The 62,365-nt window shown below is 38.6% G+C and overlaps 1 protein-coding gene across 1 annotated transcript; it reads right to left on the bottom strand.

The window, feature by feature from the left end:
* Positions 1-4,211: 4,211 nt before the first annotated feature.
* SLC40A1 (solute carrier family 40 member 1) lies at positions 4,212-28,038 on the bottom strand. The gene is made up of 8 exons (XM_007953658.2): positions 27,996-28,038; positions 27,460-27,527; positions 21,194-21,353; positions 16,726-16,841; positions 15,479-15,605; positions 7,510-7,755; positions 5,951-6,607; positions 4,212-4,525 (listed from the first exon to the last, which is right to left on the bottom strand). Exons 1-8 carry the CDS (start codon positions 28,036-28,038, stop codon positions 4,212-4,214), a joined length of 1,731 nt encoding a protein of 576 aa, XP_007951849.1.
* Positions 28,039-62,365: the final 34,327 nt, after the last annotated feature.

Below are 62,365 nucleotides of genomic sequence, written 5' to 3'. Positions count from 1 at the left end.
TATCTATAAATAGGTAGGTAAGTAGACAGAAGATGGACATAGACAGAGGTCAATATAATGTTGATGACCCAGGACAGAGCAGAACTCCCCCAAAGGGTTTCCAAGGCTGTAAATCTTTACAGAAGCAGACTGCCTCATCTTTCTCCTGTTAATGGGTGGTTAATGGGTTCGAACATGTGACCTTTTGGTTAGCAACCGAGTGTGTTTGCTAGTGCCACCCCCGCCCCCAGAGCTCCTTAATTATATAAACAGGCATTTTAAAAAATCACTAAAAAGCAATGGTCTATAAAGTTTCACCCCCAAGGTGTTCACAGTTGATGTGTCTGAGGATTGAAGGAGTGAGATGGGAAGAGACTCTTCACAATTCTGTACTTTTCCAAAACATTAGTGCACTATAAGTCAGACAACCTTTAAGAGTTGACTTTTGTTTTTTTAAATCATCTTCATCCTGTAACCCAACAATGCAAGCAACACACAGAATAAAGGAATTTTGTGGCAGAATTCTCTTTGATGTTATATGGCAGATACACTAAATGTACAAGTTATTTGACCTTAAATGATCTCCAATAAAGGATGTCTAACAGCTTGACATTTTTTAACCACAGAAATGTGTTTGCCTCGTTCTTTCTTGTTCTCCTGATTGTGCAATTTTTCTACATACACCCCTTCTTCTCCTTCATCTACTAACTTTATTTAATACCATTCTCCTGCTTACCAACCATTCCTTCAGCCAAAAGCTCAAAAAATGGCAGACCACTGGTGGCTCATTGACAACTCATAGATGGACTTTGGCCAGCAAAATATTTTCGAATTAGTGGCCAGCACTTCAGAATTTTGAGATTTCACACAAAATTCTGGACTCCCAACTTCTCTCAAAAAAGTAAAAGATCTGGCTACACAGGGCCCACATTCCTGCATGAAAAAAAAAAAAAAAACCTCACCACCATCAAGTCAATTCCAACTCAGATACCAACCCCTCACTGGGTTTCCAAGGCAGTATCTCTACGGGAGTTGCCCACTCTTCCTTCCATGGAATGGCTGGTGGGTTTGAACTGCCAGCCTTCTGGTTAGTAGTCAAATGCCTTAGGCACTATGCCACAGAGTTCCAACTGGAATTGCATACAGCTACCCCTTTCTCCTGGGTGTATGCTCTCCCACTCTGCATAGCCCAGACCACACCCTATTACCTCCCCAACAGGAGTTCCAGTGCCATCTGCCACTTAGCACAGCTCTTACATTGCTTTTGTGTTTTGATAAATATCTCCAGTTTTTCAAAGGAGGTATGTCGGAAGGAAGGTTGGGCAATCTACTTCTGTAGTGATACCACCTTGAAAACCCAAGGAGGGGTCACCATGAGTCACGTCCGACTCGATGACACATAACAACACATAACAATGAAAGGTAGATCAAACAAGCCATGTTTCATAAAAAAAATGAGTAGGCATATTTATTTGTGAAAATGGAGACTTCCATGTTTAATATGCAAAGGGTATTTATGCTGAAAGAACCAACATGATAACCATAAGCAGCTTGTGTGGAACACAGAAAAGCATGAAATAATGTAATGAACTTGTTTTTAAGTGAAATGCAATTACTTACTAAATGGTATTTTCTTGTATCTAGTTCATTTCATTAATTTGCACTATCTGTAGGTATTACTCTCTAAGTATTTGTGTTTTATACCTCCTATTTAGACAGATGGAAAGAGCTCTGGTGGCTCAGTGATTAAAGTTCTCAGCAGCTGACCAAAAGGTCAGCAGTTTGAAAGACTAGCTGCTCCAAGGAAGAAAGATACAGCAGTCTTCTATATCGATTCTAGCCTTGGAAACCCTGTGGGGCAGTTCTGCTCTGTCATGTGGGGTCACTAAGAGTTGGAATTGACTTGATGGCAATGGGCTTTTGGGTTTCTTTAAAAACACACCCAGATACAGACACACAAGTCACCTACCCCTGCCCTACTTCTATGCTCTGGGGCAGTAAAGAGCAAAGGCTGTCTAGACCAGCAGTGATCCTCCTCATCTTCCTGCTCTGAGCAGTCTGTAAAGATAAGGGCAGCAACTATAAAAATTCCTATTAACTTTCCAACTCCATCTCCTTCCTTTTTCACAGGGCCTCTCTTTTTCTCTCTAGCTACAGTCTGGCAAAATGCCTATGTTGGGAGCTGAGCATATGATTCTCTTCATTTTACTAGCCCACAGTTCTTCAGTTACAGCTGTAAACACTCAGAGCAGAACTCCAACCCCAGCTCAGTCCCTGTGGGAAGGAGCAGAATGACCCATGCAAGCCTGCAGCCAAACATAACAGAGACATCTCCTGTCTGCTCAAAAGTCACAAGCATATCAGTAGCTATAGAGAAATGCCAAAAGTTCACAAGCTCCCAATTTTGGGGAAAATGAGCCTTTAATCAACTGAGTCGTATCTGCTTCCCCAGGACCAATCACGGTGGGGTCATAGATCAAGTCTTCAGTACATGTGACTCTGGAGTATCAGCAGGCCTCCACCCTGCTGCAGAGACTCATTTCCTAGATCCAACCTCTAGAAACACTATCCCAGTAGTCTTGTAGTTCACAAAGTACTTCCATGTGTTTTACTTGATACAATCAGGAAAGCTGTGAAGTACGTAGGGTTGGTTTTATAGTATAATCTCCAATTGACAGAAAACAGAACAAAGAGGTTAAAGCGACTTTTCAATGTCAAATGAGTGATGGGCCTCATGTACACTACACTTTTATCCAGGCCACTAAAATCTAGAAAAGTGAGTAGAGAGATAATCCTAAATATTGTGAGTTATTATGCAACCATAGCTTTAAGAGAAAAAAAAAAACCACATTATCTAAAACAGATATTCTCTAACAAAAGCAATATTAAATGGGGAATAAATTCAGAAAAAAAGAAATCAAGCTTTTTAAAATATTTTTTATAGAAATATTTTACAAAGATTTTACAATATAGCAAATCATTATGTCACACTGTAGGAAGAAGAAAAAGATTAAACCTCAAGGACAAAGAAAGTGCCTCATAGCAACGTATTGCAGTCTCCATGAAAGTGCATAAACAATTAAGGCAAAGTACCACGTAGGTACTGGCATGTTGCAAAATGACTTCTAAAACAGTTTTTAAAAATATGTACAAAAATGTTTTTTTTTTCCTTCATTCTTTTCCAAGACTTTTGAAAGGAATACATTTATGAACATTCTTGCCCTACAACTATGTAAAAATAACTCCTGGGTACAAAACAGTAAAAGTAAAAATGCTCTAAGCAGTTTAAATCAAATGTAAAACCTTTCCAAGTGTGGGCTTTCTTTCTACATTTAATGTGCCAGGCTTAAGATTTACTCCTACTTTTCTAAACTAGAGTAGATCATTAGTGATGGTGGCATGAATTCAATTTAGATCTCCTACTTCTGTGAGACTTCTAGCTTCTAGTTTCTACGGCCAAACTATTAGCATGTGATGTCTGAAAGCTACTGGTATAGCTGAAATTCTTACATACCACTGTGTTATAAATCTACTTTATAGCTTTGCTTCTGCCTGCAGCTTACATACAGTTATGTTATGACGTGCTACATATGCTTACTAAAACATCCTGCCCTCTATGATAAAAATATGAAGGTGCTCCCTTAAGTTAAAGCCATAAGCCCTATTAGAGAAATCTAGTTAAGTATTTAGTTTTTCCACAGACATTTAAATCCATTAAGATAAGTAGGATCAATAAGGATAATACTGATTATCAAACTTTAGTCTTCCCACTTGGAGCAGAATTTATTTGTTTTTATAATATAAATGAAAATAAGATACCAAAGAAGTAAACTGACCTGAACAAGAGTGAGTTTTAGGGAAAACCAGCATATCTGAATTCTAGTGCAGGAGATAAATATCTGCCAAAGAATAATTTAATTCACACAACAAATCACCCTTTTAGGTAAAATATTATCTGTTCATAAGAAATAGGGAGACTTGGTGTTACCATTTTATTTTCCTTATGGAAACTGAGTTTTTCTTTTTCCTATTATTTTTTTCCTTCTCTAAATGTAAGGGAAATTAACCAATTCATTTCTGCTGTCTTAAATTTCTTAAACAGCAATTAGCCCTCAAGGCATAGCTGTGGTAAAAACTAGAAACACCCAACAATTCACAGGACCTTTAAAGTATAAAATAAGCACTTGTGCAGTATATAATCTAGTAACAGGGATAGCAACAGTTAAACCGTCTTACACAACAGATGTATTGTTTTGATTCTCATTCCTAACTTCTTTTTCATCAGGACCACAAACAAAGAGCTGGTTGCCCAGAGTTTTTTGGGCAAATCGGAAATACATAATGTGGCCCATTGCCACAAAGGAGACTGAAATCAATACAAGCAACCCAAAAGCTTCAGGATTCGGAGCCAGGATGACCATGATGAAATGCAGAAGATCAAGAAGATAGTTCATTGAGTTCTGGACACCATTAATAATGCCTCTTTCAGATTCAATTACATTTTCTTGCAGGAGCTGTGTCACAGTTAAATCAAAAGACCAAAGACCTATTAAAAAAAAAGATTTAAATCTTTTAATCTTCAAAAAAAGATTGAGTGTAAATTTATAATCATACATTTCACACTGACAGACATAAATGTGTTGACATATGCAAAACACACACTTTGGTCTTGCTGCCTTAAAGTCCCCTTATATACGTTTAATCATAGCCTTCCTTAGAGAATTATTTCTCATTTATAAATCCTGGGTTATTAACGGCTTCAAGAAATTATTTTTACTCCCTAAATCTACAAACTTTTAAATTCCATTTTCCTACTACCAAAGTAAAACTCTAAAATCAGAAACATAACAAATCACGTTGTAAGTACTAACATTTTGGAAGTTAAAATGAATGGAATGAATAGATTGTTTACGATTAAAGTGTAAGGAAACTTTAAACCATTATTACATTTACTACTTGAGTTCTAAAGCCCCTATAATAAAACTGTCCTGCTTCAATGTTAATGTCTTTGATAAATTAAGGAACATGCTTTGAATCACAAGATAAATATGGTTTCATTTCAAGAAAGAATTTGGCCAGTGATAATTCATCAGCACTCTATTAATGATTACTTAAATTTTGCTTTGTAAGAAATCTTTACATTAAGTTTCCTTCCAGAGCTATAAAATCTATTTGTGTGGCAAAGTATATAACACACATCAGCTATAAAGAACCTTTGAAGGATTTTTTTTCTCACCACTATGTCTTTTTTTTTTGAAACCAAAAACACTATCATTTTTACCTCATACCATAGAAATAGTCTCCAAATTATAGTTCTTTTGGTAGTTATAGCAATGTTGTTGTTGTTGTTATGTGCCGTCAAGTCAGCCCTGACTCATAGCGACCCCTCCTTGGGTTTCCAAGGCAGTATCACTACGGAAGTAGGATTGCCCAACCTTCCTTCTGAGGAGTGGCTGGTGGGTTTGAACCGCCAGCCTTCTGGTTAGCAGTCAAGTGCCTTAGCCACTATGCTACCAGAGCTCCTAGTTATAGCAATATAGACTCTAAATTGCTAAATGACAGTATAATTATCATAGACATCTTCTTTAACAATGAATTAAATTATATTCTAAGAGTAATTCCCAAAATGTTCATTTAGAAAATATTTTCAAGCCTCAAACAAGTTTAAGAAAGTAAATGTATATTCATGTATGTGTATATATATAAAAACACAAAAATAGTTACTTTAATTCTAAAATACTTTCATAATTAAAAAATAGATTACAAGTAAATATAAATAATGGTTTTGCTTAAATTAACATTTAAGGGAATATTACAGACCACTTGTTGTTGTTATATGCCGTTGAGTCGGACCTGACTCATAGCGATCCCTCCCCTTGGGTTTCCGAGGTGGTATCACTTACCGAAATCTCTGTACCCACATGCTAACATGACACTTTAGTTCTTTAATATACCAAAAGAGCTCACTTACCAATTCTAGCAGCAATGACACCTGCAAACAGCAGACTGACAGAGATTATGGGCACAGATTTAGGACTCGTCGGTAGGGCAGAATTAGTAGGACTGGACCCATTTGACATATGCATTTCAGCTGTAAAGATGGTTTCAGGTACTTGTGTAGATGTAATTGCGGGCAGTGGCTCAGCTTGAATGAACCTGCTTCGGATATCTTCAAAAGGAGAAACAGACAAGTCCAAGGGACTTCCAGGCATGAATACAGAGATCACACACAAGATCAAACAAGAAAGCTGTGCAAATCCTGAGATCAGACCAGTACGCACCAGGCCACATTTTCGGCGGAGCCAAGTAAAAGCCACAGTTCCCATTATTCCAGTTATGGCTGAAGCTCCCATCAAAATACTGAGGACGGAGCCGCTCAGCCCCTGAGTATAGGCGTACCCTGTAGTGATACAGTCAAAGCCCAGAACAGTCATATAGAGGAAAGCAAGACCCATGCCAGCCAGAAACACTGGCTGGTTGTAATAGGAGACCCATCCATCTCGGAAGGTGCGGAAGGGCTCAGCCATCTGGGAGGCACAGCTGGGCTCTTGCTCACGTTCAAGCTCAAGGATGTTGGGGTCTTTCGCACCCATTAGACAAGTTCCCTCCAGGGGTTTTGGCTCAGTATCTGTTAATAAAGAGATATTATCATTTTAGGGGGGGCTAGGGCATTAAAAAATTAGCCAGTAAAATCATCTTACTTAACATTTTTTCTTCTCCTCTTCCCCTTTTCTCATGGGGACTCTCGCATGCTACACCGTAACATGTCTTTTCTTTTACTAATAACCTGAGAATTCCAGCCAAGGTGCAATCTCCAAGTAACATTTATGTTAACTCAGTAAAATACTATTGATTCATAGTCATATTCTCATTCTCTCTCTTCCTCCTCTCTCTCCACTTCCTCCTTTCCCTCTCCCTCTCTCTCCCTCTCTTTTAGAGATTATACTCCCACCAAAAGCAATTAGCAGGAAAACTCATCATATAAAATATAAAAATTGTTAAATGTAAGAAAATACAGCATCTTATTTTCTGGGGCCTTGTTAAGATTCTATTTGCCTAAAAGCCCAACTTCTTCTTCTCTTCTTAGGAAATGTCCACCTTCATGTCCTCATTCCTTTCACCATCTTACAAATGGTCAACAACTGACCATGTAATTGCTTCTTCAAAAATTCCTAGGAACCTCTTGTTTTCTTTTTCTACTATTTTCCCCATTCTTATGGCTTACCTTTTTCCTGCTATCCCTCAACTAGTCACTCCTCGGTGTTTCCAACAAACATTAAGGAAAAGGGTGAAAGGCCCATTCTAGTCCCTTCACACTCAACCTTTGTCTCACCCACCAGTATATAATTACATGACATATGATATCTATCTATCTATCTACCTATCTATCTATCTATGATACATAATTAGCCTGATACAGGTCTTTACTGATAATAAAACCTGAGGCAAACTCAAAATAATTTGGGTCTTCACCAGCATTTAAGTTCTGAATATCAGAAAAAAAAAGAATGATCATCTTGTTGAATTTACCTTTTTGTAAATTCAGCTGTTTCAATTCAGCTTCCTCTACTTTAAGAGCAGCTTTCACAGCTAGAGCAGGGGTTTTCTGGTAAACTTTCCAGAGCAGAAAGTACTCCACACACATGGACACCAAATTCCATCCCGAAATGAAACCACAGCCGATGACTGGGGAGCCAAACGTCATAATCTGGCCAACAGCCATGGGGGCCAAGATGTTGGTTAACTGGTCAATCCTTCGTATTGTAGCATTCATATCTATAGAGGCAGGTGACAGAGGCAGATAAGTGTGCAAACCTATCAAAGAGACTGTTCCACTTACTTAACACGGAGACATGAACTAAGAATGTAGATTCCTGCCTATATAAATTTCTGAAAAGCACTCTGGATAAACCATTTTGTTAGGAGAACATTTTCTGTTTCTAGCAAGTCACACTAAATTTCCCTACAAATCATTATTTCTCTGGGATTTTATAAATTAGTCTAGCACCAACTTTTAAAATGAATACAAGTCATTCTATATTTATGCATTTATTCAACAAATGTTTATTGAAAGTGTATTAAGAGCTAGCAACATTGTAGGCACTATGAAGGGAAAAAAGTATCTCTCCATGTCTTTATGGAGTTTACATTCTAATAGGAAGAGAGAGATATGAATCATTAAGCACATACATATACAGTATACATCACATGTTCAATAAATGATACGGCAAAAAAAAAAAAAAGGGCAGAAAAGGAGAATGGCAAGGGGCTCAGAAGAAAGGGGGAGATTTTTATTTTAAAGGGTAGGGAAGGACTCACTGGAAAAGGAGGGTCTCAGAGGAGAAAACATGAAGTGCAAAGAGGCAAAAGAGTAAGCCAAGTGCAAATCAATGAAGGAGAATTCCGGACCAAGGGAAGGGGAAAGTCCTAGGGTCTGTGGAAACTGTACGTACTTTGGCTTTTACACTAAATGGGACAATAAGCCTTTGGAACATTTTGAAAAGAGAGATGGCATAGTCTGACTTGTAATTTTAAAAGGCTCATTCTGGCTGCTGTGTTGAGAAAAGATTGTGGGGTGAAGGGGAGGGGAGCAACAGGTAGAGGTAGAGGTAAGGAGAGAGGTAGGAAATGGTGAGTAACAACAAGAGAAATGGGGGAAAAAAAGGCAGGGATATATTTGAATGGTAGAATGAGGAGGATGTGCTAACAGATTAGACATGGGATGTGAGAGGGAAAGAAAGAATCAAGGATGCCTCTAAAGTTTTTGGCCTGAGCAACCGAAGTGCAGAGTTGCCACTACTGAGAAAGAGAAAACTTCAGAAGAAAAGCATTTGATTTTGGAGATGTGGTTTTGGACGGCCTACTGACAATCAAGAAGTCATGAAAATAGGCAGTTGAATATATGAGCTTAGAGTTCAGGGAAGAAGTATGGGTCCAATTTGGGGGTTGTTAACTTGCTGATATTTAATACAATGAGATTGGAGGGGATCACCAAGGAAGTGAGTGTAGATCAAGACAAGAAGAGGTATGAGGAACAAGTCCAGTATGTAACAAAGTTCAGAATGTAGGAAGGTGAGGTGGAAGTAACAAAATAGGAAGAAATCTAGGAGAGTGTGGTGTCCTAGAAGCCAAGTGGAGACAATGTTTCAAAGAGGAGGATGTAATCAACTATATTATATGCTCTCTGCCAGTAGCACTAATGTGGTCACATGGTCGATGCCAGGGACCCTCCAGAAGTTTTGGTAGACTGAAAAGGGCAAATGCTTGATTGGCACAACTTATAATATTAAGTATACAACTCCACAGGGCACCACTTATCTCCATGGGGCACTCTCTGGAATAGAACATGAATATCTCCTCCTGGGTTTATGAAAACAATATCCTGGCCACAGAAAAGAGTTGGGAGAGAGTGAGCATAAGCAACTCTTTTTGATAAGTTTTGCTAAGACAGTGAACAAATAAATGGGGTGGTAGAGGAGGAAGAATGGGAAAGATTGCTATTTTTTAAGAGCATAAAATTATGTATGTCTGACTCGATGGCAGTGAGTATATGCTGATGGGAATGATACAATACGAGAAGAATAAAATCAGAAATCTACTAAGCAAGGGGAAGAGCTGTCCTCAGATAAGAGCACAAGCAATGCAGCCACAGTAACAAGAGTGTAGGCAATGCATATGGCTATAGCTATAGGTAGGAAGAATGACAGCAGGAGCACATGGAGGTTCTCTTCTCATTTCCCCCATATTCTTCTAAAATAGAAAGCAAAGTCATCATCAAAGTGAGGATGGACTGTATGAAGAAGAAAGCACTGAGACAGTCATCTAGGAAAGCAGGAAAAGGAAAGGACAAGGGAAGATATTAAGTTCATCTAGCAAAGTGAAAAGGCCAACTTGAACTCAGAGATCATGAACTTTGAGAGCAGTGAGCAATGATATGTGTTTTTCTCCAGCCACACTCAATTGTGGGGTGCTAGATTTAACAAAGGTCTTATACAAAAGTAACAAAAATGGAAGAGCCAAGTGAGTTAAGGGTACTTGCTAATAGATGATTATAATAAATGACCTTGAAACAGAAACTGGCTAAGGACAGGAGACAAAAAAAGGACCCATGAACAGGGAAAAGGTAGTATAATCAAGAACTTATAGGTGCTGAGGAGATGGGAGAACTGTTGGGGTTGGGGTACTAGTAGAACTGACCTGGAAAAATTGGAGATATTAGTTCAATATATGGGTGCCTACAACTGAGATTATGGAAGGGGAGAATTTTTTGGTGATGATAGGTCTAGGGTATGACCACAGAAACATATAACTGAGTCAAGGTAGAGGACAATGAAGGAGTGGAAGTCAAGAAAATCACCTATTTTCTCATTCTCTATATCACAGGATAGAGTGAAAATTAATGACCCTAGTTTTTAACAATAATCTGGGGCTTCTTAAGGGAAAGTAGTACGTGACTACTAAGTACATTAACAGAAAGCTGCCTTTATTCTTTCTCTAATTCTTCCTGGTCTTCAATTACCTTCCAATTAGTCCTTGAGCATATAATGCTTACTTGATAACAGAAGAACTTTGACATATTTCACCTTTCCCTTGGAAAGGCAAAGGCGGTTTTCATTGATTTTACACGTGACCATTTTTGCAGAGGCTTCACTAACTTTCACCTGCCTCCCAATAGTAAGGTTCCAACCTACATACTAACAGAGAAATAAAGAAGTGACCCAATAACTGGATAATTTGAATCCACAAAGTAAGTAAATAAAAAAATACACTTTAATCTTAAAGAATAGAACAATAACAGAAAGTTATTTTCGTTAAAATTATGTTAATTTACTACCTCTCTACCTCGGTTTGCAAAGGCACATGGAGCTTCTTAATGCCATGAATCTCCCTCTCCAATGATATACATTGGAAGTTAATAATGTTTAGGTGTCAGAAGAAACGTAGCTACAGAAAAAAAGCCTTTTATTTTTCCAAAGCAGAATGAGTTTAATCAAAAAATTACCTAATTATTTTACTGGTAACAGAACAGAGAAGAAACAGTCCTCTGAATGTTCAAACACATACTCTACAAATTTATATTTATTCTTATAAAAAGCACAGAAATGTGTGAACATATAATTCCAATTTAACCTTTTCCAGCTACAGTTGTGGACCAGAACATGACACTACCTAAGGACTTAACATTAGAAACCTGTTGCTGTTGTCAGCTGGCTCACAGCAACCCTGCAGGACACAGCAGAACTGCTTCATAGGCTATTCAAGGCCATAATCTACAAAAGCAGACTGCCACATCTTTCTCCCCTGGATCGGCTGATGGTTCTGAACCACCAACATTTCAGTTAGCAGCCAAGCACTTTAACCCCTGTGCCACCAGGGCTCCTTGACATGATAAAGGGCATATTACATCGCAATATTGCAATGATTTTAAAATGGTATATGCTGAACATATCGCACCGAGCTGGCTTATCTAACACCAAAAGAAAACCAATTTTTAATCAATTGAGTTCAAACACGAAATTTATCCCCCATACTTGGTCAAGTTTAGCAGCAGATTCTCCCTTAGAATGGTGGGCAAAAAGGAAACTTCAGAAACTGCTAACAGTGAAGCACAAAGGAAACAGGGAAGGAAGGAAAGCAGCGGATGGAATTAAAGGGCTGGGAAAAGGAAGTGAGTGTAAACAGGTTGGACAGGCTGAGTCCTGGCACAAGAGAATGTTTAAAAACAAAAACCACTACATAAAGTAGCTGGGAAAATTAGCTAACAGATTAATTAATAATATCTCTTTTTATGAAAAACAGTATGCTTTATGAGGTTATCTAAACTCTATGGTGACAGCTATAGTGTGGCCTGATGCCACCGAAATTTTGAAACTTTCAACCTTGCCAGGGAAACTTCTCCTGTTACCCCCAGTGACACAATTTCCAATTTTTAAACTTTCGAAACCAAGAAACACTGGGATATTTAAAGGACATGGGACCAGGTCGGATCCAGCTCACAACCTTTATCCTTTATGCCTACACCTCTTTTCCTTCACCCTCTGCACACATACACACGACACTCAGAACATACACAGATTCAGCCTTCCATGACCAAGCTCTTGCTCAGGGTTTCTAACAGTCTTTGCCAGCAATCTTCAAAAATTAGCCTGCATAAAAGTACATTATTGCTGACTGGAGCAGATACACCTGTGTACACAGACACACTGTCAGAGGCGTCCACGGCACCAGCTGGAGTTGCTTCCAGGTGTACTTTTTCCCTTCTCCCTTTTATTTCTCTTCAATCCTTTTTCTCAGCGCAACTTGCGTGCTTCCTTTTAGCACCAAAAATTCAGTTAGACCCTAAACTGAAGGAGTTTCTGTATCTCACTTTGAAGCATGGATTTTAAATGTAACACAAATTCTGAGGTTAAAACTTTAGAAGAGGCAGCATGTAGGTTTCTTTCACTATTAACCTACACCCCTGCAAGGATTTGAAAGAACACCACTTACTAAATTCTAACTTAAAGTGGACAAAAGTTCAACAGACATAAACTTGAGAAATTTCTAGAAAATCAACTCGTTAGCCTAGACTCTTCCAAGCTGCAATGGGCAGTCATATATTTGCTGTTCTTGTTCTGGGACATAATAAAGTTAAATGGGATCTACCTACCTACCTACCTACCTACCTACCTACCATCCACCTATCCATCCATCTATCCAGAACAAGGTAAAGATTCTGAGTATCTTTCTCCTTTCAGAGCTATTCTATAAATTTTATCAATATAGATATATTTTAAAAAATCGTAGGAGCCAAAATGAGTTGTTAAGAAGTTTAGATAAATGAGAAAAAATCATTTTAAAAAGTCAACATTTTTCCCAAAATGTTTTCCAACAAACACGTATGTAACCTATTTTCAAAATCTATGATTTTGAAAGGAGCTCTGACAGCATAGTGCCTAAGGCACTTGACTGCTAACCAGAAGGCTGGCGGTTCAAACCCATCAGCCACTCCTTGGAAGGAAGGTTGGGCAATCTACTTCCGTAGTGATACCGCCTCAGAAACCCAAAGAGGGGTCGCTATAAGTTGGGTCTGACTCGATGGCACACATAATAACAACAACAACAACATGCTTTTGAAAATGTGCCAGGGTTGCATCCTTTCACTATACTTATTCAATTTTTATGCTAAAAATATAATACAAGAATTTGAACTATATGAAAAACAACACAGCATCAGGATTGGAAGCAGACTCATTAACAACCTGCAATATGCAGATGACCCAACATTGCTTGCTGAAAGCAAAGAGGACTTGAAGCATATACTGATGATCAAAGACTACAGCCTACAACATGGATTACACCTCAACATAAAGAAAACAGAAATTTTCACAACTGGGCTATAAGTAGCATCATGGTAAGTGGAGAAAATTTTGAAGTCCTCAAAAATTTCATTTCCCTTGGATCCACAGTCAACACCCATGGAAGCAGCAGTCAAATCAAATGAAGTACTGCACTTGGCAAATCTGCTGCAAAAGACCTTCTTGAAGTGTTAAAAGCAAAGATGTTACCTTAAGGTTTGCCTGCCCCAAACCAGGGTACTTTTAATTGCCTCACATGCATGTGAAAGCTGGAAAATGAATAAGGAAGACCAAAGAAAAATGGATGCCTTTGAATTGTAGTGTTAGCAAAGAATATTGAACATACCATGAACTGCCAGAAAAAATGAACATGTCTTAGAAGAAGAACAGCTAGAATGCTCCTCAGAAGGAAGGATGTTGAGCTTTGTCTCACACACTTTGGACATATTATCCAGAGGGACCAGTCCCTGGAGAAGGACATCATGCGTGGTAAAGCCGAGGGTCAGTGAAAAAGAGGAAGGCTCTCCATGAGATGGTTTGACACAGCGGCTGAAACAATGGGCTCAAACACAGCCATGAATGTGAGGATGGCGCAGGACCAGGCAGCATCTCATTCTGCTGTATACAGGGTTGCTATGAGCAGAGCTGGTTCAACAGCACCTACACAACAACCACGGTACATGATCGAAGACAGAGAAGTCAAGGAGAATCACTACTTGAACTCCCAAAAGAATTTCCTATAGTTTAGACTCGTGCTAAGTTCATCATAACCACATACAAACCTCTAAAATCACTGTTCTATTTCTATCTCAATTACAATACTGCTACTCAAAGTGATGACTCATGAAAATTCTTCTTGTTCTAGACCTTCCAAACTTTGCTCCTTTTCTCTCACTATCTCCTTTCAACCTTTTTTTTTCTTTTAAATCACATGACTAGTCAAGCAAAGTTGCTTGGTGACTCCAGCACACAATCTTGTCTGTTTGTCTTAGGATAAGCCATTGAAATCATCAGGATATTATCTGTCAGGATGTCCTGGCAATGTATTAGTGATACCCATTATCTTACAGCTTAGCAGAGTTGAATCAAATGATATGACCAGTAGGTAGGTGTACTCTTTCTCCTTCACTCTGTAATTATCAATCCAATGTGTGTCTGTGTCTTTTATGGGGGGCAGGTAGAAAATACAGTTAGGAAGGTTATTCTGAGCCCAAGTGCTGTAGATACAATAGAACATGTTGCTTTGTACGCATTGTTCAGCCTGTCTTTGGCCACTTCTCTGCATTTCCAATGGACAACTATAATTATAAGCATCTTAAAAACTGTATTCTGTTCTCTGTTTCTTTAGTATGTAATGTTGTTGTTGTTGTTGTTGTTATGTACCATCGAGTTGGACCCAACTCATAGCGACCCCTCCTTGGGTTTCCGAGGCAGTATCACTACGGAAGTAGATTGCCCAACCTTCCTTCTGAGGAGTGGCTGGTGGGTTTGAACTGCCAGCCCTCTGGTTAGCACTCAAATGCTTTAGGCACTATGCTACCAGAACTCCTTAGTATGTAATAGGACCTATTATTCTATTACTTCATATATAATATAATAAAGACTATAGATTGCAACTTTAAAGTAGAAAATTAAACTCTAGAATTCCTCCTAGAATTAAGTTGATTCCATTTGGTTTCCTCGGAAGCAAGACGGGGCAATCTATTTCTGTAGTGATACTGCCTCGGAAACGCAAGGAGGAGTCGCTATGAGTCGGGTCCGACTCAACGGCACATAACAACAACAACCACCATTTGGTTTGGAGAAAAATAACCGTATGACTGATACACTATTTATCCCATGTCATATTTTCATCCTCTTAAGCATTAAGCAAACATTTAGAAATAGTTAACAGAGTACAAAAGAAAGTTGAAAAGAAACTGTTCTTCCATCTTTCCTGCTTTCATAAATTAAAAGAGACATTAAATATCCTATAAATTCATTTTGTAACAATGATATAAATGTGTGTACTGAGAAAAACAACATGATAAAGAAAAATAAAAATAATTTCAACGTAATTATTCTCAAAAGATATTTGGAATCAAAAAGAAGTCACAGTCTCACTTATTACTACTGTAAATCCTAAAGTAATCCTATTGGACTGAAAGATAAAACCAAATTACCTGCTAATTTGCTTCTGTCTTCTCCTGCAACAACAACAATCCAATCCCTTTGGATTGTGATTGCAGTAGCGGTACTGGCCAAATTTGCAATATTTGCAATAGTGATGATCAAGATATAGCAGGAAGTCTGAGCAGTTACAAGAAAAATATAAAATGTCAATTGTATTACCACACTGTACCTACTTCACTGTATAAGGTAGTTTAAAATGGTCTTTGGTGACTCAGTAAAATTTAGTTTTAATTTAATTTATAAGAAATAATTTTACTTTGTACACAAGAAATAATAAATACCACTGGTGAAGTTAAAGGGCATAGATCTTACCGTGCCGTATCATTTGCAGTATGCGTGATACAAAAATTCTAATAGCCTGCGCAATTTATGTAACAGTTTATCATAAAATGTTCAAACATTGGTTTTTCATATTTTTCCTACAATATCTTCTCTGAAATTAATAATAAAGAGGAAATGAGATCAGAGCTCTGATACTTACTAGCTGCATGACACTGGGCAATCAATGTTGCCTTAGTTTCTTTTTTTTTTTTTTGTCAACAAAATGAAGGACTAGTCTAGATTTCTAATGTCCTCCCTAGCTTTGAAATTCTGTAATATTCATCCAAAAGACTCAATAGTGGCATCAAACTCATGTTTTCTACCCTACCACATTCCTCTCCTCTTCTCCTTTAAGGAACCATGGAATTATAGTAGAAGTTATGGAGCTCTGGTAGTATAGTGCCTAAGGCACTTGACTGCTAACCAGAAGGCTGGCGGTTCAAATCCACCAGCCACTCCTCGGAAGGAAGGTTGGACAATCTACTTCCCTCAACAACCCAAGGAGGGGTCGGTATGAGTCAGGTCTGACTCGATGGCACATAACAACAACAACAACAACAAACAGAAATACCAGTTACCATTAGAATACACAACCATGATATATATATATAATACTTCTTACATAGTATGAACAAATTGCAGGTATTAACTAATGAGCTTAAAACTAATTGACAGCTAAATTATGTAACAAATTTATGGAAAAACCAAGAAGACAAAACTTACATTCAAACAAAACTTATTGGGTACCTGTCTGTTTGAGGGGAAAAAACACTGTAGGGAGCATTAAGGTAGATGTAGACATCAACATTAAAAGTCACATTTGCAAACAGACACCTCCTAGCCTCCAAGAGTTTTCATCTTTTACCACCAGCAGGTGTTCCATTTTCTGAAATCAAGTATCTTATTGAGAACTTACAAGAACCCATCCATGGTACATGGTCAGAAGCTCGTTCTTATGTAAGAAAACCATCATCAGGATGATTCCACACAGGATGACCGAAACGTTCTGTACCACCAGTGAGGTCTGGGCCACTGCACAGAGGGAAAAACAAAACATTCACTATCAGCTCCTCAGGAGGGCTGTTTTTATCTACATATCACTGTTTTACTACTTTAATGCATATGCATAACTATGACAAGAGGAGACGTTTTCCTGGACTAAATCCTGCCTCAAATACCTCAATTCTTCCCACTCTGAGCCAGCCCATCACACCAAACCAGTAAAACCTGAAGAAGGATGGGGTACTGAGAACTTTGCCTCTATCGGTTAAAGTCATTTATAATAACTAAATTTTCATTTAGTTTATTCTCTTGAAAGCTCACTGACATAAACAGAACTATTACACAGAGAAAATCCATCTTTCACTTATTTATTGCTTAAACATGTCTCTAGCTAAAACAAGAGTATGTAAGAGGTTATGGAGAAGATTACAGGATCTATCACCTCCTACACGACAAGCTGAATCTGATAAGATAGGATGTTATGGGTAAACAAGAAAGACAAAGAAAAATTTGTCAAGGATAAACCACTAGTGTGTTTCTTTCGGAATACTAATGCTATGTGTTAAGAAATTCTAAACTATACCACCTTTCCTCACAGGAAATGTGCTCTTACACTGAGGCAATCAGATGGATAAAGCACTACAGGTAAGGACAAGTAAAAACACCAGGTAAGCACAGCTGGCAGCCTTTTCTCTGTGACTGGGTAGATGATCTAGGGAAAGATACCAAACATCCCTATGTTTTAGTGCCTGTGCCTATAATGTGAGGATGGTAAAACCAGCCTTTCTTATTTTACTGAGTCATTACAATGGTCAAATAACATACTTATGAAAATGCTTTGAAAAATTACAGGTCCTGTCTTCAAGGATAATTAAGCTCATACTGGCTTTAAATTCATTATTAAAGCTTCAAGACGAATCAAACTACTTTCAGAAAGTGGTTTGAAATAAAATCCCAACGTATACCTCATTTATTCATTCATGCATGCACTCATTCATTGCGCTAGGATTAAATGTCAACTGAATGAGGTTCTTAGCATCCAGGAGCAGGAGACAGGTATGCGAATAGACTTGTAACAATGTAAGTGTGTCATCTTAGTTCTCTAGTGCTGCTGTAACAGGAAATACCACAAGTGAATGGCTTAACCAACAGGAATTTATTTTCTTAGAGTTTAGAAGGCTACAAGTGTGAATTTGGCTAGAAGTGTGAATTCAGAGTCCAGGCTCTAGGGCCTACATGAAGGCCCCTGGACCTTGGGCTCCAGCTCTCTTATTCCAGACTCACTGGAGCTGAAGGCTTCTTCTGACTCATGCAGCTACTGGCTACTGAGGCTGATAAACCCAAGATCATCAGGTAAAATAGCAAAATCCCAGGATCAGCAGACACTAGTTCAAATCCAGGAACTGGAGTTGAAGACTTGGCCAAATGCAGGACCCAAAATGCCCAAGAAAGTTAGAGACTTTTCTCAAAGCTTCTCCACATATATTGGAAGCAGGCCCCACCTCGAAGGCAACTCCCCTTCAAGTGATGACATACTCACAGCAGATTCCACTTTGGAGGTGATTACAATCTCATCACGGGGAGTAACTACATCCAGCTGCCAAGCCACTCAAAACCAGGCCCAGCCAAGCTGACATGCAACCTTGACTACCACATTCCACCTCTTATGGACTTGGCACCTGTACAGATTTCCTTCACTGGGTGGCCTGATTCTCCTAGTCTGAGTGGTGGCCTCAGGCCCTTGGCTTGGCAGGCCCTATTCTTCTGTCCCTTAGGCATGGCAGCCCTACCTCCTCACTTTGGGGCAGCAGATATGGCCCCATGCCACTAGCACTCACGTATGGAAACTTCACCCTTCAGAAATGAGTTAGTGAAGATCAGACTCTTTGAAACCTAGGAGGCTGGAGCATTTCTATCTTCTGAAACCCCAGAGGCTGTGGTCCTACCCTTTTGAGACAGAAGCAGCTCTGCTTCCTATTTCCTTGTTCTCTCAAAGAAACCAGCCTGGGCTGTGCCTGTTAACAAGTACTACAAAGCTCTTCAGCTCTACCAATTAGTGCCTGAAGGCCACCTACTCCACCAGGAAGCTTCCTGCCAAAAGGCACTCAGCTTATCCGTCTGTGGGCCAGCAAGCCTGCTGTTCCATCTCATGCCAGTCTCTTCCACCAATTAGTGCCTGAAAGCAACCAACTCTGCCAGGAAGCCTTCTGCCTGAAGGCATTAAGCTTTCTCACCCTGTCAGCTGGCAAGCCTATCCCTCTGACTTGTGCCGGTCTCTCTCTTGGCTCTGTTGCCACCGTCTCTCTGCTGGTCTTCGTGCTGTGGTCTCAGTGCACAGATCTCAGGTCCAAGGACATGCTCCACTCCTGCTTCCACATTTTATGTATCAGTTAGATCAGTTCCCCACTCTCTTGATACCAAATTATGTCTTAGTTTTCTAGTGCTGCTTTAACAGAAATACCACAGGTACATGGCTTTAACAAGAAAGGATTTATTCTTTTACAGTCTAGGAGGCTAAAAGTCTGAATTCAAAGTACCATCTCTAGGGGGTGGGTGAAGACCCTTTGACCTTGGGTTTCAGCTCTGCCTCTTGTTCCAGGTCCACTGGACCTAGAGGCTTCTTCTGACTCATACAGCTGCTGACTGCTGAGGCTGACAAATCCAAGATGGCATGTAAGATGGCACAGTCCCAAGATCAGCAGGCAACATGGCAGGCCACCGGTTCAAGTCCAGGAACAACCCCAAGAGCAGTAAGCAACATGACCAAAATGTGCCAAAAAGCAGAGACCTTTCCCAAAGCTTCTCCATAGATACTGGAAGCAGGCCACACCCTGCAGGCAACTAATTAGCCATTCTCAGCAGATTCCGCTTTGGAGGTGTTTATACAATTTCATCATGGAGAATAATTACATCCAGCTGCCAACCCACTTCAAACTATGGCCCAGCCAAGTTGACAGACAACCTTAAGTACCACAAAGTACAAGAACAGAGGTAGTAACAATGGGCTCACAGAGGAAAGAATGGTTAATTTAGCCTAGAGAAATCAAGGAAAGTTTCTCATGGAGGGTGACGGAAATTGATAACACAGAATAAGTGGGTGATTCCTATCCCACCACACTCTTCTTCATTTAACTCGTCATTCTTTCCTAACCTACAATCATAGTACTCAACAATCATAAGGTTAAAGGTTCCTATGTATAATGTTTTTCTGAGGAAGGACGATAGGGCAATCTAATTCTGTAAAGATTTAGCACATTGGAAACCCATTGGGGGTTTTATGAGTCAGAATCTACTCAATGGCAGTAAGTTTGGTTTGGGCTTTTTTTTTTTTTTCAATGTGTGATCTAACAACTAGGGATTTTTTTCCCCTAGAATATAGAACATTTTTCTAGATGTATTCTCAAAAAAAAAAGTCTACCCATTCTCAAAACAGAGAAATCTTTCTCTTAACCATTTTACCAATAGCATCAAGTCCTCGAATTTGATAATCCAGGTTACTCTGCATCTCAGTCCTTCCCCAATGTCTGTGGCAGACATGCTAGCTCTTGGCAAGACCCAGTGGGCAACTCAGGAAAATTTTGCTCTCAATAATTATCCACATTGCCCAATATCCTGGATAATTAAATTGTTCAAATCACTTTCTCTCTTTCATATATAAAACTGAATGATCTCAGTATTAATGCTCTAGAAGAAATTTTAACATATTATTTCTTCTTTTTCCCTAAAAAAAAATTATAATTCAGCTCTCTGTGACCCAGGCTTAGATATTCTCCCTTGAATCTGTATTTAGTTTTCATTTCTTCTCCCACCACACACAGATACTACTTCATGAAACACAGTAATCCAGAGGACAGATGTAAGAGTAGTCCTAGGAACATCACCCTAGAGGAACTTACCCTTCAAAAAGAAGCCAGTAACATAAAAGCAAACTTTTATGTTTAACATAGTTTCCAGAAAAGTGCTAGGATGTAATTAGAGACGAGCAACTCAGAAAACAAGGGTGCGAATGGTTGCATAACTCAAAGAATGTAATCACTGTCACTGGATTGAACATGCAGAAACTGTTGAACTGAACTGTTGTGTTTTGCTGTGCATATCCTCAACAAAAAAAATTTAAAATTGCTTTTTTAAAATGCTACGATATTAATCATTAACATCTGGAAATTATGAACCGTCAAAAAAAAAAAAAAAAATGTGCTCAAGTGTCCCGGCATCCCAACATCTGGTAGGAACCACAGGATCCTCAATGTGGAGGTACTACCATCAAGTACCCCATCCTCATGGAAGGGCAAACCCAATACTCACCGTTTTTTCTTTTATTATGGATGTAGCTCAGGCACTGTTCCCCTTAGAAGCCAGGGCTTAGTTATAACAACACTCACCTTTAAGTCTGGCGTTCTTATCCACCCAATCTCCAATGATGGCTCCCAGAAACAAAACAGACCCTGCCACCACCAGTCCATAGACTGCAGTCAAGAGAAGGCTGTTTCCATAAAGCTCTACCAGAAACACAGACACTGCAAAGTGCCACATTCGATCTCCCTAGAGTAAGAAAAGAAGAGATTTTGATGAGAGGTTTTTATATTCTAGTCAACTGTGCTCAAGAAGTTGCTTCTTTATCAGAAGGGCACTTTCCAGATTCATCATGAGATTTTCAAATTCTTGTATGGATTGAATACTGTTCATTTTGGTACTGTAGAAAATATTCTTGCCCAATTAATGAGTAAACTTTAAACACCACAATATTAATAAACATGCACAAGTTCGTTATCATTCTAGAGAAAATGTGGTTTCCTGACCTAGCAAGGTGTTTTGAGACAAAACCTGTTGCCTTGTGTGCCAGGTTTCTACTCGGGCCTGAATTATGCCTGTCCTGATGTAGAGAGGCATAAAGCTGTTTGCTGCTGAACCAGAACTAAATGACAGGATCATTCGGAAACATCAGTATGCCTCCAAAGTGAAGAAAAAAGCCAGTTGCTTAATTTATAAAGTGACAAGGACAGAATATACAACTCTAAAGTTTCATTACCTCTAGAAGTTCTAAAAGTTATGCTCTATTTCAGAGATAAATTTTAAAGTCACAACAGAGTGATCAGAAAGACAGATGTAAAAAGGGCAAATTCTGGCACATAATGAACCTAGATATGAGAAATAAATTTAAATATACATTTAATTTAAATGTAATATTTGTTTCATATGAATATTTTAACTCAGATGGGTTTCGAAAGGGAAAAAAAAAACCCGTCTTTACATAGACACCAGAGTATGTAGGGGAGTTTGGGATTCATTACTGCAACATCTGGTTTTAGTTTAACATAAGCTTTCAAATGAGTCAGGTAAATTAATATATAAGAAATCAATAATGGAACTTATTAAGAGACTTTAGGCTCCATCCCTAGCCTCTGAGGTTAACTTCAGGAAGGACAATAATGCTTTTAACAATTTATCCCTGGGAATTACTACAAGAAACTAAATTCCTAGACTGGGTTCTTCATAGATTTGACCCTACATAGAAGTTCTTACACTCTTAGTTCTTTCCTAAACCTGTTAACATCTTCCTGATAAATTTAATACATGACAAACAATGTATTATCTTGGTATGTGAAATGATTTTAAAAAGTTAATAAAGCCAAGACAACAATCTCATGCACTCAAAACTTAAATTGATGCAAGCCAGCAATAGTGTTAAGGAGCCTTCATGGTACAATGGTTAAGTACTTGGCTGCTAACTGAAAGGTCAGTGGTTCAAATACATCAGCAAACCCACAGGAGAAAAGACCTGGAGATCTGCTCTCATAAAGATTAACAGCCTAGGAAACCCTATAAGGCAGTATTACTCTGTCATATATGGTAACGAGGAATTGGAATCGACTTGACAGCACACAAACAACAGCAATCATGTAAAATGAACTTAGTGCAGACCAGTGGTTCTCCACCAGGAGGGATCCTCCCCCAGGGATCACTTGGCCTGTGGAGCCATTTTGGATTGTCACAACTGGGTGGGGGTGCTACTGGCATCTAATGGATAGAGGTCAGTTGGAATGCTGCTGAACATCCTCCAATGGACAGGACACGCCCTACAACAGTGAAAGAATCATCCAGCCCAAAACGCCAATAGTGCCACAGTAAAGAAACCATGTTGTAGAAGATTATTATCAAAATTTTGAACCACAATTTTAAATTAACATAAAATGAAGACCTTGGAGAATGGGGTAGATACAGTCAAGTAAACTTTAAAACAAAAAAACTGGAAGCCCTTGGCATCTTGTCAGAAAGACTGATTCTCACTTAATGGTTTGGAAAGTGGAATCTAGAACTCGCTATACCCTCAACCGTCAGCACAGTGGTTAAAGCGCATCACCAGAAGAGGTAAACAACACGTTATTTCTGGACTCAGTAAATGAATGGATGGATGTTCAGTGCATCACAGCAGGGGAAGAGTAAATAGAGAAGAGCTGAAGAAACCTGGACTGATTTGTCAACTACATTGCTCTAGTACGTTATTATTATCCCATGAATATTCAAGAAGTATGAAGACTATCAATACTGTGATCAATATTCCCGAGACAGATTATTTTTTCACATTTGCTTCGATAGATAAGTGATAGGAAGTTTTTGCAATTAAATTTTAAGTAGGAATTGGGTAAGACTCAAAGTGTCTTTGTGCTAAATGACCAAAAAGGTAAAACACACATACAATTTGTTTTAAACTAATATAAAGACAAGTTAATATATATAGATGTCAGCAAGAATAGCAAATTAGGCTCTTTCCTCAGTGTTTAACAAGAAAACAAATTTAAATGTGTGTAGAATAGAATGGAATGAGGAGAAGGGAGGTAATTTATCCAAATCTCCATTCCTCTAAATAGCTCCCAAGAAAAAGACAAAAACACATAAATTCTCAAAATAATAAATTATCTCAGTAAGTGACACTCCTGTTTCTTAATGAGAAGAGTAAGAAATACTAATTTAATACTGTTGCTTCTTTTTTTCTTACTCCTACTTTTACCCCCAAAAGAATTTGTTTCCGATTCCTTTAGAGCAGGCCATTAAAACGAGTCCTATTAAATGGAAGTCTTCTTTCTTGCTTACCCTTTTATAGCCTACCACCTCCCTGAGGGAAAGGAATAAACTTGGTCTGTTGTTGTTGTTGTTATGTGCTGTCGAGTCTCGGACCCGACTCATAGCGACCCCTCCTTGGGTTACCGAGGCAGTATCACTACAGAAGTAGATTGCCCAACCTTCCTTCTGAGGAGTGGCTGGTGGGTTTGAACCGCCAGCCTTCTGGTTAGCAGTCAAGTGCCTTAGGCACTATGCTATGAGAGCTCCTAAACTTGTTCTAGTTTCTCCAATTTCCAAAAGGATTACTAAAGAAGCCAACAGATTCTAAGCTCACAAAGAGCTCTAGAATCTGGAAGAGTCTAAACAAACGTTGAGCAAGTGCAATCTCAAGCCCACCCATTCCCTTCTTATTCCCATTTCTTGCCTTCCCACAGGACGTCGACCTACTTCTATGATTTGTTTACACGTCTATCTACCTTTACTGGACTGAGAGCAGAATGCCTACTGAGTACCGGTGACTGAATGATCAGTCACTAATCCACTTAATAAATATTCATAGAGAGGCCATTATTTAACCAATACTGTTGCAAGCCCTCCAGTTTCAGCTGTGAACAAAAATCAAGGTCCATGCTTTCCTGCAGCTCACATTGCAGTGAACAGAGACCAAAAACAAAGCTTCAACAGGTCAGAAGGCAGTAAATGCTATGAGGAAAAGTAAAGAGGGTGGGGTTTGGGCGGTGATTACACAAGGTCTCCATAGCAGAGACATGAAGGAAGTGGCAGCTGGAGCCATGCAGACATCTGCAGCATAAGTGGGGACAGTCCGTAGGATAATGACATAGGCTGCATCCCTGGGAGAAGCAACTTGCTCCCCTTTTTAACTGCCTTACCTGTTGGTGATCTTTTCACGATTAGGTGTATTTTTAAAGCTCATACCAAATTGTAAGTTCCTTGATGATAGGATCTACTTCTTATACTATATTCTATAGGGTACACAGTAAAAATGTATTGACAAAGTACACAGTAAAAGTATACTTATCTACTGGCATTTAGAAATTAAGTCAAAAATTAAAATTCAATCCCACAGAAATCTAACCTGTGATAACCTTCCACCGAATGGCCCTATGGTCAATGCGTAGGAAAACATGATTTAGCGGGGTTAGGGAATATACAACAGATATGTTAACTTACATACATCAGTATACATAGTTTCCTGTTATAAAATCAGGCAGAATGCTAAAGAAGAGACAAAACTCAAAAGTGGGATTACTTGGAATTAGAAAGTATTGCTCCTTTTGCTCCCCTTTGCAGTGAGAACTAAAGGTCCACTAAACTCTATATGGGAGCTCTGGTAGCATAGTGCCTAAGTCATTTGACTGCTAACCAGAAGGCCGGCGGTTCAAACCCACCAGCCACTCCTCAGAAGGAAGGTTGGGCAGTCTACTTCCGCAGTGATACCACTTTGGAAACCCAAGGAAGGGTCTCTAGGAGTCGGCCCGACTCCACGGCACATAACAACAACAAACTACATAGTTGCTTTTTTTTTTTTACTGTAATTCAATTTTCCCACAGGAACTCCCTTTGCTCTCTTTGAGGTTTTAGCTTAGAAAAAGCTGTCCCTTTTCTTGTGGGACTTTTAATTAATATGTTAAAAAGTTATCCCACAGTTGCACCTTTTTTGGCAAATCTGAACTCCAAACTTACTAACCAAACCTTAATTAAGAAGTGAGGTACTTTCTTCTTCTAAGAGCTAGCTGATGATCACAAGATGACAATTTCGGACACTACTTCAACCACCTGTTACTGGTCTCCTTAGCATTTAACCAGTCACCAGCAGTGGCAGTTGGCTCGTTTCGCACTCATGGCGACCCCGTGTGCTTTCAGAGTGGGACTGTGCTCCACGGGGTTTTCACGGCTGTGACCTTTCAGAAGCAGATATACAGGCCTTTTGGACAAAGCATTCCAGGAAATGGTTAAAATGCTAACCTTTTGGCTAGTAGCTGAGCGCTTAACTGTGCTATACAGGAACTCCTCTTAACACTCAACATTTATTTAGTAAATTAAACTGCGAAGAACAAACTTGCCTTAGATTTATTAAGGGTAGTTTCACTACATTTCTACTTAGAATCATCAGCTATTTGGAATAGAAACTCACAGCAATTCTACTTTGTTTATAGAAATTTGCAGAGTCATTCCATCTAAGCCTCTGGGAAGATAGAACCTTGAATTTTTAAAAAGCTCTCTATGAACTGCTATTTCTTAGACAACCGATAACCCAGCTTAATAATTTTCCAAGGGCATGGGTACAGATTACCTCATACAATAGCTTCCATTCATGTCTTAGGAACAACCAAATAAAAGTTACCAATTTTCTCTTTAAGTAGCATTCAAAATATGTTCTCTCAAAATTCTTTCTCCTTACTTATAGTTCTTTTCAATTAAATTTTACATCTGAGGCATGAATAGAATATACTTAAATTTACTGCTTTTAAACAGTAAGAGTAATTGTTTAATTTTTAAAGGAGCTCTGGTAGCATAGTGGCTAAGGCACTTGACTGCTAACCAGAAGGGTGGCGGTTCAAACCCACCAGCCACTCCTCGGAAGGAAGATGGGGCAATCTACTTCCGTAGTGATATTTCCTCAGAAACCCAAGGTCCGAGACTCACTCGACAGCACATAACAACAACAATAACAACAACAATCATCATAATTAAATACACATCCAGGATACTTGTGAAATTATTCTCCTTTGTTTATTGGTTGATGAAGGAACCCAGGCCTGCCAAAACACTGAGACTCTTCCAAGACCACACAGGAAGTAAGGACAGTTATGTATCACTTGCTAATTTTAATTGATTGGATGATAATTTTCTAGATAGCCTGATCTGCCCCACACATAGCTGATAACAGAATTTTTAAGGACTAAAATGTTTGTCACTCAGATATATTTGCTCTTGGGATCATTTATATATAAATTAATTTTCAATCGCCAATATTACCCCATAGCCATAAGTCACTCCCTTAATCTACTGAATTTTCACAGTGCAACCTGCTAGAATTAAATTTTAACAAAAGGAGAAAATAGTGTCCTGTCTTAAAATGTAAAAGAAGTAGAAAATATGTGACATCCATCCATTCTTAGCAGTTGATATTGTGCCTAAGGCATTTGACTGCTTACCAGAAGGCTGGTGGTTCAAACCCACCAGCCACTCTTGGGAAGGAAAGATGGGCAATCTACTTCCTCAGTAATACTGCCTCGGAAACCCAAGGAGGGGTCACTATGAGTTAAGTCCGACGCCACGGCATATAACAACAACAAAAATGCCTAGTAATGCAACATATCATTTATAAACAATGTAAATACCCCTGCCCTTGTTAATGCTATCTTTGGATATTTGTCCATCTATATAAAGTTTTTTATTAACATCTCAGAGAACGTATCTTTGGTAAAGATAACTTTTTCGTTGTATGATATATTTAACTGCATGATAAAAGTGGAAGTTGACTTAATGCAATTGGTTCGACTTAAAGGAAACATGAAATTGTGCAATATATGTTGTAAGAATTACCATACATCTCACTTACCCAGGTAGACAAAGAATGGCCAAGGTAAAGAAGGAATTTTGCAGAGGTCAGGAAGTTTGCTAAGGATCCTGTAAAAACAGGCGGGAGGCAAAGTAGTAAGCATATTTAGTCACTGTTGTGAGCTGAGGTTAGAATGCTTTTTTATACTTGTTTTTACTAAGACATGATCGTTAAAAATCTATTTTGTGGGGCAAGTCACTTAGGAATGGATGCATTGAGTTACTTAACTACCTGTGACTTAAATTCAGCATTACCTATTGGTCAATAACTGCCTAACTGCACAGAAAATGAAGAAAGCTCTTGTTTCGACATTCTTTAACTCCTTTAAAAAAAAAAAAAAAGTACAAAATAATCCAAGCTGTTGAACCCACTCCAACCACACCTTTCTTCCTCAACCTCCACGAAATGAGTCAAACAGCTCAAAGCACTGTGGTTAACAGCTTAGCCACCTTACTCCAAAACTTATGTGGAGGAGTTGCTTGTCTCCAAAGCCCAATCTGTGTTTACACCACATGCATTTGGTCAAAACAACTCACCACAGCATCCTCCCCGGCGGTTTGGATCTCTTGCCCTGTTCATGACACCAGGCGCCTCCCCCCACCCCGACTTGTTCTTCTGCTGCTACGGTTGTTGCTGCTGCTCTTCCGAGGTGATTGTTGTTAACAGGAGTGCAAAGAACAGAAGATAGCACCGCTAAAAACACAAAAGCTTTGTGCAAAAAGACCCCAAAGACTACTATGAAAAATAAAAGGAAAACGGCCTAGGGGGGTCTTCTTTTTGTCTTCTTTCCAAACTTAGCCAACACTGTAGCTGAAGTTGGAAAGGAAAAGCCTTATAGAGGCTGGTGGGGGGCTAACAGCCGCCCGAGAAAACCGGGGCGCCCGACTCCGCGCGCTGCCACCACCGCGGCTGCCGCCAGCCGGGCCCAGCACTTATACCGGGCGGGGGGCGGAGCTCCCTCCCGCCGACGATTCCGGGCCGCCCTCTCTGCTGGAGGCCACCCGGGCGTCCCCGCGCGCGCGACCCGGCTCTAGCCGATCCTGCGCGCAGCGCCGCCCTCCACGCCTTGGCCAAGACCAGTCGCTCGCTCCGGGCGCACGCGTCAGACTGGCCATAAACAACAGGCGCGGCCTGCGGGGTCCTTCGCTTGAGCCAACTCCACTCGCCGGGTTTTCCCACCGACTGAGAAGCCGCGAGATACGGGTCGGGTAGGCGGAAGGAATGGTAAGGGGTAGAAAGTGCCGGGACCCCCGGGACGGACATGAAGAGGTTTTGCGCAAAGCAAAGAGGCAGGTTCTTGAACTAAGCGCTTCGTATCCACTACCTGGGCGTTCGAGGCGGCGGCCGCCGAACGGTCACTGTGCAAAGGCTCCAGTCCGAACTTGGGGGCTTTTTTATTTTTTTCTTTTTTCCCTCTTTAAATAAAAATAATTTTTTTAATGTGTATATAAACATAATCCATTTCACAGAGTTTTCCTGACTCTTAAATTCCGGCCCAACTGCAGCTGAGAATGCCTTTCCTTCCCAGGGTTGCTTAGCAGGGCTTCTCTTAAAGAAAGAGAATCAAAGGGCAGGAAGGGGGCTCAAATAACAAGAGTCCAGCCCTCTACACCGGAGTAAGCAAAGGTGAAGTCCCGCAACGAGTTAAAGACCCACCCCTAGGTCAAAACTCGATCACCCTCTCTTCCCTGGAGACGCGGGGAGGAGGAAGCATCCCAAGCATTTCTCTTCTTCATTCTCCCTTCTCCGGGACACGGATTCTCCCCTTAGGCGTCTCCTCCCCATTTCTCCCTCCAAACGCCCCAGTATCTGACAAGCAGGTACCAGGAATACCGGTTATCCCAGTTGTGTCCCAGAATCTGTCCCTCTTTAGATAAAGTCATCCGGTGATCTCCTAAAGGGGCAGGTGAATGACTATGGAGAACACTAGACTTGAGCTTCCCAGGGCTTTTCTCCTTTTCCTCCCGCTGGGCCTTACCAGTCCCTCCTCAGCCAGTTACCTTACCCTTCTCAATCTCTCCAAAACCCCAGGAGTAGAGCCTACACATTGAAACTCCAACCAGATCCCATACCCTGAGCACCAGGCAAACACGCAAAAAGCACCCAAACACGCCTGAATATATGCCCTGTATCTGGACTCTCAATCAGGAGCCCTATAGGTCTACCAACGGGCGGAGTGCTACTAGATTCTGTTGGGACGTGGTCTGGAGGGTAGAGATAGGAGATTTACGGTTTGGCTGCTGCTGTTTTTCCATTTCCAGAGCTCTTTTTACCATTCTTTAACACAACACTCCCAAGTCCTTTCTCTTTACTCACAGGGAGACTTTGGCTTGTTTTCTGAAGTTGGAGAATACAGTCATATGTCCGTATGTCTTTCAGAAGTAAACTGAAGCACATGCAAACGAAGGATCTGCTAAAGGGGGAAACTGGCAAATTTAACCTCTCCGCCTTCTGGAGAGCTGTTATTAGAGATGAATTTTCATAGGTCGTCAAGTAAGGCACAAAAGGTAATGATACTTTGCCCATTTGCCACAGCGTCTCTCAGCAACAGGACATCAAAATGCTTCATATTAATTACTACATGCTACAAGACTGAATGTTGTGCTGTCCCAAACTTCTAGGTGACTACAAGGAGGTTCACTTGGTTAAAGATGTTTGCCTCCACCTAATGCTTGATGCTGACTAAGAAGGGTTTGTGGGAATAAGACAGTGTACACCTAGGTCAGTAATATACCTCAAAATGTGACATGTGGTCTCTGTTTATCAAGGAATACCTTTGAGTCAAATCTGAGAGAATGGTGAGAAGAACAAATGAGTGGAGTGAAGCAAATGAGAAACATGCTATGGAAAGAAAATAAGCAAGATCCATAACATCAAAACCAGTGAGATGTTTGCCCTTTGGGAGGGGATCCTAAATCCTAATTAATGGGAAAAGTCAAGCTATAGTAGTGAGGAGTCATGAAATGGAAAGGAATTGAAAATGGAATAAAAATCTTCAAAATATATGCAAAATGGCAGAAATCTTCTGGTCTTGACATTTTTAATTACAAAGCACCACTTCCATCACACCACCCAACTGACTGCTCCTCCCTCAGAGGGAACATTTGACTAGTTAAAAACTAAGACTTCTTCCAAAGTCATATATTTTTTCAGAACTCAAAACACACAACTTTCCTGTCAATGTAATCATAATTAAGAAAGCCATACAAGTTTTAAATTAGTTTACAAAAAAAACCTAAAAACCATTTTCCAATTCGGAAGGTTGGGCAATCCTACTTCCGTAGTGATACTGCCTCGGAAACCCAAGGAGGGGTCGCTATGAGTCGGGGCCGACTCGATGGCACATAACAACAACAACAAATTTTTTAAATTCTTGAATAACCAAATTCTTCAATTAACCAACTTTTTAAGAATTTCACTCAAAAATGCTGACTTCTCTGAAAGGGATAACAATAGAAAGTCTTAGATAGAGTGGGAGAAAAATGGGGAAAAAAAACTCAAAAAAAAAAAAAAAAGACCAGGCTTACTGGTCTGATACTGGTCTGATACCCCCATCCCCCTGCCCACAAACAGACTATGGCCTTTAGTCATGCTTCAAGCCTGGAACTGAACTCACCCCTAAGGCTCAACTTTCAGCCAACAATAGAGAGGCCTATGAGGTGAACAAAAGCACCTGGGAGGGAGCACTCCTTAGAAGAACAATCAACCAGAAGAGATCAAAAGGGCAGCACTAGCCCAGGGATAAAGCTCAGAAGTCTGGAATGGATAGGAATGTAGGACAAAGGGAAACAGTAACCACAGGGAGAAAATGAGAAGAGTGCTGTTGCATTGTGGGGATTGCAATCAGTGTCTCAAAGAAAATATGTGTGAATTGCTGAATGGAAAACCAATTTGCTCAGCCAGAATAAGATATAGATAGATATAGAGATAAATTCTAATTTAAAATTGGTAACAAATACTTATGGTTGAGAAATAAAAGGTGTTTTATTACTTTATTTTATTTTTAAATTGCTCTTTACTTACCCACTATGCCTCCTAACTTTCCTCTGCTATATCTGATGTATTTACCAGGAAAAACACAGAATAGAAAATGGTCACCATTATACTGCTTCAAAGAAAAGTAGTAGGGTGATCATCAACTATGACAGGAAGACTCAGATCCAGGACAGAACTTTTGTTGGATGTGAAACGTTTTAGCCTAACTTTGTAGCTGTAATGCCATTTTTCCATTCAGAAGCCTTTCACAATATTAAGGGCATATCTCAAGAACTATTTCACATTTTTATAACCTATGACCTACTGGACTCTTGAGAAATTAAGTTCAGACACTTAATTTAAGTTATAGACATCTAACTTGCAGATCACTATCATTCCAGATCCTCATTTGGTTTGAATATTTCAATAGATTCAGCCTTGCAAACTTTCTCATGAATGCTCACTCTCTGTCCCATCAGACACAGAGAGTGAGAGAGAGTGTATACTTAGTAGTCTGTAATTTCTAGTTGGAAAATTAAATGAATTCAGAAGGTTCCAAAGGAAATATATTCCCAAAGCAAACCTATAGAGATAGAAAACTGATTGGTGGTTGCCAGGGACCAGGTGAGACGGAAATGAGAAGTGACTTAATGGATAGGGAGCTTCCTTTTAGGTGGTGATTAGCTATGGGAACTAGATATTGGTAATTGTTGTGTAACATTGTCCTGAAAGCACTGAATCATGTACTCTAAAATTACTTAAAAGGTGAATTTTGTGTTAATTGAATTTTACCTTAATGAAAAATGAGAAATATATTCCTAGGTGGCAAGTTTATAATTTCTCATTAATAGTGTTAATTGGGATAAATGTAGGCCAATGCCATACGATACCTTAACAAAAAAGTGGAAAAAAGAAAAAGGTCATATTGTCCACCACACTACACTGACTATAAACTAAAACATGGAAGTAAGTTAACTGTTCACAGTTTTCACCATGTACAGCCAGAAAATACATACAAATTCCATTTAAAAAGTGTTTTCATTTCGGTCAGCTTTTGCCATAGGAAGTTTGTTTTACTGTCTAACTTTCTTGTGATATAATTGAAAGCTCATCCTCTTTTATTCTGTCTTCACTAACACAGAAGACAGACACTTAGCATCACCTCCACATTCTTAAGAACTTGCTAGCCCTTGCCTTCTTCAGGCTATATGATCAGAAGTGGATGGATGATTAAGACTATTCTTACAAGGTCTCTTTCTCAAGCCTTTAATCATTTTAATTGGTCTTCTTGGAGCATTTTGCAATTGCACAGTTTGCTTGTAAGACCCTCACAGAAGAGAGCACATAGGATCTCACCCACCTAAGCAAAGGGCTCCTTTTACTCACTACCATATCTTCAGTCTTCTACCTCAGATACTGCACACTGCATACTTGGTTCTAAGCAACACCTGGAAGCTGATTCCTGCTAAGATGGCCACACACTTAAGATGTTTGCATTCTGGGCTGTCAATAAAAATTTGAAAGTTCCTTAATGTTTAGTTTAGGACAGAGTCCATGTATCCAGTGCAAGAGTCTCTGTTTTTTTGTCATGCCAATAAATACTACTTCTATACAGCTGCATTTTCCCTTACTAGTCTCATACAGTGCCTGACTGCAATAGCATACTAATTCTGAGAGCAGCACAATAAAAGATACTGCTGTCTTATTGCTGTAAAATCCTAAACAGAAGAGATACTTAGTCCTGAATCCTTGAATTTGTTCTCACACAGTGTAATAAGAAAGACCCCATTGCTATAAAGAAGATCCTTACCGTGTGTCCTGGACGAAGTCCTCCTCTATGTTGCATTTAAAAATATTGACTAGAATGAGTTATTTCACAATTTAAGAAAAGTTAAAAAGTGTAAGAAATTCTCTCCCGAGGGTGACTGCCAGAAATGTTTCACTGCAATGTTATCTGCCACATATATAACAAAATAAAACAAAACAAACGTCACTGCTATAGAGTTGATTCAACTCATAGCAACCCCTCCTTGGGTTTCCAAGGCAGTATCTCGATCGAAGTAGATTATCCAATCTTCCTTCCAAACAGTGGCTGATGGGTTTGAACCACCAGCTGTAGGGTTAGCAGTCAAATGCCTTAGGCACTACGCCACCAGAGCTCCTTATATAACAAAAGACATCATATCATTGAGCCCTATAATGCCTAGGGCATTTGACTGCTAACCAGAAAGCTGGTGGTTCAAACCCACCAGCCATTCCTCAGAAGGAAAGTTGGACGATCTACTTCAGTAGTGATGCCTCTACGAAATCCAATGAAGGGTTGCTACAAGTCGGATCTGACTCGACAGTGCCTATATAAATGTCAGGTGCTTACCAGATATTATCTCATTTATTCACACCTCTATGAAGTAACAATATTTTTATCTTCCTTGTACATATAAAGAAACTGAGACTGAGAGAGGTTAAATAACTCACCCACAGTCAAACAGCGAGTGAGGAGCAGAGCGAGGATTCAAGCCTAGACTTGTCTGGCTGCAATCCCTTGCTCTTTTCCCTTTGTTACTCTGCTTCTCACCAACCTAATAAGCTTGTGGACAACACTTTTGATGCTAATGAACATAAATATGGCCCTTCTCCCCGATGGCTCCCTTAAAGATGACGGTGACTAATGCACCATGGTGCCTGCTGCCCTATGTTGGATTGTCTTGCTCTCTTTAAGAGCACTGCATGAAAGTTCAACAAGACAGAAAATGACAAATGCTGGCGAAGCTGTGAAGAGATTGGGACTCTCGTACACTGCAGGTGGGACTGTAAAATGATACAAGCACTGTGGACAGCAGTATGGCGATTCATTAAAAAGTTGGAAGTAGAAATACCATTTGATCCAGCAATCTCATTAGGTATATATCCTAAAGAAGTGAGAACCAGGACAAGAACAGATATATGCACAGCCATGTTCATCGCAGCACTATTTACAATAGCTAAAATATGGATGTCCATCAACAGAAGAATGGATAACCAAACTGTGGTACATACACACAATGGAATACTATGCAACATTAGAAAATAAGGTAGAATCTGCAAAACACCACATAACATGCATGAACTTGGAGGACATTATGTTGAGTGAAATAAGTCAATCACAGAAGGACAAATATTGCATTAGTCCATTATTGTAAAAAGTCAAGGAAAGGTTTATATATGGAAGGAAACTTTCTTTGTTGGTTACCAGAGGTGGGAGGGGAGGGGAGGGGAGGAAACACTGCAAAAGTAAAAAATAATTTTTTTTTTTTTGAAAAGCACTACGTGAGCACTAAACTTATTTCATCTTTTTGCTATTGTGAATAGTGCTGCAATGAACATGGGTATGCACATATCTGTTTATGTTACTCTTATTTCTTCAGGATGTATACCTAGTAGGAGCTCTGGTGGCATAGTGCCTAAGGCATTTGACTGCTAACCAGAAAGCTGGTGGTCCAAACCTATCAGTCACTCCTCAGAAGGAAGACTGGGCACTCTACTTCTGTAGAGATACCACCTTGGAAAACCAGGGAGGGGTCACTATAAATCGGAATCGACTCGTCAGCAGTGAGTTTCGTTTTTGTATTTTTATGTACCTAGTAGTGGGATTACTAGATCAGATGGTATTTCTATTTCCAACTTTTTAAGGAAGCATCAGGCCATTTTTCACAGTGGTTTCACCATTTTACACTTATATACACCAGAGTATATAAGAGTTCTGATCTCTCTATACCCTTACCAGCATTTATTGTTTTCTGATTTTTTTGAACTTTGCTATCAATGCTGGGGTAAGATGGTATCTCATTGTCGTTTTGATTTGCATCTCTCTAATGGCTAATGATTGAGTATTTCTTAATGTGTTTATTAGCCACCTGAATGTCTTCTTTGGTGGAGTGTCTATTCATGTTCTCTACCCATTTTCTAATTAGTCTTTTTTTTTTGTTGAGGTGTTGTAAGTTTTCTATAAATTTTAGAGATTAGCTCCTTGTCTAATCTGTTATTGCTGAAAAACTTTTCCCAGTATAGGTTCTCTTTTTACTCCCTTGGTAAAGTCTTTTATGACACATAAGCATTTAATTTTTAGGAGGTCCCACTCATCTAGTTTGTCTTCTGTTGCTTGTGTGTTTTTAATTATGTTTGACAGTATTTTTATGCCATATATTAGTACACCTATATTTGCCTCTATTTTTTTGTTATTGATATTTATAGTTTTAGATTTTACATTTAGGTCTAGAGATGAATGCATAAACAAACTATGGTACATATACACAATGGAATACTATGCAACACTAAAGAATAACAATGAATCTGTGAAATACCTGATAACCTAGAGGACATTATGCTGAGTGAAATTAGTCAATCACAAAAGGACAAATATTGTATGAGACAAGTATTATAAAAGTCAAGAAAAGATTTACACACAGGAAGAAATATTTGAAGCTTACAAGGGATAGGAGGGGAAGGAAGGGCAAGTCACTAACTAGAGGTTAGGCATATTAACTTGGGTGAAAGGAAAGGCCATATACAATAAAGGGAAGATCAGCACAAAATGATCAAGGCTAAGTAAGACACTTAGATGAGCACAAGAGTTAAACCCAACAAAGGTAAATACTATTACATATATAATTCTGCAATAACATTAATAACAATAATCTACAAGTGGACCCATAGACAGGCAAGCTGAACAGATATGGGAAGATGAATGGGACCACACTCACAAATATACAAAGGTTTAACAGAGGATATTTCTACATATGTATTTACATATGCTGTAAATACATCCATGAATATAATGGAGCATACAGAAGACAAAGTAATGAAAACTTCTTAGCCATAACCAAACACTTTGAGCAAATGAGTTGCTGGGCTTGGACCATAGTCTCAGGGGACATCACGGTCAACTAGAATAACATAGTCCACAAAGACAATGTTCGACATCCTACTTTGGTAAGTATAGACTAGGGTCTTAAAAGCTTGTGAGCAGCCATCTAAGATGCAACTATTGATCTCTCCCCATCCTGAATAAAAAAGAGTGAAGAAAATCAGACACTTATAAACAAGTAGTCCAAGGACTAAAGGACCATGCAAACCTCAGCCTCCATGGTGTTGAGAACAGAAGAATTAGATGGTGCCAGGCTACCACTGCTGACCACTCTGAAAGGGATCCCAAGAGGAGGCCCTGGGTAGAGAAGAAAAATACGGAACAAAACTCAAAATCATAAAAAAAAAAAAAAAAAGAACAGGGTTACTGGTCTGATAGAGAATGGTGGGAAACACTCTCACCCAGCCTCTCTCCTCCCCTACCCTAGTAACTATGGCCTTTAGTCACCCTTCAAGCCTGGAACCGAACCTACCCCTTGTGGCTCAACTTTCAGTCCAACAATAGACAAGCCTATAAAGTGAACAATAACACCAGGGATGTAGCACTCCTCAGAACAATCAACCATATAAGATCAAAAGGTCTACCTTTCCCCAGGGAAAAAGCTCTGAAGGCAGGAAGGGATAGGAAAGAACAACGAATATGGTAAACACAGGGAGGAAGTGGGAGGAGTACTGTTACATTGAGGGGATTGAAATCATTGTCTCAAAACAAAATATGTATGAATTTCAGAATGGAAAACAAATTTGTTCTGTAAACTTTCACAGAAACCACCAGAAAATTTTTTTAAAATAAAATAATGAATTAAAAAAAGAGAGAGCTCTGCATGGTTATAAAATAGATAAAATAATGTTCAGTGAGTAGGTAAAAAGTTCAATATTATATTTTTGCATATAAAAAGAGAACACTGAGTCACAATAAAATATTTTGGTGGTTTTAGTTTGCTTAGGGTTTGTTTGTTTTTTTTAAGACCAATTACTGCTGAATTTTGTAATCAGTATAAAAAACGTGGAAGTTGGACTTTATAAAAATGCGTTGTTTTCTCAAAAATATTCTAGAGGAATGTCTTGGCACTGTAGAAGGAAATTAGAGATAGAATTGTAAAAGGAAACTTGATCAGTGTAGATTTTATAAGACTAGTAAGGTTGTATCTTTAATTATTTATAAAGGGAAATAAGCTACAAATTTAGTATAAGGTATACAAGACTGAGTTTTTCAATGATACCAGAAGAAATGCTTTCTTATTGTGCTAAAATACATAGAACCTAAAACTTGCCATTTTAGCTATTTTCAAGTGTACAACCCAGTGACATTAATTATATCTGTGATGTTGTGCAACCATCAACCCTGGTTGTTTCCAAAACTTTTCATCAGTTACTCCAAACAGAAACTCTGTATCCCTTAAGTATTAACTCCTCATTGTCCTCTCCCTCAGGCCCCTGGTAAACCACTCATCTACTTCTCTCTCCAGGCCTTTTCTAGATATTTCTAAAGTGAGGTCATACAATATTTGTCCTTTCATTCTGACTTATTACATGTGGCTTAGTGTTTTCAAGGTTCATCCATGCTATAGCATGTATTGGAACTTCATTTCTTTTTATGTCTAAATAATACTCCATTGTGTGTGTGTGTGTGTGTGTGCACGCGCAACCACTTTTTCATTATCCATTTATCTATTAATGGACGTTTGGGTTGTGTGTGTTATTTCTACCTTTTGGCTACAATGATTAATGCTGCAATTGATATTGGTGTAACAGAAGAAATGTATTTTTGAGAATAATCTTTGGTATTTAAAGTTCTATTGAAAAGACTAATAACATTTGTATATGGGGAATTTTGAAATATTCATTAAGGCAAAATATGATCCTCGTTTATTTTCAGAGTACTCTTCAGTTTACAGTAGGCTTCCTCATTTAGTCCTCTGTAAAAGGTCTGTTGTCATGGACATAGCAGTGTCAGATCACCTGAGTTAACATGAGTTTACTTGTGCTGACTAATGTGTAGGGGAATTTTTCACATTTTTTTCATCACATTAAAGTTTCAGCTTCTGGGTATGGCTGGTATCTGTCTCTCTCCAAACCCCTCAGCACCATCCTGCAGAATCAAAGCCTCTTTTCAATTTATAATCCCTGATGGGAACAGAGTGAAAAAAGAGCAAAACTGTTTACTACAGATTAGTAAATAAGCACACATAAACTCATGCTTACCTTGCTTATTGGGTAATCCAATACTGATCATATGTCTAATCAGTTCCAGATGTCCATTGCCTATGTTTAGTTTCCTGTGTATGGGTATCTCCTTTCTGGAGGTAAGAAAGGTTTTGAGTAATGTGGAATGGGCGGTATGAGTTTGGAAAAAGTGACTGGGTTAAGAAAAATCTAAGGCACTGAAGATAAAAACGAACAAAAGAGCACAGTTCAGAGACAAGTTTTAGATTCAGAATCAAGATACAGAGTTCTGTCCCTGCTAATAAAACAGCTGTGTTTCTTGAGCAACTACCTTTACCTCTAAATTGTTTCCTTATTATAACATAAAGGCATTAGCTGACCTTTGACATCAAATTCATCAAAATTATCTGTGACTTAAAGAGCTCTGGGGGCATAGTGGGTAAGGCATTTGGCTGTTAACCAGAAAGTCAGTGGTTCAAACCCACCTGCCACTCCGTGGAAGGAAGATGGGGTGATCTACTTCCATAAAGATTTATAGCCTCAGAAATTCAGTGGGGGTCAGTGGGAGTTGCTGTGAGTCAAAATAGAGTCAATGGCAGTGATTTTGGTTTTTGTCTGTGATTTAGTTACTTTTACTTATTTTTATTTTCATCTTAATACTTTTCTGTATTTTCCAAACTTATAACTAGCATGTTTTACTGTATTTTTTGTATATAATGCACATAGTGTGCATAGGAAACTATCATGAGAGGAAGTTGTGTGGTTTGCAAGAAAACATATAAAATGCACATTATTAAAAATACAGTACATATATACCCAGAAACAAACAAACAAAAAAGATTACTTTAAACTTTCTGTGATTTTAATTCTTTTAACTACAATGAAACTTTAATGCCATCTTGAATTTTGAACAGGGGTAACTGCAAATTTTCTTCAAGGACACGGATCCTTAAAATACCAATTAAGTTAAAATTTTAAATGCCACTTTATCTTCTTCTCAGCATTAAGATGGCTCTATCCTTTGGAAAAGACACTAATGCAGTCTTAGGGAGTCATATTAGAAAACACGAATGTTTTGACTAGACTGCAATTACCTGTTTATGAGGATGTAGGGTATCATTAAATAAGTTTAGTTGTTTCTCTTAGTGCCAATTACTTGTAGACATGTCTAATTTGTTTTTCCTTTTCATGTGCAATTTATTGCCCTTTAAGGTAAATGTGAACTGATGTAGAATGATGATTGTGTGTCAACCCTTCTTAGAGGGGATCATCTAAGATAAAGGGCAAAATGGTTTATGGAAGGTTCATATTTATGTCACAGGAGTCTCTTCTATATTATTATTTTTAAGTGTCCCTTTACAAGCAGTTGACCAGCTCAAAGACTATAATCACAACAAATTAAATGCATTCATCTATCTATTGTAAGCTTATATGGAGATGGTAATTAGATATTTAGGAAATAATCCTTCACTAAAATTTCCTGAATTACACTACATTGTTATCACTCTATCTTTGATTGAACCAACATCAGGAAAAATATGGCACATTTTCTCCTCTCAAAGTGTTCACATTTTTTACATTACAAGTGTATAGCAACTTTTTCTTTTTCTTTTGTTTGCATATTTCAGAGACTGACTCATCGATGCCATGTGTTCCAAAATGCTTTGCAAATCTTAACAGTATATAAAGGCACATGGTGGTACCTTTGGTCAGATTAACTAGCTTTTGTCTTCATAAAGAAACAAGACCAAAATACGTAACACTTTCAGTTCTCTGCCATATTGTCTGAAGAAAAACAACCCAGCCACACATCTAAACCTAATGTCCAGCCATTGACATAAAGCATCAGCTCAACCAGCAAGGGATCTTCCTTCCTAGGGGTGATGGTGGGTTTGAACTGCCAGCCTTCTGGTTAACAGTCAAATAGGTTAGGCCACCAGGGTCTCCCTCATTAAGAGGGTAACAGAATTATATAGGAACAGTTTGAACAATATTTATGCCCAGTGATAAAGATAAATCTATTAGAGGTATTTTGACCAGTAGTCCTTCTAAATATCCCTTAGAAATGGTTACTAGTCCCTTTCTGGTTGAGCTGAAGGTTAGTATCAATGGCTGGACATTAGGTTTAGATGTGTTTAGAAGGACTACTGGTCAAAATATCTCTGATAAATTTATCTTTGTCACTGGGCATAAACATTGTTCAAACTCTCCCTGTATAATTCTGTTACTCTCTTAAGGAAAAGGAAATTTCTCTACTAGAATCCATTTGTCTTGAAATTAAAAGAGGGAAGAAGAGCCTTATGATATTTAATCTAGAGTCTTTGAACATAAATTTTATTTGCTGGCTCTGCTGCTAAGAAGTTGATACTGTTTTTTAAACTATTCCCAAGAACAGTACTATAAATGCCAAAGTTAACCTGACAGTCCATCAAGCCAAGATTCAAATACTGACTTTGGCACAAAAATATAATTTGTAAGATGGAGCAATCTACTTCCGTAGTGCTACTGCCTCGGAAACCCAAGGAGGGGTCGCTATGAGTCAGTCCGACTCGACGGCACATAATAACAACAACAGATCACAGTGGCTTGCTTCTCTGACTTGAAGGAGGTGGTATGATATAGTACAAGGAAACACTGTTTGACATCAGACAAGCATGAATTTGTTAATTATGTGATGAGATTACCAAACTCTCTGAATCTCAGTTTCCTTTTCTGTAAATTGGAGAGAGTATCATTTCTTTGCATAGTTAATTAGGACTTAAATGAGATGCCAGAAACATAGGCCTAGTACATGGTAAGTACTGTAATGTTAATTATTTCATTATCAGAACTTAGAAATTGTTGTTGTTAGCGATCATTGACTTGGTTCTGACTCATAGTGACCCTGTACAACAGAAAGAAACACTGCCCAGTCCTGTGACATCCTCACAATTGTTCCTTTGTTTCAGTCCATCATTAAATTTACTGTGCCAGTACGTCTCGCTGACAATCTTCCTCTTTTTCTTTGACCCTCCACTTTACCAAGCCTGATATCCTTCTCCAGGGAATTGTCCCTTCTGATAACAGGACCAAAGTGTGTGAGACAAAGTATAGACATTCTTGCTCCTAAAGAGCATTCCAGCTGTGCTTCCAAGACAGATTTGTTCGTTCTTCTGGAAGTCCATTGTATTTTCATTATTCTTTGCCAACATCACAATTCAAAGGCATCATTTCTTCTCTGGTCTTCCTTTTTCCTTGTCCAGCTTTCACATGTACTGAGGCTATTGAAAATAACATGCCTTGGGTTAGGTGCACCTTAGTATTCAAAGTGATATTTTTGTTCTTCAACACTTTAAAGGGGTCTTTTGCAGCAGCTCTGCCCACTGCAATACATAGTTTGATTTCTTGACTGGTGCTTCCATGGGTTTTCACTGTGGATCTGAATAAAGTTAAATCCTTGAAAACTTCATTCTTTTCTCCATTTATCATGTAGTTGCTTATTGGTCCAGTTGCAAAGATTTTTGTTTTCTTCCTGTTGAGGTGTAATACACACTGAAAGCTATAGTCTTTGATCTTCACCAGTAAGTGCTTCAAGTTATCTTCACTTTCAGCAAGCAAGGTTGTGTGCATATCTCAGGTTGTTAATGAGTCTTCCTCCAATCCTGATGTCACATTGTTCTTTATATGGTCCAGTTTCTCAGCTTATTTGTTCAACATACAGATTGAATAAGTATGGGGAAAGAATACAACCCTTTGTACACATTTCCAGTTATATTTGGTACAGAGACTTTGTGTATTCCATCCACTTTTGATGTTTCCTACATTGTTCAATACTTTGCCTGTAGAGTCTGTCAATACTGCATCTCAAGGCTTGAATTTTTTTCACTCCTTTCAGCTAAGGAAATATCAAATATGTTCTCCCCTTTTGGTTTTCTAATTTCAGGTCTTGTATATTTCATTATGATAATTTACTTTGTCTTCTTGAGCCACCCTTTGAAATCTTCTGTTCAGCTCTTTAACAATATCATTTCTTCCATTCACTTTGTTGTTGTTGTTGTTATGTGCCGTCGAGTCAGCCCTGACTCATAGCGACCCCTCCTTGGGTTTCCGAGGCAGTATCACTACGGAAGTAGGATTGCCCAACCTTCCTTCCGAGGAGTGGCTGGTGGGTTTGAACCGCCAGCCTTCTGGTTAGCAGTCAAGTGTCTTAGCCACTATGCTACCAGAGATTCACTTTAGCTATTCTCATTTCAAGACCAAGTTTCAGAGTCTCTTCTGACATCCATATTGTTGTTTTCTTTCTTTCCTTTCAAATGATCATTTACTTTCTTTCTTTATGATATCCTTGATGTCATCCCACAACTCATTGGGTCTTTGACCATTGGTGTCCAATGCAACAAATCCATTCATCAAATGGTCTTTAAATTCAAGTGGAATATACTTCAGGTCTTATTTTTGCTTGCATGGACTTGTTTTAATTTTCTTCAGGTTCAACTTAAACTTGCACAGGCATAATTGATGGTCTGTTCCACCGTCAGCTCCTGGCCATGTTCTGTCTGCTGATATTGGGCTTCTCCATTGTCTCTTTCCACAGATGTAGTCAATTTGATTCCTGTGTAATTGTCTGATGAGGTTCAAGTGTATAGTTGCCTTTTATGTTGTTGAGAAAGTTATTTGCAATGAATAGGTCATTGGACCTGCAAAATTCTATCATATGATCTCTGATGTCATTTCTACCACCAAGGCTATATTTTCCAATTACTGATGCTTCTTCTTTGTTACCAACTTTCACACTCCAATCACCAGTAATTATCAACACATCTTGATTGTATATTTGGTCAATTTCATGTTGCAGAAGTTGGTAAAAATCTTCAATTTCTTCATCTTGGTTTTAGTGGTTGGTGTGTTAATTTGAATAATAGTAGTATTAACTGATCTTCTTTGTTGTTGTTGTTGTTGTTGTTATGTGCCATTGAGTTGGATCTGACTCATAGCGACCCCTCCTTGGGTTTCCAAGGTGGTATCATTATGGAAGTAGATTGTCCAACCTTCCTTGCGAAGAGTGCCTGGTGGGTTTGAACCACCAGTCTTCTGGTTAGCAGTCAAGTGCCTTAGGCACTACACTATCAGAGGTGTATAGATATTATCCTGCCACTGAAAGCATTATACTTCAGGATAGTTCTTAAAATGTTCTTTTTGACAATGAATGTAACGCCATTCCTCTTCAATTTGAATTGGCCAATACTAGTCCATTTCCTCTCACTAATGCTTAGGATATTGATATTTATGTATCCTATTTCACTTTCCACAGCTTTCAATTGTCCTAGATTTATACTTTATACATTCCATGTTCCAATTAGTAATAGATAGCTGCAACTGTTTCTTCTCATTTTGAGTCCTTCCACATCAGCAAATGAAGGTCCTGAAAGCTTTACTCCATCCACACCATTAAGTTGTCCCTACTTTGAGGAGGCCACTCTTCCCCAGTCATATCTGGAGTGCCTTCTAACCTGAGAGACTCATCTTCTGGTACTATCAGACAGTATTTCACTGCTCTTCATAGTTTTCAGTGACCAATTTTTTCAGAAGTGGACTGCCACATCCTTCTTCTTAGTCTGTCTTAGTCTGGAAGACCCACTGAAACCTGTCCACCATGTGTGCCCTACAGGTATTTGAAATACCGATGGCATAGCCTCCAGCATCACAGAAACATGCAAGCCACCACAGTATGAAAAACTGACAGATGCATGGTGGAACTTAAGGATGTTGTTGTTAAGTGTGGTTGAATTGGCTTTGAGTCATTGCAGCCATTTGTACAACAGAACAAAACACTGCCCAGTTCTGTGCCATCTTCACAATATTTGCTATTATTGAGCCCACTGTCACAACCATTGTGTCACTCCATCTCATGGAAGGTCTTCCCCCTTTTCTCTGACCATCCACTTTACTGAGTACAATATCTTTCTCCAGGGTCCAGTCCCTTCTGAAAACCTGACCAACTTAGGATAGACAACTTAAAAAACTGATAGAGAGTGTCAATTCAGTGATCACTACATTTTATAAACTTGTGTTTTTTGTAATTTGAACTCATTATCACCTCCCTTCTGAAAAAAGAAATCTACATATTTATATTCATTTCTCAAGGTTTCAGAAAATAACACTATTTAAACTGTCCAGATGTAAAATTCATGTTCATACTATTTCCCTTCTTCATAATTTCATACACTCCAATCATTCCTCCTCTAGACCTTCATGCTTACAAATTGAAGTTCTAATTTGGAAGTTGATAGTCTTGGAAAAATTATGGGTATCTCTTCCTTCTGATCTGTTAAAGAGGTAGTGGTACTGACTGGTCCAGTCCCTGAATGATTTCAGAAGCTGGAAGTGGGATGTTAAATGCATGCAGAGCATCTGTCCTAAAAGTAGGGGTGAGAGTAAGGTAGGAGGGCATAAATTAGCCTTTGAAATGAATAATTGGCACTGGTTCACCCGCATTGCAGAAAGATTTGTCAGTCTTGCTTAATATCATATCTCTGGAGCATTTAACTGCTAACCAGAAGGCTGGTGGTTCAAACCCACCAGCTACTCCTTAGAAGGAAGGTTGGGCAATCTACTACGGTAGTGATACCACCTCGGAAACCCAAGGAGGGGTTGCTATTAGTCAGATCTAACTCTATGGCAGTGCATTTGGTTTTTGGTTTTGGAGCCTAACACAATGCCAGTCACACAGTAGTTGTTTAAGAAATGCAATGTTTTTGACTGAATGAATGAATAAACAAATGGATTCCACTGAAAATCAACCCACATATAACTTTTGATAATGTGCTATATGTTACAGATGTCTAGTTACATTGTTCAGGAATTCTTTCAGCTGAAGTACAGAATACTCACCCAAGTAGCTTAAGCAAATAAGATTTATTTCCCCCTATAGCTTGGAAGCACCAGCCACTCCTCGGAAGGAAGGTTGGGCAATCCTACTTCCGTAGTGATAACTGCCTCGGAAACCCAAGGAGGGGTCGCTATGAGTCGGGGCCGACTCGACGGCACATAACAACAACAACAACAACATAGCTTGGAAGAATACAGTTTCTGATGTGTTGAGCCACATCAGTGGCTCTATGATATCAGAGTTTAGAGTCTCTGAGATTTTCTTGGACTTTTCAGGGTTGCATGATTGTTGCAGGTGCCCTAAGCATCACATCCTTCATAATCATATTCAAAGACAGGAGTAGGTAGAAGTACAGTGTAGAGAGCTTTGCTTAGGATCCACACTCTTACTGTGGAGAATAATATCCCTCAGGAGACCACAGGGAATTTCTGTTATGCTTCATTGGCCAGAATTGAGTCAAGCTTACTTGTAGGCCACAAACTAGAACCACTTGTCCTGAGATCACAGGATCTCCAACTAATATCTGCATAGGGATTCTGTCAGAAAAGAAAGAGTAAGGTGGGGCATGGCTTTTGCCATTCCTAATAACGACCCCTCCTTGGGTTTCCAAGGCAGTATCTCTATGGAAGTAGATTGCCCAGTCTTCCTTCTGAGGAGTGGCTGTTGAGTTTGAACTGCCAGCCTTCTGGTTAGCAGTCAAATGCCTTAGGCACTACACCACCAGAGCTCCCAAATTTCGGTGTGGCATCAGAATCACCTGGAGGGATTGTTAAAACCCGGTGTTTAGTTACTATTCTTTGGCTATAATGATACATAAAATTGATGATTTTAGTTACCAGTGCTAGGGTTGAACGTGGAACTTAAGAAATGTTGGATTAAAATGCCATTCAAGGAAAAAGATAAATCATCTCTCTTAACTTTCATAAGAAAATGTTTGTAGCTTTGCAAGCATTTCCAAAGACCTGTATATGAATGGCTTTTTGCCTTCATAAAAGGAAGAAAATCTATTCTAACAAATAGAAATAAATTAAGAAATGGTCGCATTTTGAAAATTTGTTTTTTCTATTGTGAGCACAAGAGTATCTTATTTGTGTTTGCCCTACTAATCAATGTCCACAAAGGCAAATATCAAAAAGTGAAAAATTTGAATAGCTTTCTGGTATCATAGAAACCCTCACAAAAGTATAATATTACCTTTTAAAGTTTTATTTAAACTTTATGTATATGAAATTACAGTTTGGCCTCCAAATAATGTTTTTGATTAAATCAAGCAGTACAGAATTTTAAGCAATAGTAGTCCATGTGGTAGCTATGACTTAAAGAGACTTTACTTCCTTTTGGATTTGCAAACTATTATTAGTGAGATTTGTGTTGTGTAGTTTTCAGGTACACTGTTTTAGGTGATAGACATCAAACACTGAAAATACTAAAAGCTGTTTATGTCATAGTAAGAAGTCTCATATGAAAATTCCTTCAAAAAGAAGTGTGTCAAGTAATTTTTTTAAATAAGTACTTAAGATTATAATTTGAATAAAAGGATAAAAACCTTAATTTGTTCATTCCCCGTAATAACTGTGTTATAGGGTTTCCTAAGCTGCAATCTTTATGGGAGCAGATCGCCAGGTGGGTTTGAATATATATATACTTACATTTCTTGAAGATAATCATATACAAGTAAGATGGTGGAATAGGCAGACAAGCTCCACATGCCATTCAAGGAAAAAGAAAAATCATCTCTCTTAACTTTCATAAGAAAGAAAAGAAAAACCTATTGACGGAGATAACAGAAGATAATCCTGGAGCCCTGAGCTTTGAAAGGAAGTATACAGAAGTGGATTAGGCACCAACTAACAGAAAAACCCAAATGAAAACAGTGAGTACAGAGATGGTCAGAGCAGTGGACTGTCAGCTACTCTGACAGGACTGACAACCTGAATATTTCCAAGTGGTATTGGGACCTAAGAATTGACCTGGTCACCAAGGGCTGCAGGGATGACTGTGCTGGTGGCCTATGACTAGGAAGGGAAATAGCAAGGAAGTAGACAACCTGAGCTGTGGACTTTCAGCTATCTGGGGGGCATAGCCATTTTGAGTGTTTACAAGTGGTGGCCATTTTGCACTTTAAAGTGACAACATTCTTATTTGGATTCCAGGGACTTAAGAATATGCTCCATTTGCCATGGACAGCAGGGACATATGGGAGGCAGACAATGGGAAAGGAGACAGGTGGTGACTGTATAAGTGTTGCCAACTAGAGAATACAAGAGCACAGAACAGTACCTTGCTAACATAGATAGCATACAAACAAAACAAAGAAAATGAAAATCATGGGCAAGTCACTCCAACATACAATTACCAATTAACTATAAACACAAAAACATCACAATGCCTTGGAGCCAACAGAGCATCACAGCACACACAAAGAAGTAAGATAAAGCAGGAAAAACAATGAGCTAGGATACAGACCCAAAACACATCCCTGAGGAAGACACAGCATTGGAACTCCCTGATAAATAATTCAAAAGAATTATATTTAGGTAAATATAATTTGTGTTGTGTAGTTTTCAGTTATACTGTTGCAGGTGATGGACATCAAACTTTGAAAATACTAAGAGTTGTTTGTGTCATAGTAAGAGGTCTCATATGAAAATTCCTTCAAAAGGAAGTGTGTCAAGTAAGGCATTTGACTGCTAACCAGAAAGCTGGAGGTTCAAACCCACCAGCCATTCCTCAGAAGGAAGTTTGTGCAATCTACTTCCATAGCAATATTGCCCCAGAAACCCAAGGAGGGGTCGCTATGAATCAGATATGACTCGACAGCAGTGAGTTTGGTTTGGTTTTGGTCAATGAATTGAGAAACAGATCAAAGAAAACACTGACAAAATTGAGGAACACACAGAGAAACCCCTAGAAGAATTTTGAAAAACAATACAGGAAGAATATGACAAAATAAATGAAAAATTAGAAATAATACAAAATTTACACACAGAAATCCAAAAGATGAATACTAAATTTTCAGAAATAGATAACTCATTGAATGGGCAAAGGAGTAGAATTGAATTGATGGAAGACAGAATTAGTGAGATTGAAGTCAAATACCTCAATACTTCTCTGGAAAGGAAATAATCAGATAAAGATCAAAACAAAATGAAGGAAGCCTAAGGTTCATGTGGGATACCATTAAGAGGAATAACCTACATGTAATCAGAATTCCAGAACAGGAAGAGACAAATAAAACCACAGAAAAAATTGTCGAATATTTGTTGGAAGAAAATTTTCCTAGTGTGATGAAAGATGAGAATACATCCATTCGGAAGTCCAACAAACTCCAAACAGGATATACCCCAAGAGAAAATCACCAAAACATATCATCATCAAACTCACCAAAACCAAACACAAAGAAAGAGTCTTAAAGGCAGCTTGGGAAAAGTGAAAATTACCTACAAGGGACAACTAATAAGAATAAGCTTGGATTTCCCAGCAGAAACCATGCAGGCAAGGAGACAATGGAATGGTGTATATAAAACCCTGAAATAGATAAATTTCCAACCAAGAATTATATACCTGGCAAAGTTGTCCCTCAAATATGAGGGTGGAATTAGGACATTTCTAAATATGCAGAAATTAAGGGAATTTGTTAAAACCAGACCAACCTTGCAAGAGATGTTAAAGAGAGTCCTTTGGACAGAGAACCAACAACAGCAGACAACTGACCATTAACATATGATGACATAACCCAGAAACCAACCCAGTTATGGAATTATCCAAAGTAAATAAGCCTACAAGATTGTAAACAGGAAACTAGAGATATCAACAGACAAATGAAGACAACTACAAAACAAAAAGAGGGAAAAAATTGTGTAGTTACAGAACTTCTAAATGGTAGGGAAGCCAAGACAACTACAAGATAGAATGGACTGTTCTAAACTTGGGAAGAAATTATAAATCACAGGATAACCTCAAAGAAAAATGATAAACCTTCACATCAAAATAAAAGAGGACCAGTACAGATATTTAGCAAATACTGAAGTGATAGTAACAAAGGAAGTGATAACATGATTCATAAACAAAATGGGCTCACCACAGAAAATTATATGGAGCAAAGAAATCAACACCATGAAAAAGCATATAACAAAATGACAGCAACAAATTCATACTTGTCAATAATTACATATCTGACAAAGGACTTAGCTCTAAAATGTATAGAAAACTCCAACACCTCAACAACAAAAAGATTAACAATTCCATTAAAAAATTGTCAGAGACATGAATGCACATTTCACCAAAGAGGATATTCAGGCAGGCAGCCAGAAAATACATGAAGAAATGTTCATGATCATTAGCCAGCAGAGAGATGCAAATCAAAACAACAATGAGATACCATCTCACCCCAGCACTAATGGCAAAGTTCAACAAGACAGAAAATGGTGGATGCTGGTGGGGATATGGAGACTGGGACTCTCAACCACTGCTGGTGGGTCTGCAAAGTAATACAACTACTCTGGAAAACAGTATGGCAATTCCTTAAAAAGCTGAAATTAGAAATACCATTTGACCCAGCAATTCCATTACTAGGTATATATCCTAAAGAAGTGAGAGCCAGGACAAGAACAGATATAGGCATACCCATGTTCATCACAGCACTATTTACAATAGCAAAAAGATGGAAACAATCTAGGTATACATCAGTGCCTAAGGCACTTGACAGCTCACCAGAAGGCTGGCGATTCAAACCCACCAGCCACTCCTCGGAAGGAAGGTTGGGAATCCTACTTCCGTAGTGATACTGCCTCAGAAACCCAAGGAGGGGTCGCTATGAGTCGGGGCCGACTCAAAAGCAACGAACAACAACAACAACATACATCAACAGAAGAATGGATAACCTAACTCTGGTACATACACACAGTGGAATACTATGCAACCCTAAAGAATAAGGTAGAATCTGCAGAACACTACATAACATGGATGAACTTGGAGCACATTATGCTGAGTGAAAGAAGTGAATAACAGATGGACAAATATAGTATTAGTTCATTATTGTAAAAAGTCAAGGAAAGGTTTATATATGGAAGGGAACTTTCTTTGTTAATTACCAGGGGTAACAACCTATGATAAGCTGACGACACAACTTTGCTTACTGAAAGTGAGGATGACCTGAAGCACTTACTGATGAAGATTGAAGAATATAGTCTGCAGTATGGATTATATCTCAATATAAAAAAAAACAAAAATTATCACAACTGGACCTATAAGCAGGATCACGATAAAAGGAGAAGATTGAAGTTGTCAAAGACTTCACATTGCTGGGTTCTACAAAGGACACCAACAGAAGAAGCAGACTGGACATCAGACTGATGTATAGCACTGGGCAAGTCAGCTGCAAAGGACCTCTTTCAAGTGCTGAGGAGCAAAGATGTCTCCTTGAGAACTAAGGTGCTCCTGACACAAGCCATGATATTTTCAATCACCTCATATGCATGTGAGAGAGCTGGACAGTGAATTAGGAAGAACAAAGTAAAATTGATGCTTTTAGAGATGTGGTGTTGGTGAAGAATGCTGAACGTACCATGGACTGCTAAAAGAACTGACAAATCTGTCCTGGAGGAAGTGCAGCCGGAATGCTCCTTGGAAGTGAGAATGGCCAGACTTCATCTCACCTACTTCGGTTTTGTTGTCAGAAAGGAACATTCCCTGGAGAAGAATGTCATGCTTGGTAAGGTGGAGGGTCCACGAAAGAGGGGAAGGCCCTGAACGAGATGGATTGACACTGTGGCTGCGGCAATGGGCTCAAGGATAGCAGGGATAACAGAGCTGGCGTGGGACCAGGTGGTGTTTGGTTCTGCTGTGCATAGGGTCTCTGTGAGTCAGAGACGACTCAACGGCACTTAACAACAACAACAACAGGGGTGGGAGGGGAAGAGAGGGAACGCTGCAAAAAAAAGAAAAAATGCACTGACCCATGTCACTTTAGTTTTGTGTATTTCACTGTACATAAATTTTATTTCAATAAAATGCATTAAAAAATAACTGTTACAACATTTATTTCAATAAAATGCATTAAAGAAAAAGAGAATACTGGTATTCTTTACCCATACAGAGAACAAATATGGCTCATCTTATTTCCACCTTTTAAGAAATTACCAACACATTAAAATGAAAGATCATTTACTTTTAAATGTTATATGCTGTTATAGGCAACCACTAAAAATATCTTAATAAAGTTATTCATGAGTGGGTTTTCCACATTTATTTTTAGAGTATGTGCCAGGCAAAAACAAGGTGGTAATGTAACAATTCAACATCATAAAACAACTCGTTTCACTACTCTAATAAATATTAAACATTTATTCAGATGTGAAAGTAAAGTTTACAGGATGTAAGGTTTTCCTGGTAAAATTGGAACAATTCCACAGAATGCAGGATGGGCGGCACTCTTACAGTTTCCCAGTTAGTAACTTTAAAAAATCGGAAGGTTTGGGTTTTTTATTTTTTTCTCCCCTTTTTTCCACACTACAATTTTTTGGATGTTAGAACCTTGGAATCTGCATAAAGAGACTGTAATTCCTGGATGTACTTTTGAAATAAAGTCTGACTCAATTAGCTCATCACTTGAGTGTTTAAATCCCTCCTGCCTGGCAGTGGATTGGTTAGTTAGTTAATTTCTTTTTGGTTGGTGGGTTTTTTTTTTTTTTTTTTTCCTTTTTTAAGAGAAAACTCAAGGAACAAGAGCTATTGCTCTTTGAGTGTTTACAAATTAAATCTGAGGGTTGTAATTAATCATAATTCAGTTTCTTTTATCAGAAAGAAACATTTGACTTTTTACAAGTATTGATGTCTTTCAGGATCAAACACAAAGTTACTCTGACTGTCACAGCAAGCCACTCAGCTCATTTCTACCATTCTCCTTACAGTTAACACATTATAATAAAAGTTTTTTGGACTCTAATTATATCTTAGTTATCAGTTACACATGTGAAGGAAAAATATTAATGTTGATGTTGAGTATACATAAGTAATCAAGGGAAAAAAAATACAGCATCTAATGATTAAAATAACTTTTAGCATTACTACTAGAATGCTGAATCATTCCATATGCAGAAATAACATTAAAGCTCCTATATCCAGTAAGATTTTAAAAGGCATGATTTATCTTTGATAATAAAAAATGGAAGTAATTGAAGAACGGTGATTTAAGAAATATTCTTTCTTCTTCATGAAATCAAGGGAATCTTTCACAAAGTTTTCTTTCTGCTCTATGAGTTGTAGATTGTGATATGATATAGATCAATGTGTAATCATTTGGCTGTTGACTAGAGGCCTCAAAGTGAGATTCTAAATCCAGGGCAAAAGCCAAGGAGTATCCAAGATGCCCAAGAGGAAGAAGGAGAGGGAGGGGGAGAAAGATTGTCAGCATGTCAGATCCAAGGAAAAGAGGTAGCCCTGGAAAGGTAGTAATTGTAGCTGTAAGGATACTTTGCCTTTCCCACACTTACTTGAAATATGCCTCAAAGCCATCCAATGCACTTTTCCCTCACTTAATTCTCACCAAGTAATCTAGTATTGACTAATTTAGATCACAGATTACATGATTCTGGGTAGAGTGAATACTGGTATTCTTTTTTCTGGAAAGAAATATGCCACCCTACAAATTAAAACAGTGTTGTAAGCCAGAATCCTTTGAATTTTGCAAATAATGTCTAGTTATACTAGTAATAAAAATAATAGCTAACACTTAAGGAGCACTTCCTTTCTGCCTGACACTCTTCTAAGTACTTTAAATATATTAAGTCATTTGGTTTTCACAATAAACTCATAAAGTAAGCATGATTATTATGCCCATTTTGCAGAAAAGGAAACTGAAGCTTAGACCTTTGGAAGAGATTTTTACTGAGTTTCTAGATTTGAGGAGTTAGAAACTAAACCCTTTAACAGTAACAAGCCCCTGATGTGTTCTGCCTTCTTATACCTGGCTTGAAATAGTCTCATCAATCATATTACCATACAATGTAGATTGTGATATAATATAGATCAATGTATAATCTCAGCAACTCTCTAGGCAGCTCAAAGTAAAAACAGCTTGGCGGGTAAGATGGCAATAAACAATGTGCATATAGTCCACACATTAGATAGAACGTTTATATCCATTTCCTCATAGCAACTACATACACAGACTTGAGGAGGTGATTCTTCAAGTTGTCATCTACTTAGCATCCACAAACAGCACAGATAGTATAGATAGATCAAATGGTATACACATTATGTTGCAATTGTGTTCACACTATTACATTACTGTTTTAGAAGTATTACTGTGTTCCAAAAATGTCAGTTTCATAAGGGTTGAAGGTCTTTTGCATGTAAACACTAGATATTCAGATTGTAAATAATTAAATTATATCCCATCATGTAAGAAAGAGCTTTCATGTAATCCTTGAAACCACAGTAATTCCTCAAAATGTATGACAAAAAGGTAAATTTGAGATGCCTGGTTCTCTTTTGTAATTCTCTAGATATCTAATAGCTGGATTTAAAATACCAGCAGAATTTAGTCACAGAGCAGTTCTCCGATTAACTTTTTTATCTTTGACCAACAAGACTTATTTAAATGTTGTTACTCTGGTCAGAATAAGATTTTTTAAGAGGTCGAATTATGGAATTGGGCTTCAAGTATTCTGTTATATTACAAATAATTATCCATGTTAAAAAAATAAACACATATTCCTCAAAATAGAGGGCAAAGAGAAAAGAGGTATACTGAGGGAAAAAGTAGGGAATGCTTTACCAACTCTGTATGAAGAGTAGATAGTTTTTACTCTCCATAAAACTTGAGACAACCAAAGAGGTTGAGAGAGGAGAGAAGAGTTACTGGTGTTTACCCTGAGGCAGAGAAGTGATGGAGAAGTTGCCTTCCACAAGGTTCTGAGCAGCTGGAGGACAATGCATCTTTACTGCCTGTCAACAGGTATTTATGCAACTCCTACTATGTGCAGGCACTGCTCTACTATGTGCAGACATGAACAAATCATATTAAGCTTACATGCATTAAGTTTATATCACCATGATGAACATATGATTTGGGATATTAATCCTTTACACTACCAGTGAGGAAAAGATGTTGAAGGGTGGATGCAGAAATGGCACCTACCGAGCACACACTATGTATCAGGCTGTGGACTTCTCAAGAGCATCTTCTCAGTTACTCAGCTGTCTTGTGAATCCAACAGAAAAGACATTGAGAACTACCAAAATATCCTGATCTCTTCCCCGCTTTGAATCCTAAAGAGCGAAGACTATAATATGAACTATAATCAGTAGTTTATCTAAACAATAATTGTAGAAATACTTGGAATCTTCAAATGGTACAGTTTGGACACAAAGAAAGCCTTCAATAAATGAAGGAATGATAAATATTAACTTTTAAACCAGCCCCCAAAACAGCTTTTCATGTAGTATTTATGTTATGACATAAGTTCCTTGACACTAAAGAGAAGCGTTTGCTTTTGGTTCCCAGAGGGAACAATACCTGGATATTGCCTGGAAAAAAGAGTAGCTCAGAGGGCAGGACTGCACAGGAAAGAAGGACACAGGGAAGAGATAACCACACGGAGGAAGGGAGAAGAGACTTGTTAGATTACAGGGATTGGAATCAATGTCATAAAACAAAATACGTATGAACTGTTGAATGGAAAACAAATATGCTTTGTAAACTTTCACCCAAATCACAATTAAAAAAAAAAAAAATGCTTGGAGAATGCAAGGTAGTGCATTGTGGGGCTATTTTAAGAAAGCACTCCAGTTTCTTACATCCAGAAAGAAAGAAGTTCTTTATAAACAACAACAAAGTTCTAAGAGGTCTTTCACCCAAACAGCAACATACTGTCACTGTATAGATTTCAGGGTGACTCATTGACCTTAACTTCAAAATGGGATTGGTAAATCATGGCTATTGGTTGAGAGCCCAACGAATAACTCTTCTTTCTACAGTCAAAAGTGCTTGCTCTGAGGAACAAAAGTTAACAGGGAAGAAGTCAGTAGACAGAGCAAACAGAAGAAATTGTGCAGTGGATTTACTTTCTAAATGGAATCGGTGGGCTACTCCCAACAGACACAATGTAGAGGAAGTTTTGATGATTGACTTGACAGTTTCATTGGAGTAAGTTCAGTATTGAGGAAATAAATGTAGTTGTATAATTCTCTAATTGTCAAACATAAATAACATCCAAATACAGCATTGATTTTTGAACAGCTAGAGAAGGCTATACGTAAATGTGAACTGTTCTTGTTCTTTTTAGTACAAATTTCTTCCCTCCCACATCCTCACGGCCTAATCTTGTTTGTTTACCTGCTCCGTCAATCGTCTTAGAGCCTAACCAAACCTGAAGAGGGTTTATAATTACCCTTGCTTAGGGTGAAAATTTTAATTACCCCATTGCAGAACACATGGAAGGGGAACACCAACAACAACTTATCTGGATATAAACAGAGGAAATCTTCTCTGCTTAGACTGATGCTTCCTCAGACCAAATGAAGATCCTGGCCATCCTGAGCATGGGGTAGAGCAAGCAGATAAGCAGAAGCTTAGGGCGTGAAGAAGCTTCTGTTTTTTATGTCTCAACTTTATGGTAAAACTTTATTATTCCAACAGAATTATTGCAAATTTCAAGAATGACACACCTAAATTAAAATAAAAATACAAAACACATTCCAGAGACACGTGTAAACATATAATCATGTTTTAATTAGCTCTGCTAATAGGGAACTGTGGCAAAGGAAAACTATAATATCTTTTCAAAAGTCATTTAAATTGTGCTATAGATATAGTTTAGTAGCAACATATGATATGAAAACTTGATGAGCAATGAGGGTAGCCTTGGACTACTGTTGATAGCTATTTTTCTCATTCTTCTGAGCAATTTATACCCAGTGTTGATGGAAACTGAAGAGACATAAAGAATCATCAGTAATAAGTTAGGGTCTGAAGGAATATGAAAGATGAAAAGTATCCATTTCTAAAGTCTCTTCCAGACTAATATTAAGGGATGTGTGTCAAGGAGACAAGGAAATTAACAAGAGGATTACTGTAGTATTTATCTCACAGAAAAGGGAAGAGGAGTTTCTAAGAACTTTGATCTTCAAAGTCAGAAATAAGTATAAAATAATTTATGAGAGGAAGTCAATCTGATGAGCATACCAGGTGACAAGAACTGGCTTAAAAACAACTGGCTCAAGAGCAGAGAGTCATTCATTTCAATTAAAAGAAGAAAAGAAATTTAAAAAGAGAGGTGATGACACATTTGATTTGTTAATAATTTGATATATGAAAATTTCCAAAAGGGCATTTCCACACATCCACAACAGAAGAATCGTGATCTCACTCAAATATTCATGGGCATTTGTATTCTTAATGTGATACACAAATCCATCTAAGCAAGTCTAGTTCTAAGACATATTAATCAGGCAAATTTCACAACATATTTTCAAGCTGGAGCCAGGGTAAAACCCAAGACGCTGCTGGCTCATCCAGAAAGGCTATGAACTTCTTGAAGGCAGAAAAAAGAGGGTTTTTAAGAAACCCAGCACCTACTCTGGTACTTGGTACAATACTCAATAGTCAGTACTCAATAAATGGTGATTAATGAATACATACCATGTAGGTATATAACCACAGGTAGCTTTCTGATCTGGGAATAAGTCACAGATTAAAATTTAAGTTATGTTCTTTGAGGTTTTATGAGTCAGTTCCTGTCCATTTGGTCATCTAGGAAAGAAGCAGCCTCACGTGATGTGTTGGGATGTTTAATGTATCTATTGTGCATTGAAGTACTTATATAAAGTGACAAATTACTATTCTTTTCCCGAGGCAGTATCTCTACGGAAGTAGATTGCCCAGTCTTCCTTCCCAGGAGTGGCTACTGGGTTTGAGCCGCCAGTTTTCTGAGTAGCAGTCAAATGCCTTAGGCACTACACCACCAGTGATCCCATTAACTGAAGAACTCATTCTTTATATTTGCCAAAGCATTTTTCGTCCAAATACTTGAAAGCACTTCCAACCATGACAAATTACTCCTAGTACTTTAAAAAAAAAAAAAAAAAAAAAAACCTTCAACCCTTTCGTGACCCAATTATTTTCCACTTTGAATTTTTTGTTGACATTATGTGTTTTCATTAATGGAAGGCAACTGAATCAAGGAGCATTTCCAAAATTTTGTTAGGAAATATGGATTTTTATACATATTATGTGTAATACATATGTCCCTCTGGACTTAAGTACAATTGGGAGAGATATATACAGTGTCTGGACTCTGGGGTAGGATTATGTGGGACTGACTCCAGAGGTAAGGGTAAAATTATGTGGGACTAATAAGTCTCTCTGGACTCTGTACCACCTTCTAGATCCCATGACAGCTGCATACAATTTAAGACACCTGAAAATGCAATATTCATGGAAACATGGAATGATCGTGAGAAAGGCAACTTACAAATAACACACAGGAACCAAGAAATATGCTTACAAGATTTAACTCCCAGTAAAAAAGCCAAAAGAATCCAAAGTTTTGCAAAACCACGCCCCCAGGTGCATCACCTCATACAATACCCTGTAAAAATAGCACTTTGCAGAACATGCCCATTCCTTCTATTTCAAATCATTATACACTTTCTCTCCTTATGGGTGCAAGCACTATCAATTGGAAAATAGCTGCTCAATAAACCAAACCCCAAAGGAGGAAAATATAGGTGGGCACTATATATTCAGCAGACCATTAAAAGTTTAACACATTTTAAGTACTACAAGTTGCTAGCTCTCATTTGTAATTATTATTTTTATCCAGGGCCAGACGGCTTCACTGTAATTATAACTTTTTTTAAAAAAATAGTAATTGTGATTTGGTGAAAGTTTACAGAGCAAATTGATTTTCCATTCAACAATTCATACATATTTTGTTTTGAGACATTCATTGCAGTCCCCACAATATAAACAGCTCTCTTCTCACTTGCTCCCTGGGCTTACCACCAATTCCCTTCATCCTTCTGTCCTATCCATTCCTGTATTCTGAGCTTTATCCCCTGGCAAATGCTGCCCTTTTGATTGCGTATGATTGTTTGTCCTAATGAGTGCATCAGTCTCTATCAGACCAGTAAGCCTGGTCTTTTTATGATTTTGCATTTTGTTCTCACGTTTTTCTATCCGAGACCTCCAATTGTGATCCCTTCTCAGAGCAGTCAGCAGTAGTAGCTTGGCACCTTCTAGTTCTTCTGGTTTCAGGGTCATGGAGGCTAGAGTTTATGTGGTTCATTAGACCTTGGACTAATTGTTTCCTTGTGTCTTTGAATTTCTTCACTCTTCTTTGCTCTGAACGGGTAGAGACCAATTGCTGCATCTTAGATGGCTGCTCACAAGACCCCAGTCTCTACTCACCAAAGCAATATGTAGAACGTTGTCTTTGTGGACTAGGTTATGCCAAAAGACCTTAGTGATCCTGAGACTATGGTCCTGAGCCCCATGCCCAGGGACTCATTGCCTCAAGGTATTTGATTATGATGAAGAAGTTTTTGTAACTCTGCCTCCTGTATGCTCTATTTATCCACGAATATATTTGCAGTACATGTAAATACGTATGTAGCAATAGCCTCTGTCAAGCCTATATGTGTATTCATGGGTGTACTCCCATTCATCTTCACACCCCTATTCGGCTTGAGTGTGTATTTATGTACCCACTCGTAGATTATTGTTATTACTGTAAGCAGGATTGTGTGTGCAATAGTATTTACCTCTATTGCCTTTAACTCTTGAGCTCTTCCCCGTGTCTTCCTCTGCTTTAATCATTTTGTGATGACCTCCCCATTATTGTATATTACCTTTCCCTTCACCAAAATTAACACGTGTCTAACCTCCAGTTAGTGATTTACCCTCTTTTCCCCTCTCACCATGGTAACCTTCAAAGAATGACTTTCTGTGTATAAACCTTTTCTTGACTTTTTACAGCAGTCATCTCCTACAGTATTTGTCCTTTTGTGATTGGCTAATTTCACTCAGCATAATCTCTAGGTTCATCCATGTTATGAGGTGTTTCACAGACTCATCATTCTTTAAGACTGCATAGTATTCCACTGTTAGTATGTACTGTAGTTTATTTATTCATCTGTTGATGGGCACTTAGGTTGTTTCTATCTTTTTGCTACTGTGAATAATGTGGCAATGAACATGGGAATGCATATATCTATTCATGTCATGGCTCTTATTTTTCTAGGATATAAACCTAGTAGTGGGATTGCTGGATCATACGGTATTTCTGTTTCTTATCTTTAAGGAAGAACCATACTGTTTTCCGTAGTGTTTTTAGCACTTTACGGTCCCACCAGCAGTGTATGAGAATTCCACTCTCTCCACAGTCTCGTCAGAATTTGTTTTCTGTTTTCTTTTTAAATTTGCTATTAATATTGAGCTGAAATTATATATCATCATTCCTCATTTTAAGTTGAATTGTTTGTCTTTTTATTGTCAATGTGTTGAAGGGTTATGTAAATGTTAGAAATTAAGTCTCTCATTGAATATGTCATTGCCTTTTTTTTTGTCCCCAGCCTGTGGGACCCCTTTACATGCTCTTGGTAAAGTCTTTTGATCAAGCATAAATGTTTAATTTTTAGGAGATCCCAATCATTTTGTTTTATTTCTTCTGTGAATTTTTAGTTATGCACGATGGTATATTTATGCCATATATTGTTGTTGTTATGTGTCGTTGAGTCAGACCCAACTCATAGCGACCCCTCCTTGGGTTTCCGAGGCAGTATCACTACGGAAGTAGATTGCCCCATCTTCCTTCCAAGGAGTGCTGGTGGATTTGAACCGCCAGCCTTCTGGTTAGCAGTCAAATGCCTTAGGCACTATGCTACCAGAGCTCCTATGCCATATATTATAGAAAAAGATACCCCAGATAAGCAAAGCATTACTAAAGAAGAAGAACAAAGTAGGAAGCTTCACACTCCCTAATCTCAAAACCTACTAAATGGCCACAGTTTCCAATCAGCCTTGTGTTGGTACAATGGCAGCCACATAGAACAATGGAATTGACAACCCAGAAGCAAATCCATCCACCTACAGTTGCTGATCCTTGGCAAAGAGCTGAAACCCATTAAGTGGGGGAAGAGATAGTCTCTCTAACAAAAGATGCTGCCAAAAATGGATATCCATTTGCAGGAAAATGAAACAAGATCCATATTTCTCATCATATACAAAAATTATTCAAGATGGAGCAAAGACCTAAATGTAAAAACTTAAAACTGTAAAGATCATCAAAGGAAATATAGGGGTAAATTTAGGAGCCCTAATGGAAACTGTGGCCATTTAGTAGGTTCTGAGATTAGGGAGTGTGAAGCTTCCTACTTTGTTCTTCTTCTTTAGTAATGCTTTGCTTATCTGGGGTATCTTTTTCTTTTCTATATAAAGTTAATTATTATTTTTCCCACTTCGAGAAAGAATACTGATAGAATCTGGATTGAGATTGCATTATATCTGTAGATTTCTTTGAGTAGTATTGACATTTTCACAATGTTAAGTCTTCCTATCCATGAGCATGGTATGTTCTTCCATTTATGCAAATTCACTTTCCATACAGCAGTTCACACACACTTTGTCTCATGACATTGACCACAATTTACCACAATGAAACAGCTCCCTTCCACTTCCTCCCGATAATTACCTCTTCCCTGTGTCCATCCCTCCATGCCCTCCTGCACCCTGAGCTGTCTCCCTGTGCATAAGCAGACCTTCTTTCTCCCATGATTGTTCTCTCGAAGGAGAGTATCTACCTCAGGTAAATGTTCAACTCATATGCCTGTCTTTTGTTTGGCTGGAAACTACAGGTGTGGGTTCAATTCTAGACCTGAAGGGGAACTAGGGGCCATAGTCTCAGTGGTTCCACCAGGCTCTATCAGACCAGCAAATCTTGTCCCCGCCCCCCCTTTTTTTTCTCCAAATGATTTTGAGTTTTGTCTACATTGTTCTCCCTCTCTATCCAGGATCTCCTACATAGATCCCCTTCCCAGTGGTTGAAATTGGTAGCTGGGCACCATCTATTTCTTCTGGTCTCATAGTCATATAGGCTGCAGGTTGGATGGTGTACCACTCCCTAGGACTGATTGTATCCATGAATTTTTGGTTTTCTTCATTCTTCTTTGCTCTGGATGAGGAGAGACCCATCGTTGCATCTAGATGGCAGCTTGCAAGCTTTTAAGATCCTAGTCACTACTCGCAAACGTAGGAGGTGGAACAATGTTTTGTGTAGTATGTTATGCCAATTGAGCTTGATGTCTCCTGCGACTATGGTCTCGAGCCCACAGGTTCAACTACTCAGTCCCTCTGGGTAGCTGGCTGTGACCAAGTAGTGATACCACCTTGCCTCTTGTCAGCTCTACTATACACCTGGGAATTCAGATCATACACATAAACTTATAGGACCATTGTCTGCCAACCCTATACATGTTCTTGGGTACACTCCCCACTTCACAGACATACCTACTAGTTCAGCCTGTCCTCCCATCTGTCCACCCATCTATCCACCCATATCCATGTTTGCCTTCACTGACAACGCAGTACTATATGTGCAAAAGGGTTCATCTTTGTTTTCTGTACCTCCCATTACCTCTCTATGTCTTTCTCTTCTTCAATGCCACCATATTGATCACTCATATTTGGTACATTGCCCTTATCTTCACCCAAATCAATACTTATCTCTGTCTAACAGTGTGCCCTCCTTGCCCCTTCCACCCCTGGTAACCAACAAAGAGAATTTCCTTCCATAGATAAACCTTTCCTTGACTTTTACAATAACAGACTAATACAATATTTGTTCTTTTGTGATTGGCTTATTTCATTCAGCATAATGTCCTCCACGTTCATCCATGTTATGTGGTGTTCTGCAGATTCTACATGATTCTTTAGCGTTGCATAGTATTCCATTGTGTGAATGTACCAAAGTTTGGTTATCCATTCCTCAGTTG

The sequence above is a fragment of the Orycteropus afer genome, unplaced genomic scaffold (assembly GCF_000298275.1).
Source record: "Orycteropus afer afer isolate SDZICR_OR568_19922 unplaced genomic scaffold, OryAfe1.0 scaffold00001, whole genome shotgun sequence".
In the NCBI taxonomy this organism is placed as follows: domain Eukaryota; kingdom Metazoa; phylum Chordata; class Mammalia; order Tubulidentata; family Orycteropodidae; genus Orycteropus; species Orycteropus afer.
Note: the sequence above shows the minus strand (reverse complement) of the source record. Positions and strands in the feature narration are given on the sequence as shown.

Excerpts from the sequence above, each read along its gene's own strand:
- SLC40A1 (XM_007953658.2), bottom strand. The coding sequence starts at position 28,038 with ATGAACAGGGCAAGAGATCCAAACCGCCGGGGAGGATGCTGTG. Across the intron at positions 16,842-21,193 it reads TAAGAACGCCAGACTTAAAG|TGGCCCAGACCTCACTGGTG; the intron begins GTGAGTGTTGTT and ends CCCTCTGTGCAG. Across the intron at positions 15,606-16,725 it reads TGTACCATGGATGGGTTCTT|ACTTCCTGCTATATCTTGAT; the intron begins GTAAGTTCTCAA and ends GTAACTGCTCAG.